Genomic DNA, 62,209 nt, shown 5'->3' with positions numbered 1-62,209 from the left:
TGTTTGCTGTATTTATATTTCTGATCTGCTAGACAAAGACACACGCTTCCAGTTCCCCAAAGAACTGCTCTGTCAAAGGATTCTTGAGAATCCCAATTTATTTGCGTGGCCACCATATGTACACAATACTTCTACCTTTTGTATGGCAGAGTCCAAGATTTCCTTTAAAAAAAAAGGAAACATATATATACATACATACACAAACATAAAATACCCAGAAAAAGATAAAACGTTTACATTTCAAGGACATAGGAAGAGAAATCCAAGTTCCCCCTAAAGGGGATTTTGTTTTATGAGTTCAGAATTCCAGAAAATGTTTTTAACAGGCCTGGATAGTTACTTTCAGAGTGAGTTTTTATTTTCTAATTCCCAATTAATTTTGTTAGTTTTGTACGTATATAAACCTGGCTGTGGAATTAGTTGGAGGCTCGCAATCTGTGATTACTTTTTCTTTTCTTTCCTTTTCTGTTTTTTTTTTTCTTTTTTTGAAAGTTCTATTCACCATTCTAAGGTCGGGTTCTCAAAATAAAATTGCTAATAAGTTTTCCTGTAGGGACAACTCTATGGCATTAAGTATTTGCCTCTACCACTCCTGCAAGTTTCTCTGTCAGCGGAGAAAGCTGTTACCAGCCAGGAGGAGGTTCCCATTTTTCGAGTTGAAAGGTTCCTCATAAGAACTTTAATTTTATCCCAAAAAATTCAATGGAGGTAATCAAATTGAGGAAAACATTAGACCAGCCTCTTACCTAAGAACTCAGTCCTGAACCCAGTGTGTTTCAACTTGGACCCACTCGGGACTTCTCCACTGGGTGAGTAATTTCCTGGTATGTTTCCACCAGTCCCACCTCAGAGGTTTCCTCAAGGTGGGTGTTTCCCGTTACCTTTCAACCAGGCCCTACCCAGCATGTCTCCACTGGGTGGGTTATTCCCTTCAGTATTTTTCAACTGGAGGGCCAGTTACCTGGATACACCACCAAATAAATCTCAGGATCATCAACCAATATGGGAGATCCTAGAACCATGAGAAACTCACCCAAATTCATCTGGACTCCTCGAGGAGGAGGACGGGCACAAAGGACCACTGCTGCTACCAAGGCTCTGGTTCCTCGGAGAGTTCAGTTGGAGAGAAGTATGCTCTGGGTCCCTTCATGGTGTCCAAAACTGTTGACTGAAATACATGGGCATCCTAAAAGTTAAGAGTTATGTTTTACTTGGCAGGAGGACTCGAGCAAGGATGACAGTCTCCCAGATCGCACTGAGGGACTGCTCTGAAGAGGTTGCGGAGGAGCTACGATATATAGGAGATTTACAACAAAGACCAGGTTGTTGGAACAACAAAAGTTTGCTTGTTATCTAAAGAAAGCCAGGTGTCTCAAGTTCAAGAATTTAGTGCTTCTCTATGTATGGGAGGAAGCAAATATTTGGACTCACTGAATTCATTCTTTAGACAAGCACCTAGCTATCTAGGGCAAGTATCCTGTCCTTTCTTATTCTGAGTCTGCTCAGAGGGTGCTGTTATGAGTGGCTGCAGAGGCTGGGCTGCAGGCCTTTCCTTTCTGGGGTGTGTTGGCAGCCACTGATGTCTTGGTTTCAGCATTCTTTGTTTACTGAAATGGTTGCAGTGTTTTCATTCACATTGTACTATTTTCTTTCACAGACTGATTATAGATAATCTGCAAACTTGGAAAGCAACCGAGATGGAATTACTGCAGGTACATTCTACTTTAATAAGCCGTGTGCAAACATAAACATGGAGGAATCATACAAAAGGATTTGTTGGTGTAGGGAAGGGTTTCTGCACATTACAGGCGAAGGCAAGGCAGAATTCCTCTCCTTTGTATGCAGGGACGTGAGTCCACCATTCTTTTCTGTAGTGGTTTCTGAGAACAATTTATGGTAATTAACCAACATTGACAAACGGTGGAACACAATGCATTTAAGAGCTGGCCAGCTGCAGATTGTTTATTGGAAGGTAGATTTCATAGGCAAGTGGTCAGGTGAATGGGAGAGAGAGAGATCCCAGGCCTGGGCCCAGATTCAGGTTTAAATCGCCATTTCCTCACCATAGAGCCTTGGACTAGAGTGTAACCTCTCTTAACCTGTTGGTGAATCTGTGAAATGGGCATGATAATATTCCTTTGTTCCTGGGATTGTTGTAAGTTGTAAAGAGTATTATAGCACACATGAAGCACTTAACACACTGGCAATTAGCAGTGTTCACTTTGTGCGGCCACCCTGCTTGGCGTGTGTCAGAGCCATAAAGGCAGCATGTGTCTGTTGAGGGCGCACTGGTAGCCCCTTGAAAAGGTTGTGAATTTGGTGATTTCCTTAATCCTTGTAACTCTGTGTGCCATGGGCAATTATTTTCATGGACAGATGAGGAATCTCAGGGTAAAGAAGACTGTGTAATTTGCCCTAACTCAGGCCATAATTTTCGGTGCAGGGGCCTCGGTTCAGCATGGGCCCCTGGGCCTTATACCGCCTTCTTTCAGCACCAGAGCCAGATGTTGGCTCGGCTGTCATCCAGCCCAGAATACCCAGCAGGCAGCAAGACACACCTGGCCCTGTGCTGCTTGAGCAAAAACTCCGGAGGGGAGGCAGTTACAAAAGGTATAATAATAAAAACAGGCGATTGAAAAATGTGATCAGCTCTGAGAAGGAAAGGAACACCTCTCGCGGTGCAGAGATGGGAGCTTTCCCGTGGGGGCTGCTCTGGGGGCGTTCATCTCAGCTAAACAAGCTCTGATGTTGCACCAAGGCAGGAAGGCAGGGCACGTGTGCTCAGGTAGACAGGGCCTCGTTGTTTATACTCATTCCCCATTTAGCGGTAGCTGTCACGAGCACTTTCGTAGTAAACAGATGTCGGCCATAATCATCCCACACTTTGCTTGGTAGTTTTTTCCCCCACTTTTGAGATGAGGTAATTGAAGCTGGGGAGTTTGCTGCATGCCCGTGATTAACTTGGAAATACCCCCACTGGTCTTTCAACTTAGACTGGTGTGGCTGTCATGTCCCAGCCCTGTGAATGGCATCGTGTAGCTTCTCCCAAGTGGCCCAAATGACTGACATTGATTTTCTTAATTCATAGGAAATGGTATGTGACAATAGGGAAAAAGGTAGTAAGAAATTGGAAAAATACAAAAAAAACCTATTCTTCCCCAGCTGGGGAAACGTGCCCTCTGTCACTCACCCCACTCACTGCCTGGCACCTCCTCCCTGCCAACTCCGTGTTCAGAAGCCACTCTGAGCCTTTGAAGAACATTTTGCCTTGTGACACTGTTGACTAAGACCTGTGACCTCTCTGCCCCTGGTTAACTCTCGCTTCAAAGCCATTTAAATTTTATTCAGGCTCCTCCTCGCAGATGTAAGAATAGCCTCTTTAAACTTCTTGATGCAGCTCCTTAATGAAGATCTTGTGAAGGAAACCTAGCCAAAACTTGGGGGGTATGCACATAGTGAGTGTAAGCTCAGCACTTTGTGAAGTTCAGAATCAGATGAGTGGGTGACTCAGGAAAGACTTTTTTAAGGTAGCAAGGGGAAAGTGAAAGGACGCGGGCTATGTGAGACAGAAACATCTCGATCCCAGCCAGCAAGGCACCAGCATTCAGGATGGTGTGTGGAGAGTGCAGAGTTCTCACAAAGAAAGAATTGGTGGGATAGGAGGGAGGACAGTTAGGTTTTTACTGGGGAAGGAAAACGTGGGCTGAACATTTCCTGGTTGAACAAGAGGAATGTGACATGATGTGCTTGTATTTTGGAGAGAAGGGTTTTGTGGGGTTAGGCCTAGGGAGAACGCTCTCTGGCTGGGGATTCAGCACAATAGAGAAACACAGAGAACTGGGTCAACCACAAGCCCCTGCTGGGGGAGGGGCTGCCCGCCAATTGGAGCCTTTGGTGCTGCTTCTGTCCCTTAGCTGGGGCCTAAGAGCTCCCTTCACAACCCTGTCCTGTTGATACAAGAAAAAACGTGGGGCATGAGAAGGGCTGTGTCCCTGCATTTGGTTGAGCCCCTGGGATGTGCCCCGCCGGATGTGGGTCCTTGGCTTCATGCAGGAAAGTATTCAAAAGCAAGCCAATTTTGAGTAAATGTAGATTTATTCAAAGATATATATTGAAAGGCAAGAGAAACACTACGATGTTTTGGGGTTGTATGCTCAGATTAAAAGTAGGTACTGGGATTTCAAAATTGTAGAATAGATAATCAAGATTATACTGTATAGCTCAGGGAAATTTACACAAAACTTTATGGTAACAGAGAAAAGAATGTGACAATGAGTGTTTATATGTGCACTTAAGACTGAAAAATTGTGCTGAACGCTGGAATTTGACACAGCATTGTAAAATGATTATAAATCAATTAAAAATCTTAAAGAAAAAGAATGTGAGGAAGTTTTCAAGGGATGTTTCCAGATATAAAACCGTTTTTGAGCATTTTTATATTTAATATGAAATGCATTTTTATTTGAAAGTTGATCATAGTTGAACTTAATTTTTTCAAATATGGCAGGATTTTTTATTTTTTTCAATTTTTTTCTCTCTCTTTTTTTTTCTAGAGTATGAAATCTGTTAGAACTAGGGTAAAGCGTAAACAAAGCCTTGCTGACTTTAAAGTGTCATCTGTTGACTGTAATTCTTACAAAACGTCTGTATTTTGAAATAAAAATCTTTAATGCTAACTGAAAAATAAAAGTAGGTACACACTCCACAGACATAGTGTGGGACTTCTCCAAAGAGGGAGAGAGAGTGGTGACCGCGAGGTGACACTGTGTTGCTTGTTTTCATGGGCTTGGCAGTTTCATATGCTAATAAGTAGAAGGACCAGCCTTAGGGCAAGGGAATGGAATTACCACGAAGTTGGCCATTTCCCACCCTTTGACCTTTTGTGGTTAGCCTTGGGACTGCCATGGTGCCTGGGGCTTGTTATTCACCATGTTACTATTACAGTGGGTGTATAATGATGCTCAAGATCTGCTAGAAATTAAATCTCTTCATCCTGAGCCTCAAGGCCTATTTGGGATTGAGTGCTTCACCATTTTGATGTTAATTGCTGTGGCCTTCCTTGAATGGCTGTGCTCTGCCCCCTTCCATCCTGTCTCACTGTGATGACACAGAGAGAGCAAAGTCCGGGCCCTGCCTGTGCTCCTGCATTTAACATGGGGAGGGGTGGTGTGGGCTGAGGATGACTCTGAGTGGTGAGAAGGATGTTTCACATTTTCCCACGTGGGACATGGGGACCTGTCAGCAGCCACCACAGATTTATCTCACGGGCATTATCGCTTGTGTCACACATCTTTTTCTATTTTTCTTTTTTTTTATGTATTTAATCGAAATTTAATATCAGATTTTTTCGTAAAGAAATTTCTCTTTTCCTTTTCTTTGGGGCTCTTTTTGAGGGGTAGGCAATTAGGTGTATTTATCTGTTAGTGGAGGCCCTGGGGCTTGACCACAGAACCCCTTGCACGCTAAGCATTCGCTCTACCACTGAGCTCTACCACCCACCCCATCATCTTTTTCTTTTTACTTTAGCTGCCAAGAAACTTACAGCTGAATATCTAGTCCATCTTTAACACTTACCCTGATTTCAAGGCATCTATTTTTATGACTTTACCTTCCCCTGGTTTTATTTAAGTATTGAATATCCATTTTCTCTTCACTCTCACTTTTGTCTTTTTGTTGTTATGGTTGTTAAGCAGTGTTTAAAAAATTGTTTAAATTCTCTTTTAGCAGGAAGCTGAAAGTAAATATATATGTAAGCAAATTTATCATACTTAAATGCTTTTTTACATTCTAAGCTGTTTAGTAGTTGCTTAAAAACCGAATGGAATATTAAATTGATAATATTTTAAAATTATTTTTTAATTTTTTATAAAGGTATAGCTGATTTACAATATGAAATAAGTTTCAGGGTGTTCAATAGATGCACAATTTTTAATATTATGCTCCTTTTATATTTTTTGTAAATTATTGGCTATATTACCTGTGTTGTAAGATACATCCCTGTAGCGTGTTTATGTTATATGTAGCAGTTTGTATAAGAAAGTTAGGTAACGCAGAATCTGGGGCGTGGCTGTGTCTGACCCAGGTTCACGGTCACCCTGCCTGTCAGGGCCCAGGCCCTCACTCCAGTCTGCAGGGCAGCGAGTCGAGGCAGCACTCATTAGCGCTGGTATCAACCTCTGAGTGGCAGTGACAGCAGTGACTGTCTGTGGATGTGCAAAGTGTTGTTCCAGGAGCTTTAAATGCATTTCTGCATTTAATAATTAAAGCCTTCCTGTGAGGAATCGTTTTATGTTTTTAATGAATAATATATTTTATTTTAATTTTGATAGAATTCAAACCTCCGGAAAATTTCTAGGAATAGTACAATAAACACTTAGATGCAGTTTACTTAAAAGGGCACTATTAGCCCTTTTGTGTCTGGCTTATTTTAGCATAAAGTTTCAAGGTTCATCCATTTTGTAACCTGAATCAGTACTTTATTCTTTTGGTTTGATAATATCCTTTTTCTTTTGGTTCATTTTGGTCTATTTAAACATATTTTAATTGAAGTCTAGTCAGTTTATAATGCTGCATCATTTTCTTGTGTGCAACACAACACTTCAGTTGTATAGGAAAATTCCTGTATTCATTTTCATATTTTTTTAAACATGTTACTATAAGATATTAAATATATTTTCCTGTGCTATACAGTATAAATTTGCTGTTTATTCTATACATAGTCCGTATCTGCAAATCTTGAACTTCCAATTTACTCCTTCCTATACCATCTCCCCTCTGGTAACCATAGTTTGGTTTCTATGTCTCTGTGTCTGTTTCTGTTCTGTAGATAAGTTTATCTTTTTGTTTCTTTGGCTTTTTTTTTTTTAGATTCCACATGTGGGCGATCTCATACGGTACTTTTCTTTCTCTTTCTGGCTTACTTCACTTAAAATGTCATTCTCCAGGTCCATTCATGTTGCTACAAATGGCATTAATTTATTATTTTTTTATGGATGAATAGTAGTCTAATGCACAAATATACTACAACCTCTTTATCCAGTTATCTGTCAGTGGACATTTAGGTTATTTTGATGTCTTGCTATTGTAAATAGTGCTGCTCTGAACATTGGGGTGTAGGTGTCTTTTTGAATTAGGGTTCCTTCTGGATATATGCCCAGGAGTGGGATTGCTGGGTCATATGGGAGGTCAGGTTTTTGTCTTTTGAGGAATCTCTATACTGTTTTCCACAATGGCTCCACCAAACTGCATTCTCACCACACTGTAGGATCGTTCCCTATTCTCCACAGCCTTTCCAGCATTTATTGTTTGTGAACTTCTGAATGATGGCTATTCTGACTGGTGAGAGTTGATATTTGATTGCAATTTTGGTTTGCATTTCTCTGATAATGATATTGAGCATTTTTTCATGTGCATATTGGCCATTTGTATGTTTTCAATGGAGAAATGTTTGTTTAGGTCTTCTGCCCATTTTTGGATTTGTTTGTTTTTCTTTCTTATCAAAAGTAAAAGCTGTTTATATATTCTGGAAATTAAGCTCTTGTCAGTTTCATTCAATGTAAATATATTCTTCCATTCCATAGGTGGTCTTTTTGTTTTGCTTACTGTTTCCTTTGCTATTCAAAAGCTTGTAAGTTTAATTAGATCCCACTTATGTAAATTTTCTTTTATTTCTATTCCTTGAGTAGAATTCTCTAGGAGAACATTGCTGAGATGTATGTCAGATGATTTGCCTATGTTTTCTTCTAAGAGTTTTATAGTGTCTTGTCTACATGTTTAAGTCTTTAAGCCATTTTGAATTTATTTTAGTGTATGCTGTGAGGGAGTAGTCTAACTTCATTGATTTACATGCTGCTGTCAAGTTTTCCCTACACCATTTGCTGAAGAGGCTATTTTTATTCTATTGTATGTTCTCACCTCCTTTGTCAAAGATTCAAAAACCAAAAGTTTGTAGGACGATTCTTGGTAATTTTGTTTATCCATTCATTGATGGATGGATATTGTTTGTAACTTTTGGCTACTCTGAAAGATACTATTATGAATATTGATGTACAAGTTTTTGTAAGAATAAGTTTTCATTCTTTTGGCTGTAGAGTTGGCCCTCCTTATGTGTAGTTTCCACTTCATGGATCCAGATGGCTGATTGTAAAGAGAATCAAACATCCTTGGGTTATGTTATCCAGGGTGGGGGGTTCCTTAAACCATCCCCCCGAGGATTCTAAGGGATGACTCAATATGTAGGAGTGGAATTGCTGAGCCAAATAACTCTAATCTTTTGAGAAAACACCAGACTTCTGCAAAGAAGCTGCACCATTGTTCCTTTCCAATGGCCGCATATAAGGTATCTCTTCCTCCTGAATGACACTTGTTATTGTCCATGTTTGATTATAACCATCCTATTGGGTGTAAAATTAGATCGCATTTTGCTATTGATTTAGCTAGTGATGCTGAGCATCTTTTCATATGCTTATTGGACATTTGTGTATCTATTTAAATCCTTGGTAAATTTAAAAATTGGGTCGATTTTCTTTGTATTGTTCAGTTGTAAGCATTTGTTATATATCCTGGATACTAGTCTCTTATTACATATATGCTTTGTAAAATGTTTTTCCTATTCTGCAGATTGTCTTTTCACTTTAGTTTTCTTAAACATTAAAACAATTTCTTTATAGGGGAGGTAATTAGATGTATTGATTTATTTTATTTTTCTTGCTAAGCACGCACTCTATCGCTTGAGATACCTTCTTCCCCTGTAATTTCACTTTTTTGATGATGTCATTTGAAAGAAAAAAGTTTTAATTTTGATGAAGTCCAGTTTATCTGCCTTTATCTTCTGTCACTTCTGCTCTTGGTATTGTATCTAGGAAACCAAAACCTATCCTAGGACCACAAAGATTTATAATGTCCCTTCTTTTAGAAAGTTTATAGGTTTAGTTTTTATATTTCTGTCTGTGATACAATTTGAATTAATTTTTATTTGTTATATACAATATGGGGGTCCAGATTCCAGATTCATTCTTTTGCCTGCAGATACCCAGCTGTCCCAGCAGCATTTGTTGAATAGACTCTTCTTTCAATGGAGTGTTGTTGGCACTCTCGTGGAAACCTTACTGTAAATGTAAGTATTTCCCCTCTGGGTTTTTATTGTGTCTCACTGATTTATTTATCCAAACTTATGCCATCACTATACTGACTTGAGTACTATAGCTTTTTAGTAAACTTTAAAATGAGTCCTCCAAATTTGTTCTACTTTTTCAAGATTGTTTTGGCTGACCCCGGTCCCTTGCACTTCCATATGAATTTTGGTATCAGTTTTTCAATTTTTGCAAAGAAGTCAGCTGGAATTTTGATAGGGATTCCACTGAATATGTAGATCACTTTGGGGAGTCTTAACATTTTTAACAATATTGTCTACCATTCCATGAACATGGGATGTCTTCCGTATATGTAAATCTTTTAAATTTTTTTGGTGATACTTCAAAATATTCAATGTACAAATCTTGTAAATTTTTGTTAAATGTATCTCTCATTTCATTTTTAATGCTGTTGTAAATGGAAAGGCTGAGCTTCTTAAGAGTGGGAGTATATATCAATTTGTTTATTTCTAGGATTCCTACACTGCAAATACCCTAGGTTTAAATTTGCTACATAAATCTATCCACATCGCTTCCCACCCCCATGTTATAAGAATCCAAGACCCAAGTTAGGCTACATGTGGAAGTGAGAAATGAGACCCTTGGGTGGGGTTTTGTGCAGATGATACTTAGAGCTTATTCAGGATGGCTTTATCTTAATTTCTTTTAAACAACCCTTTTGGTGTATTTAGTCAGATACATTAAGAACATGCCCTTTGATATGCAGAGGAGCTAAGACTATCATTTTCAAATAATTTCTAGTGAGAGTGTTGTATTGAAACCCAATTTGCATCAATCTTTGAAGATTTATGTTTCAGGAGCTTTGACTAAACAACACATGCCTTTATTCAATAACGACAACTAAATGCTCAAGCAACATGAAAGAGTTTGAGCAAACTGCCCCCGCCCAGAAGTGCTGGTTGGCTGCAGCTGTAAATGGAGTCAGCGCTTACCTCTCCCAGTACACTTGTGCTGATCTGCTCAAAGGGGTTCATCCAACAGTTTGTCTGTAGTCTATTGGACAAAGCCATAAAGCATTGATTTAAGGTTGCTGGAGTGCAATATATTCTTATTAATATTAAGTAAGCACATATTGAGTGCTTACTGTATGATGGAATTGTCCCTCAGCCTCACATGAATATTATTTCTCTTAAAACCTCACATATTTCCTTGTTATTCTCACTTTACAGATAAGGAGACTGAGAATTACGTCTTCTCTCTTTTGGGGGGAGCTCATTATCAATGACTTGAAGTTGTAAGGAAAAAGATATTGTTTCATCCTGAAAAAATATTTTTTTGAGAGTCAGCATTGAAGAGGGTGACCACTGAAGAAGGTGATCATTGTTCGAGTGAGATGAGCCCCAGGTTGTACGGAGTCAGCATCTCTGTCCTGGACACGGCCAGTGCAGAGCTTCGTAGTGGGTGAGGCGGCGCGGCCGCGCAGGGAACGCGGATGCCGTGCCGTTGGGCTGTGCTCAGGCCAGGTTTGGCTTTCCCTTAAGGACAGTGGACCATCATTGACAGATTTTAAGTAGGGGAGTGGGGTGCTCTTGTAGATCACTTTTGTATTGTAGAATGCTTGGAAACATTTAGAAGGCTCGGCAGGAGGTGATGTGATGAGTCAGAGTAGGGTGGCTGTGAGGTGTAGCAGTGTTCAATTTTTAAGTGGTTTTCAGTCCCAGGTTTGTGGCTGAGTAGCCGTGTCACTTTGGATGACACACTCAAGGAAGTGAAACAATTTAATCAATTAAAGAAGTGACGTACCAACTTCCCAGGACTGCTGTGGAGATCCAGTGATATAACGTGGCAGTGTGGTTCCCAGCAGAGTCAGTGCTGAGTGAGTGCCAGTGAGTACCTGGAAAAACAGGTGTGTGTGGTGGGGCTCGGTGACTGTGGAAATCTGGGCCCTGAAGGATGGGTCCAGTCACATCTGTGAGAGATGGGCCCGTGCTGGGAGAGGCAGGGAGACCTTGCCCCCCGACCAGGAGCCCTGGGCAGGCCTGCTATGGGAGGAGATCTGTGAAGTCAGGTCTTTGTGGAGTTGGAGGTGCCCTTGAGACATCTAAGTGCAATGTCACGAGCTCAAAGAGGAGGTCTGGGCCCGGGCTGTGCACTTTCCTATAATCTCAATCCCTGAGGACGCAGAGGTATTGATCACTGAACGTGAACTCATACTTTACAGGACAAGTGAATAGTAGTATCATCTCTGTCATCAAAGCTCAAGTCTCTTTATTCATCACTCATTTTGCTACTTGGGTAATTACAGGGCGGTTCTTCACTGCCCTCCCCTGGGCTCAGGCTCCACAGTAAAGAGCTGGTGAGCCTCCCTCTTTTCCAAAAGAAGACACATTTAGCTAGTAGCCTTCTATACCTCACCAGACGTAGAATTTTAGTTTGTTGTTTTAATTCTATTTTCTGTTGGCCATCTCCTGACAGGAGAGAAGTTTTACCTCATGGTCATGTTTCAACAAGCTGTTACAGAGAATTGCTGATCTGATCCATAGTGTATGTATTCTATTAACTTTGTAGAGTATTTCTCATTTGTCTGTCTTTGCCCTTTAATTTTGTATGCCACTTCAAGGCTCTATCCTATATGTGGCCTTATTTTTTTTAATTAAAAAAAGTCTGATAGTTAAGAAAACAAAAGCAAAGAAAAAATGCACATGATATCTAAATTTAGAAAATATCTAGTGTGTTTCCTGCCTCGGCAATGGAGGGATATAGAAACTTGTTAAAACCTTCATTACACAAGTTCCTTAAAATATTGATTAAGAAATAAAACCTTCCTTCCTCATCTTTCAAGCTGCATAGCTCATTGTCAAGAAAGTGAGGGGAAATACTCAGAATCCAAGACAAACCAGAAAGGGATTCCGGGAAGTAAGCAAGCCTTAGAAGCGCTGGGGGGGCGTTTGGCTCCTGAGCTGGGTTTCAGTTGCCCTGACAGGAGGGCATGAGGTGAGCCCCAGGCCTCTCACACTGCGAGTTGGATGACTAATCATATGTATGGCCAAGCAGATCCCGAGAAGCATGGTTTACTAAAGGGTGAACTAGGAAAAAAAATATTCCTCAAGGCAAGAAATTAAGAAAAGTCAATTTTGTTGGAAGAGGGGAAAAATAACAAATCGAAAGTAAGGATATAATTTAAAGCTGTTCTGGCATGAGAGTAACCACAAACTCCTGGCAGAAAAACACAGCTACTTCTGGAATGAGAAGATGTGTTTTGAATGGATCAGTGAACAGCCATTCCGAAAAAGGCCTCCAGAGTCTTGTGGCTCAAGATACTGGACCGCAAACACCTCCCTTCCATGGTCTCATTTAAGTAACCAGAAAGGTTTTAAAGGAAATAAGCCATAATCATAGTTCTATTTATTGACATTACTATATGCTAGGAATTCAGAGGTGACTATGAAGTTGTCTCATCTTTTATGGACCTTACTTTCTCTTTGGGGAGACAAACTGACATAGTTGGGTAGCTTGGTGGAGGGAGGTGTTAGTCTGTTGCAATTAGCTAGGAAAGGAGGTTAAGAAATCAGTGAAGAGTGGCTGAACTTTTTACTTGAGGACAGTCTTGTTCAGTTGGCTTTTAATTGCAGGCTCAATGAGCTTTCACTGGAGGGAATAGATCATATGGAGGATGCACTTAGCTCAGGCCTCTTTAGAATGGACAAGTGAACCTGGAGAAAAACAGTCAAATCTGTGCAGACATTGAAATTCACTTGAACATGCTCCATCCCTGAGCGAAAAATAGGACAAATATGTAGCATTTCTTGAGGACAGGGTAGTGGTTTTTAAGGTTCTGTAAGAATGAATCCCAGGGAACAGAGATGGCCAGTTGTCAAACTGTGAATTTGCTCTTTGGACGGTGTACCCACCAAGGGTATTGGATCTTTATAGACTTCCATTTCTCTTTAATACATGTCAGGTGATGAGGTCGTGTGCACAAGCATTTGGCACCTCGTCTAGGTGACTTTGGTTACCTGCCTAGAAGCGCAGGCACAGCTGCAGATGCGTCATATATCTTGCCACCCTTCCCGTTCCCTGGCTCCGTGATCAATGCAGAGTGGTTCCCTGTTGACCTGTCCGTCTCCTCTGTGACATCATAACCCATGAAAAGACCAGAGCGTATTAACTTGGCTTTGTTAAATTCAAAAGTACAGATCTAAAATGGAGTCAGATTTGTTCTTTCCTATTTAAGTAGTGCCATGGAGAAGGCACTTTGGGCAGCTTCTTATAGGGTCCAGGAGGCTTTCCCTCTCAGCCTCTGGGCGCCTCTATTGCAAACCCTTCATAGCTGTCTGGCTTACTGGAAAATCACTCTGACTGTTTTGCCCTGAATATGTGTTCTGTTTATAACTCATCCCTACACCTTGGAAAACAACTCAATAAAAACTCAGTGGGTTTTCCACCAACCATGGGCAGGAGTGAGGGATAGTATGTTATAATATTATTAAAAAAATAATAATAATAGAATACTTAAAACAGTGCTGGGCACATAGGAGAGAGTCAATAAATACTTCCTGGCTTAAATCAAAAGTGATGGCTCATCGATTCCATGGCTGCTGTATTTGCTGTTCTAGTTATTCCTTTGATCCATTACATTTTTTAACTGAAAAACAAATACATGCATATGGTTAAAAAAATTCAAACACAGCACTAAAATACACAAGTGAGAGAAGTTTTCCCTAATTCTCTGTTCTTTCAGCCCTCCCTGGAGATGCCACTGTTTACTATACTTTGTGTGATTTTCCAGATATGCTATGCACATTCCCCCCTATGTATGTAAATTCCCTTAAAGTTTTAGTTATATTTAACTTAAAGTGCTATAAACCCTGAAGTGGCTTCTTCCCCGGTAATAGAAAAGAACAAACCTGTCTCCATATTAGACCTGTTCCTTTGACTTTAATCCTGTTTTCTGCCTCCTAGGCTTCATCTTGCTTGTATAAAAATGTGCCTATAGCCTGAAATATACAGGAGAGCCTATTCTGAAGTCTCTGCCCTTTAAGGATATTTAACACATTTTCATTCATAAAAAGATTAAGAGGTTCAGAATAGAAAATAACGTTTGTTTTCTTGGAGGTTTACAGATTTGCCCAGCCAGGCAGGTAGCTGCAAGAACAAAGGATTCTAACAACAAATAATTCCTACACCAAGAAGTTTGCAACAACCAAGCACGTAGGAAAGGAGCATGAATTCTGACTTGGGTTGATGGTTTTCCAACATTAGTTTGCCATCTAGGTCTACAGAAACTTGCTATTCCATGCTCCAACACCTGGTCTCCCAAATTATTGGCCTGTCCTGCACTGAGGAGAATGAATTTGGACTCGGTAACACTCTTATCTACCTAGCAAGCTGGGCACTGGAACTGAGGGAAGCTCTCCCACACCCAGGGACCTACTGTGACCCCTTGATGTTTCCCCTATGGTGGGGTGTGGTTTACTAAGGAGGGATGGGGACTATGCACCAACAATCAGGCTGTCTGCTCCCTCTGGGGCTCTGATCTTGTACCACCCCGCTCCCCGCCAGCCCAACACCTGGGACAGTGGAGCTAAGGCAGAGATATTGCCTGTCTGTTTCCTAGCGTGTAAAAGGGGAAAATGTACTCTTCCCAAGGTAGATCTGAGCGACAACACCCGCGGGTGCTTGGTTCCCAGAGCAACAGGAAACCCAGTTCCGCGTGGGGGCAACGGGTGTGATCCCCATAGGGGTTCTGCAGAGGCCTCTGGTGAAGGGCTGGACCAGGGAGATAAATTTGGGCTGCGGGCCTTGAAGGGTTAGAGAAGGGTACAGAGGCAGGACTGCTGCCTGTTTCAGGGTGCGACCAGAGGTAAAGATTTATCTCTCCATCTCTGCTACTCCCCTCCCCCCCTCCAGATTACTCCCTTTTCTCTGCACCTCCTGTCCATCTGTCTACCTCCACTTTTCCCCTCCTCCTCCCATCTTCTCCCTCCCTCACTTCCCCAGCTTCTCTCACAGAACCCAGAGGATCGCTGACCCTCCTGCGCATGCGTAGTCAGTGCCAGCTGGACCGCGAATTGGAAGCCCCAACTGCGAGCCGAGGATCGGCCCCAAAGGCATCTCAGCTCTGTTGCCCGGTAGGCCTTTAGCTCCTGCCATGGGCCGGGGCCTCCGGCTGTAGAAGTACAAGGTGGGGGGCTCACCGGAAAGGTTCAGGCGGCTGCGGGAGGGCAGTCGGCATGTCACAGCCCGTGAGGGCGCGAGTCAGCGTGTGTTCAGCTAAATTGCTCGGGCCAGGCCCCTTTGCCCCTCTGCCCCGGCCACAGCTACCCAGGGACAGGTGTGCACATGCCGCCTCTCGCCCCAGCCGGGCTCCCCTCAGTCCGCGACTGGCGTCCCCTTCCCCTCTCCCGCCCGCCAGTCCTCTCCTCCCGGGCTTCCTCTCCTCGGCCGCCGGCCCGTCCCCACCCATGGGCGGGCTGCGTCCCGGACGGGCGGGGTCTGCGGACCCGGACGGGGGCGGGCGGCAGGGGCTGGCCTCCGAGCGGGGCTGCAGCCCGCGTCCCCAACCCCCCTCTTTCCCTGCCCCGCAAACCGGGGCTGCCCTCGTCTCCCTTTCCTGCTCCCTGAGGACCAGCTCAGTGGTGTGGGCACTGCTTCTCAGGCTGAGAGCCTCAGGCTGTAACGCCCAGCTTCTCTTGGTGAAGTTGGCAAAAGGGAGCTTCAGTGCTGAGTGAGCTTCCGTCTCCTCCCTTAGTGTTTCTGCCCCAGGTAATTTTCTTGAACACTTTCAGGTGTTATGATGGCTGTGCTTGTTAATGTCACGTGTTTTTATAGTGAGAGAGAGAGTTCTGTGTTGAAAGCAGGGTTTGGTTCAGTTAAAAATAAGCTGAATGCATGAGTCTGTGACATCCTCCAGGCTTCCCTCTCCCAGGGTGAAACGTGTGACCGTGGATTTTAGAAAGATAGTTACAGTCCCAAGTAAGTCCAGCACAGCTAGTGTGTGTTAACAGAAACAGCACCACCAGAAGCTTTGGACACCTAGGGACATTGCAATCCTAAAGAGCTCCTGGCACTGTTTGGTTTGTTTTGGTTTTTTGTTTTTCTTAAATTGTGTGGCAGACTAGTTGTATAGAGGGGAAAATAATTGTCAAGAAATTTTTTTTTCATATAACAGCTTTTTTGTGATATTGTTCACACACCATGAAGTCCATCCATTTAAATGGTACAATTCAGCAGCTTTTAGCATATTCACAGTGGTGCAACCATTATTATTCCAGAACGTTTTCATCACCTAAGAAATAACAGTGGAAATCAATGACCTATCCACTCCTCCCCAGTGGTGGTTCTAAAGAAGTTTCTTGGCTGTTCCTGACCATAAATTATCTTGTTACATTCCATGAAAAATCTGGTAGGTATTCTAATCAGAATTACATTGAATCTATCAAAACAGGAAGAATTAATGTCTTTATGGCTTAAAATTCTTCTAAGCATGAATAAATCTGGGACCCTATATTTTCATCTGTCCAGAGCCTGGCCCTTGGGAAGTCCTCACTACTTGTTGGGCTTGTGAATGATGAGATTCTATACAACGTTAGTTGCAACTGTTGCCTTTCACAGGAGAGAAAAGTAACCTCAGTGAAGCAAGTGACTCTCTGTTGGTCAGAAAGAGTGACAGCCAGTGCTGGAGTGATCCAGTTGACTTGGTGCTTGCAACCAGAATTCTCCACCACCTACAGCTAAGGGGATTAGAGTTTTCTTTTATTTTTTCTTAATGGCGTTGCTTTTATTTTTACTTATTTTTTAAAATTATTTTTTATTGAAGTGTAGTCAATTTACAATGTTAGTTTCAGGTGTACAACAGAGATTCAGTTATAAACATATTCATATGTATATACATATGTTTTAGATTATTTTTAGTACAACTCATTACAAGAAATTGAATATAGTTCCCTGTGCTATATAGTAGGTCCTTCTCATTTATTTTATATTTATTAATTTGTATCTGTTAATCACCCCTTTCCTGCCTGCTAAACACAGTTTGCTTTCTATGTCCATGAGTGCATTTCTAGCAGCACCGTTTTTCCTAGTAATATATGCTAGTTGGCTATTTTCAGTTTCAGTAATTCCATCTTATCTGTGGGCGCTTTTCTTCTGGTGGGCCTTTATGTGGTTTGCATATGTGGTAATAGAGATCTGTATTTGGGAGAACTCCAGGCCTAGTGTCGTCCCTGGTATGGAGCACCCACTGAGCTGATGCTTGAACTGTGAAAAAAGCATAGTAAATGTTGGAATTTCCACTATGTTTGAGACTTCCAGGTTTCTATAATCTGTTTAGCCCACCTTAATATTGGCTGCACCCATACTGGGTAATTTGGTGGAACTTCATGGTATGGTGGTGTAGAGACAGGGAGTTGTATGCTTCTTCTCTTTCCTTTTTCTAACACTCATTCTCCTTGGCCCCCCGGATCCTCACCCAGAATTGCCCAGGGATGGTTTGGTGCTGCGCTGAGGCAATATCTGTTAATAAGGCACTTTCCTCATATCTTCTGAGCCTCTATTTGCTTCTCTGCACAAAGAGGGCTTAGACTAGATAAGTACTTTTCAGTTTCTTTTTAAGCCATGTTTCCTTTGAGAAACAGAAAATGCAAATCTCTCCTCCCATTGTAACCCTTTAGATTTTGATAAGTCCTCCAAGAGTGACATAGCTGTTTGTGTAAAATGGATGTGATTGTGATTCCAGGTGGCACAGAAAAGACTCTTCAGTGATTTATTGCAAGGAGAGGGCAGGAAAGGGTCAGTATGTCACACTTTCTAGTGTGAGAACTGGAGCAGGGTCTTGGGTTTAAATACGGTGTCTGACGTGGCCTCTCTCTAAACTTGTACAATGTGATAAACCTCTCTCCCTCAGTTTCTTGATGTGTCAAGTTGGGGTGATAATATTTTAATGCTTTTGTGAAACATTATACACATAAGCCATTTGTGTCTTGGTAGAAACAAGACCTGCTAGGGAGTCAAGGATTTCTTTAAAAAAAAAAAAAACTTGTCCATAGCACTCTGTGTGTATTTTGAAGTTTCTGGACAGTGAGAGTTGAGTTTAAAGTCCATTGTGGGACAGGTTGCCCATGGTTCTCTGTGCCTCAGATTGCCCCCTCCTCCCCAGTCCTCTTCCTCTCAGACCAGGATGAATTTCCCTAGTAGATTTACACAGAGGTTTTGTGGAAATGGCTCTTCATTTTATTGTTTCACCAAGGAGGGCTGCCATCATGATCTCTGCGATCAGGTTTTGGTGACCTGAAGGCTATGCAATTGGGGATTTCTATTTAATGAAAAGAAAAAAATTATGAATACAAATTTAGACCTAGGGTAGTTACAGAGTCACTTGGAAGTGGGGACCATTAGCTTTGTTTGCTTCAGGTGCAGTGGCCTCTGGCCACGAGGACCCATCCTCGTGCTCTGAAGTTGGAGGGACTAGTGGGTTCAGTGGGAAATTTAACTGAGTGTATCTCGTATGCTGGGCATTGTCCTATTTTTGCTGTGTGTTCCGTATTTTAGACAGTGAGCTCATTAACCCCAAAAGCATCTTTAAGAAACTAGAGTTTTATTTTAAGATGTAATGTAGATTCCCATGTAGTCATAAGAGATAATATGGAGAGGGCCTATGGACTCTTTGCCCAATTTTCCTAAATGGTTCCGTTCTTGCAAAGTTGGGGTACAATTCATTACTGACTCACTAACACTTTGAGGTTTGTATTATTGCCCTCATTTCTATTCATTATTTTACTGGGGCTTAGAGAAGCACACAGGTCTGCCCTGGTCACCCACATGGTAAATGTAGAGTCAAGTGGAATGTGGGCTTGGGATTTCCAGGAAGTACCATTATGATGGTCTGTGGCAGGGAGCAGCATTCACTTTGCTTGTTTATTCATTCATTCAACAAACACTAATTAAGTAACCTCAGTGGGTCAGATGCTTTCATAGCGTTATCTAATCTTTCAGCAGTACTGATGATCAGGTAATATTTTCTTTTTTAATCTGAGAAAATTAGCTCTTAGTATTTATAGCCCCCCAAAGGATATATAGCTCATAAAGGAGGGATAGTAAATCTGTACAGTCCCCCCTTTTTATGCAGGTGGTACCCTAGGCATTTTACATTTGCAAACTTCCATAATCCAGATATATTCTTGTACGTCAAGAATTTTTTTTTTAATTGAAGTATAGTCAAGTTTACAATGTTTTGTCAATTACAAGGTGTTTTTCAACTTTGAATTAAAAAATGTTTTCTGATTAGGATAATTAGGTTTATTTATTTGTTTCATTTTTTAAAATGAGGTTCTGGGGATTGAACCCAGGACCTCGTACATGCTAAGCACGTGCTCTACCACTGAACTGTACCCTCCTCCCCAGGGCAAGTTTTCTTATCCATTATTCTACAGCTTAGGATTTCAAATAAATTGGAGGTGAAATCCAGATGTTTTGATCCCACTGTGGTTCTTTTGTTTATATTCTGCTGAAGCGGGTTTGGGAAAGCAGTTCCTTTGTTCATTTGTTTATTCAGCAGTTTTGAGCACTGATTTTGCATCAGGGTCTGGCTAGGTGCTTGGAAACAGAAAACAAGGAATGACCCTTCTCTGCAGGGTCAGGAAGCCTAGACCAAAAGCTAGGTAATGTGATCCGAGCTACGTTAGCCATGTGCAGACTCTGAGGACAAACTGTACCCCTGGCTTTGCTTGGACTTCCCTTGCCTTCTGGCTGGTACACACCAGGTTACCGCAACCCAGAGGTGCCTGCATCCCACAGCAAAGTATGAACCTCGATCTCCTCTCCCCTCTCGGCAGGGCCTGCAACATGAGCATCCCTGACTATGTGCAGTGTGCTGAGGACTTCAAGACCCTCCCCGTGGTGGTCCAAGCCGTTGGGATCATCTCAGAGGAGAATTTCTTTTGCATCTATAAGTGAATCCCCTTGGTGAGCCAGATCAGCCTGTTCGGCTCCCAGTTGGCACTCTTTATCCACTACAGGCACCATTATGCGCCCGAGAATGGGTGGAGCGAATTCCAGACCAACCTCAAGCTCGTGGGCCTTGTCACCATTAGCGACTGCCTCTTGGCTAAGGCCTTCGATAAGCTCCACGTGCAGAGGAGCTGTATGGCACCTCGCTTAATCACTCTCAGCTCTTTGTCTTTGTGCTGCATGGGGAGGTAGCCGAGCAGACAAGCACCGACGTGTCTTTCAATCTACGAGGGCTGCAGGGTGGTGAAGAGGATCAAGGATTTCCCTGAGTCACTCTTCATCTTGCTAAAGTCTAAGTGGCTGGATAGGGCCCTCAACAATTCTGGGGACAAGATCCCCCTCCTCTGCATCCTGTTTGAGAAGGAGGACTTCATGGGACTGGACACAGACTGAAAGTAAGTTTACCTGTCAGCCCATCCACCCTGGCTCTTTGCCGTTTTGCTTCCCTACATCCAGAAAGGGATCAGGAAGGAAGAGGGCTGTCTTGTAGCGAAGGGTGGAGGGAGGTGCAGCCCTCCGGTTTACAGACATTTAAAAGTGAATCCACTTTTGTTTCAGAGAGATCCTTTTAAGGTTAGTGTGGACACATCCTCCTGCTTTTCAGCCAGGAACCCTGGTGGGACCCTTGGAGTTGCTGTCCAATAGGTTAGACACAGCCACTGATGCTAGGAGCGCTGGAGAGTAGGCTGGTCTGTGCTGAGATGTGCTGTAGGTCAAATGCACATCAGATGCTGAGACTTGTCAAGGAAAAAGAATGTAAACTATCTTGTTACTTTCTATATTGATTACATGTCAAAATCATAGTATTTTACATACAGTAGAACAGTAATATCTGTTCTTAAAATCAGTTTCTAGTATTTGTTTTTTGTTTGTTTGTTTACAGTTTTAAATATGGCAACTGGGAAACTTTCTTTAAATGGCTCTCATTTCTTTTCTGTTGTGCATCCTGTCCTGGGACAGTCTCATACCTTTGCTTATAGATGAGACGCTGAATCCCGAGACGCAGAACGAGGAGCTGGTTGAGCTGGGGGTGGAGCCGGTGTCTCCTGCCTCCCAGGTCCAGCACCTGCACGGCTCAGGCCCTCTCTTCCTGCCCGACAGCCACCATGCCAAGTTAGGACATCAGAAACACCGCCAGGGACTTCTGAATGAACTCCTTTCGCAGGGAAAGTTTTGTCATGGAGTATGGGACAGAGCAGGGAAAGGTTCCTCCTCACTTTGTCCCTGTGATTAAGTCAACGGCCCCGCTTTGCCACGGAAGTGCAGACGAGCCTTCTGGGCTGCCTACCCCCCCCGTTCTGCTCTGTTTCCCCGTGTGTCCATCGTGCTGTCCCTCGGGCAGAAGAGTGTGAGATGCCTTTGCCGAGAAGTGGTCCCCCTTTGCTGGGGAGAGTGAGGGAAGTTCTGTCCCCCCGGCCTACGGCCTCGGGCCTTGAGTCCGAAGAGCGCTGATGGCGGTCCCACAGGTGACAGTCGTAGGACCTGGCACGTGCTGCCGGGTCGGCTGTGAAGGCGGTGCTCTGTGTTTCTTGAACTTACTTAAGATCAGATCCTACTTTCTGGTTGTTGGTAAGTTGGAGGAGAAGATGCCAGAGAATTGATAAAATGAATGTAGAGACCAGCCCTGTGAGTGATAGGAACAGGGGACCTGAGTCCCACCTGTGTGAGGTGCCTACCGGGATCTGGACGAATTTTCTGTTCCTCCCAGACATACCTCTATGGCTTACGGAAGGGGCAAGTCATGTCGTGGCCATGATCTGTACTTGTCCTAACAGGGCCCTGTGATCTACATGTCCGCAGTCCCCTTCTGCTCCTTGGAGATGTGGTGTCAGGTTTAGGAGCCTGGGCACTTCTGAGGGCATAGCTGCCAGCACCGTGCTAAACCAAGGCTGGCTCGGTTCACCTCACATGTCACCACGTGCTGAGCCCCCAGGCATAAGTCAAGGTAGGTACATCGGTGCAATATAAGCAGGGACCACCTTTTCCCCCTGGACAGACTGGTGGGTGAGCAGTGGAAGCCCGGAGCCTTGCCCCAGGCCCCTGGCCAGTGCCTGTTCTTTTGTCATAGGAGGCACTGTTGACATTTTTGTTCAGTAACTGCTTGGCTCTGAGTCTACAGACCCACCAGAGAATGCCAGCTTTTTTTTGCCTTTTGAAGTCTACCCTTGGGATTTGGTGGAGTAGCTGGATGTGTGCTTAGCCCATAGTGGTTGAAACTGTCCGCATTGTTTACCCAGAACCTCGTGTACCAGGCATGGCTCCCGGCATCAAAATACAGCAGCGCATTAAACCTTCCTCCTAGTGGGTTTTTTCTGTTCTGGTACCATAAGGGCTTAGCCAGCATCTTAACGTCAGTGAGTTAACGCGGCCAGTGAGCTCGAGTCAAGCACGTTCTCTTCCAGTCACTTTTACTCCATTGTTGCTTTTGCTATTCCACAGTCATTAATTTTTTAAACAATGCTTTCGTTTAGGACCAGAGCCTAATTCTCTCCTTCTGCACTTGGTGGAAGTGAGCCTGAAATGCGACCACAATTTGTAGCTCAAAAGCTGCCTAGACGCATGTAGGTGGAGTTTTGTTTTGGGGCGCTGAACACGTTGGGGTCCCCCAGCAGCGCCGCTCCCCACAGGCCCCTGCCTTCCCTGGAGCAGGAAGTGAGGGTGGGTCTCACCGTCCCCGCGTCCCTGGCCTCACACACTCACGTAAATTCTTGTACATGCTGTCAAACACATTTTTGTTCTTGTGTTTTTCTAATTTTCTCTTGTTCCTCTTTTCATTTTTCTTCATTCCTCTTTTCTCTTGTACTGCCCAGTGAGCATTTTGTTGCTTCTGAAAATGTGGGCTGTGCACACCCTGCATTGGGAATAGCCAGATTGCACTCCGTAATGTCACCATCGCTTTAAAAAGCAAAAACTTAACAGCTGCCTTTATCCATGTGTTATCCTAGTAGTCTTTTTATTTTCTAAATTTGTGGAATATTTGCTTTGTTAGCACATCACCCACTGGTGTTTGATAGCTGTTAAAATCCCTGCTTTGAGGGACATGTTTCGTCCTTCTTATATTTGGTGACAAATGCGCCCTTATTAAATTTGTTTGATTGTTTTGAAGAAGTGAGACGCGAATTGATTTAGGCGGCTGCTGAGGGATACTTTTCATGTATTTAAGTATTTATTTCATTTATTTCAAGTATTTAAACTTGGAAAGTCAAAGACTGCAGCATCTTGCTCGATTCCTGCTTTTGCACAAACGTGCTCGGCACGCGGTTCCTGGCTGTCGCTGTGTGACGTGCGTGATGGCGCTTCCTGGCCAGCGGTCACTGGTGAGAAAGTGGCTGGCTCGGGGGTGAGCAGCTGCAGGGGAAGCTGTTGGAGGAAGCAGTTAGTATTTTTTTTTTTTTTGCATTCAACTTACCCGTGCCATTTACTTTACTTTGCCTCCATAAAGGGGCAGAAGTGGGTCTAAAATCCATGCCACTATTTTGTTCCCTTTACGAGGGTGGTTTTTCTGAGTATGAGGACAACATGGCCTTCTCCTAAGTATCTGGCTCACCTGGATCTGTTGGGCACAGGGACTGCTAAAAGGACCGTAGCTTCCTCTATTCTCCAGCCAGTGGGCTTTCAGAGCCGGGTTTGTGGTTTGCCTCAGCAGCCGTACAGACCTCCCTGTCCCGGCCTTTACTTTTAACCCATTATGGCATTAAATAGCTGAATCCGTTTTTGTTGCAGCTGACGCCCTCCACTGACGGCCGTGTCGTTAGTTTGTGGTAGTCAGTCTCCAACACCCCAGTCAACCGTGAAGGAAGATGATTTGGCCGACCTAGGACCTTGGATTCTCACCCTAACCATGGTTCATCTCATCCGGTGGAAGGGTTTGGCCACCACCACCATGCTGACTATGAGGCCTTGTTTCTCCTTTCATGCTCTGGTCCAAATGTGGACACTTCATTTTTCACTGAATTTGTCTCGCTTGAGGCAGGCCAGAATATCTGAATGAGTCCATCACATTCTGGGTGGGGAACAGAACAGAAGTAAGTGTCGCAAGTAGATGGAGTCTAGGCTGTCCGGGTTGGCAAAAGCAGGCTGGGATCTGTGATGGCTGGGCTGTGCCCTGGACACAGGCTTTTCCTGTGGCTCCCGAGAGCCCAGGAGTTGGAGTGAGAACAGCCTTCCCTGGGTTCCCACATCCTCATCTGCTCACTGGCAAGTGTTTCTGCTAATTAGGAGCTCCCTCAGACCTCGGGCCCTTTAAAGCTAAGACCACGGGAGAAACTTGAGTCCCTTCTCCTGGTCCTGCTTTGTGAGAATCCATTGCCTTCTGAGGTGACCCATGGCAGTAGATGCCTCCCCTTCCAGGGAGCACCCTACGGAGCACTGTTAGTCACTGCACCATGCTGTGAGCTTGTGGGGTTACGGCCATGGTCCCTGCAGAACCACACTTGAGATGGGCTTAGTGACGGAAATAACAGGACTGATTCCAGGGCAGAGCCGGGGGGAGGGAACATTGGAAATTGAATGTGACGTTAGACACATAGGTGGGTGCTGGGGCTGTTACTAAAATGGGGAGTCTGGGAGGTACCTGCCAGGAATCGAATTCCAGAGTAAATGGTGGACATGAGGCATTTTTAAGATGCCATTTGTCATCCAAGTTAGGACTTCAATGAGGCACTCGTGTCTATGAGACGGGCTCAGGTGAAGGAGCCGGACTAGAGATACACGTTGGGAGTCGTCATTCTTAGCTAGTGTTCACAGCCTTGCATGTGAATTAGATCATCTCGAGGGCTGCAGACTGAGGCTGAGGGGGGTCAGGGCTTTGCCTGGGTTGGAGGAAAGCCCAGACCATGCAGCTTTGGTGTGTCTGTCAGCAGCGTTTGGGATTTTCACTCTAATGCCGTTTATCTTTAAGGGGCCAAGGGGTGGGCATGGCCAGCCTGGAAGAAATCTGAAGGGAGGGTCTTGGCCACATGTGTGTCTTGGGAAGTTGCAGAGGCTGCAGGATCCGGAAGAGGAGACTCCTCAGAAGCTGGAGTTGGAGTGGGGAGAAGGTAATCACACTCACCTGTGAGGGAGGGAGGCCTAGGGAGACCACACCCTACCGGACTCGCTTTCCCATGAACAGAAGTCAATCATTCAGAGTATCTGAGGTGAGAAGGGATGGGCAGCTGGAGGGGAGGCAACCTGGATAATGCTTGGTGCTTGGAAAGTTTTGGAATACTCTCCCTGAAAAATAGAGTTAAAAATACCCAGACTCTTAAGAACATTGTTAGTGACTTGGGAGGAGGCAGTTGTTTTTCTGGCCTCCTAAGGGTAAGGCATGTATCCAGGGATAAACGGAAGATACAGGCAGTCTGCTCCGGGGGCTTGATCCTTACCGGGGGAACAGTGCAAGGTTAAAGAGGGAGAAGGGCAGCGGAGGGAAACTAGCCAGGCCCCGTGTCAGGTACCAGTCGGCCTCCCTACTTGCGTTTTGCATTCACATCCATGCCTCCCATGTGGGCGGTGGCAGCCCCCTTTTGCAGATTGGGAAGCCTTCTCAGAGGGGTTAAGGAATTGATCCATTTAGCGGCCAGTAAATGCTGTAGCAGGATTCAAGCAGGGCCGTGTCAGAATTCAAGAGCATGTTCTCTCTACTATTTCCAGTACTTCCCTGTTATACCTGGAATGGTGAATTGGGTCAGTTTTGGAGCCTTTCAGAAAAAGTATGATTTATGTGCCTCAGGATTGTTTCACAAAGCTCAGTGTTCTTTGATGGTTCTGAAGCACACAGTGCTTTTCGCCCCACAGAGGTAAGGTCTAACTCCTTTGTCGGTGACGTGGTTGCAAATGATGTACAGGTGCAAAACCACACTTCGCAGCTTCTGAAGGGAAACTCTCCAATTCTCCCTTGGTCGGCTTTCTTCCACGGATGTAACTGTGCTGCAGCATAGGCGTGAGCTTTCTGTATGGAGTGAGGGTTTAATATCCAAAGTTAGCATAAAATGGTCAGATGAAGAAAATCGATGTTGACAATTTATTTTTGGGTTTCATTAGTCAAGATATACTATCAGTTAATGGCCCATATAGCAAATGAAATTGAGTACAGGACATTGCATTTCTTACTTTCTATTTAGAGTTCTCTTACAGAATAATGTTGCCTGCTTTGGAACATCAGCTCCATAACTCACAGCACCTATCAGTGTGTTGGTGTGATTGCATTTACAGAGTGAATGTAATCTGGGCTTCCTCAGCCCCAAACACTCCAGTGCAGAATCACAGGCTGTAGCCATCTCTTAGTCACGCAAATACTTCTCAAATTATATGATGCCAGAAAAGAAAGAAGAGAGAGAGATTGCCTTTATCAAATTTCCTTTCAATTCTAACTGCAAACAGTTGTTGAGCAGCTCTGGTTTCCTTTGGATATGAATATATACATTTCTTTGCATGTAACCTGGGTTTTGGACTAGAACACCATGTTCTTGCTGTCCGCAAGCCACAAAAATAGTAGCCAAATTGCACACGTGTGAAATAGTTTATACTTTTTTCTGAGAAAGTATCCTTGAATTTGGGACTTGGGCTGTTATTTTTGCTTTTTGCTTCCCCCACCCCTCTTGTAATCTCTCTCTCCTTCCCACGTGGCCCCCAAGAGTGTGTGGTCTCAAAGGAGCGGGCACCCAGTTGGTCACCATGTACTGCTGCTATAGGTAGAGCCCAGACAAGACCTAAAGGACATTATCAGAGAGGACTTCCTAGAAGAAATGGGCTGTACATTCAGTTGTGAGGACAGAGTAAGAGTCAGCCAGGAGAAGGAGTCAAGAATGTGGCTCAGGTCGCAGGTGCAGCCCGGGCAGAGGCCTGGAGGCTTTTGGCGTGGGGACCCGGGGAGAGTGCCCTGTGTGGTCCAGGGTGGAGGGAGCCCCTGCTGGGGAGGACACTGGAGAGAGTCCGGGGTGTAGGGCTTTGGAAGAATTTGAGTTTTCCTAGAACTGACACAGTAGGCAGTGAAGGGTGTCAACAGAAAGTGATCCTCAGGAAAGGTACTTCTGGTTTTGTTTCTGATATTCTACAGAGAGAAGGGTCGGAACGGGCGAGAGCAGGTATGTCTGTCACTTTGAGAACCACCCCGTCATTCATTTATTCATAACACGCGCGCTTCTGTGTGTCGTGGGGAGAGAGGGTGTAGCCACATTAGTAAGCAAAATGTATTTGCTTCTTGAGAGCTTAGCATTGTCAGAAGTTGACTTAGCCTAGAATGTTCTAGGAACAGAGGAACAAATTGTGGAGGTTGGAGGGAGGGAAGGCTTCCTTGGGAAAGAGTCAAAATGAGCCTGGAGGCAAGTGGGAAGTAAGAGCAGGTCAGGGGGCCCCTGAGGTCACTGGGGACCTGTGTACTGAGGTGAGGGAGGGCGAGCAGGGTCAGTGGTGGGGTAGAACTCTACCAGGGAGCCTCTGGAGGGTTTGAAGTGGGGTTGACGTAATCAAATTTGTGATTTGGGAAGGCTGCCATGGCTCTGTGTCTGTGTGTAGTGGGGAAGAGAGGGAGGGTGCCACCAACTGGGGGATCATTAGAAGACCATTCACAGGCTGGGATATGGGCATCGGGGCTGCTTGGGGACGGCAGGGGCAGTGTGCTTGCCGGCTTTCCTTATGGGGTGCTTGTTAGCGGGGCCGCCCTAGAGGCACCATGTGGCTGGAAAAAAAGTGATGGAGGCCACCACGTGGACTTTCCTCTTCTCTCCTTCCCTGCCTAGTGTGATGATCTTAGCTCAGCCAACATTTGGACCTGAAGAGCTAATTTCCAGGGTTTCCCAGGACTTTGTTGAGCTCGTTCGAGTGAGATCTGATAGGATTTAGGTTTGTGTTCAGATCTGGATGTTCACTTAGCTAGAAACGTCCTGTCGTTTCGATTTCCATAGGGGTTTTTATTCTTGATATAGATTGCTTTCTTGGTGAGAGGAAATTTAATACAGCTGTTGTCTTTTCCAAAAATAATCATATCTTTTAAGAACTTTAATATTCAAAAGAATAGGAATATATAAAATATTTAAGGAAGTCTTTGGTGTAGTTTCTTTGCTTTCTGAGCTAATGTGGAGTTAGAGCCTTTGCATTAACTAATAGCACATCCTTGTCAGTATTTAAAGAGCTGTTAGTGAGCGCCCCAGGCCCCACCTCTCAAAGAATCGTTAAAGTTTGCTCTGAAATAGTGAGGTCATAAAGGTCTTCTTTGCAGAAATCGAACGGTTTATAATACGCAGCATTGCTCCATTTATAAAATAATAATAAGTTCAAAATTAAGAAAGTGGAGGATAATTGATTTTTTTTAAAGCCGAAACAAAAACTTTCTTGTGCTAATGTTCCAACTGGAATGTTGAAAAGAAAACTCCTACTGCAATATCATCTACGTGGTATACATATATGATTTTCACGTCTGAAAAGTAACTGCGCAGTGGTTTTCGAAGTCAGGAGCATTCCAGCTCGGTTATTGGCAGTGATGATTTTCAATGGAACAGCCTAAATTTGCCTTCTTAGCTTTTTTTTTTTTTTTTTGTAGTGAGAGGGTTGAGTAGTGCTTTTCCAGCATGATTTTAGGGCAATTTGAGGGCAGATGTCGTGTACCAGCAGTGAGATATTTCCATGCATTTTATTTTCTGGACATCACCAGGGCACATGTGGGGTTTGTGCCTGCAGGCTGGAATGCTGCAGGATTCCCTGATCCATCACCGTTATGTCTTGGAGCTGCTCCGGTCAGTGAATGATTTTCTGTGGCTTGGAGATAATGTGGTCTGATGGAGATGTGCAGTTAAAATGCTATTACTTGAAATAAGAGTAACCTAGAACATTGCTCTAACAATAAAGGATGAGGGAGGAGAATTGGCTGAGCTGTTTGCAGTGGGGGGTCTTCTAAGGTGACTCCCTCACCGTGACTCCTGCCAATATCCGCCCCAGCCCTGCACGGTAGTCCTGCCGAAGCAAGCAAGCACTTTGCTCAAAAACGCACTGAATTTCCTTGTGCTTCTCTTTGTTGGCTTTTTTCTGAAAGCACATTTTACCCTTTGCTTAAATGCCATCCATGCTAGTCACCTCTTACACTCATTCTTCTGGACCTCGTCCATACATAGCTGCTGAATGAATGAACAGAATGTAGTATCTCCATGTAGTGGAACATTATTCACACGTAAGAGTGAATAAAAAAGAAAAAAAAAGAGGAAAATGAAAAATGCCACCTGTTTTGGGAAGTCCACCCTGACTGTTCAACCCATCCTTTTCCCTTTGAAACCACATCACTTATGCTCCTCTCTACTGTTTTTGATAGTACTTACCACCTTCTAATAATCTTTAACATTTTCAAAAAAAAAAGAAAGAGATGCTGATACTACTTCAAAATGGACAAGTCTTGATAACAGCATGTTAAGTGAAAGGAAGCAGACACAAACGGCCACATATTGTTGATTTCAGTGATCTGAAATGCCCAGAAAAGGCACATGCAGAGGCAGAGAGCAGGTGATGGCTGGAAGGGGCTGGTTGGAGGGGGATTAGGGAGTGACTGCTAGTGATAGGGGGATTCTTTTGGGGTGATGAAGTGTTCTGGAAATAGATGGTGGTGAGGGCTGCACAACCGTGAGTGCGCAGAAGACTGCTGAGCGCTGTCTCTGGGACTGCCTGTTGTAGGGCGGCTTTATTTTGTTCTCACCCTGCAATGTGAAGAGTCATCTTCTGCTGAGGCCGTTCTACTCCTGTGAGTGGTGAGGCTCAGAGACTTTGTAGAGTCATGTTTCTTTTTTCCCCCTGGCTGAGTGTAGGCAAAAAAATTTAAGCCTCAGAAAGTGCTCCATCTGCAGAAATGTCTTTTAGTTTTGCATGGTGTAAAAACCTTGAGAGCTTTTAATCGTTGAGGCCAGTCTGTGGGGGTAAATAGCCCATGAAGCCTGGGTGAGCCCGGGAATAGCCGCGCTTCCCTCCCAGACACGGGTGGGGATTTCACCCCCGTTCAGGCAGTGAAGGACCCAGACCCGTGAGCGGAGTTGACAGTCGTGAATATTTACCTGTATCTGCTGCTTCATCTTGGATATTAATTTCAAGCTGAGTCAGTTTGCGGCAGCAGCCTCATCCTACATCAGGAATTTATAGTATCTGCTCTTTGGGGTGAAGACCTGACAGACTGCCTTGAATTAATATCTCAGATTCCTTTGTCAAAAGCAGAACAGCAGAAATACAGACGTCCTTTAATGCCAGTGTGACCTGGAACGGGTTTAGTCTCTGTGCCTCAGTGGCCTTATCTGTGGGTGGTGAAGATGAAAACAGTGCGCCCCTCAGAGGGGCTGGTGAGGGGAGAGTGAGAAGCACAAATGGAGGACTTAACACGATGCTCATGAATGACCGAATTTAGTGCTCTCAGCCTGGTGAGGCCTCAGTTGCAGAGATGTCAGAACAGAGCATTCCTAGCCGGAGCTTGATCCGTGATGGCAGCTGTTATGATCAGTATCACCACTGTGCATTATCAGGTAATTTTAAGACTTGGTTATATGAATTCATGAATAATGTTAAAAGACTAGACATCTCAGATCCAGTTTACATAGTCCTCAAGATTTCTTCTGAGAAATGGGTGGTTTCTTCCCCATCTTAAATCTTAGATGAGTCTCTAAAAAATTCTGTATTCCTCCATCTTTTTGCTTTAATTCTCCATTTCTTAAAAAACAAAGTTTTTAAATGGAGTTAATGGGGACTGAACTGAGTGCCTCCTGCATGCTAAGCACATACTCTCCCAAATGAGGTATAATCTCCTCCATGACTTTTTTTCAAATTTACCTTCTTAGTTTACAGAGGTCTGAGGCCTCTAATTCTTTTTTTGGAGACTTGTCCATGAACCTGTAAATCTATAATTAATGGACAAAATTTGGTTTATTTAAAAAATCAATAGAATATTCTGCAATCCATCCAAAAAGAAATGCTCATTGACTTAAAATGTTTCTCCTTTAAGGTGATTTCTCCTGTTTGGTCGAGATTAATTTATCAACAGCCATCCTCATCATCATAATGACCAAACTCGCTGTGAGTGGACACCTACCTAAGGCTAAAATGCTTTCCTCATGTTTTACTTCATAGCAGGTGTTTGAGGGTAGGTATCAGTGTCTCCATTTTTGCAGCTGAGCGATTGAGACTTGGGCAGCTTGTCCCAAATTACACGCAGCTGGCGGTGGCTAGCTTGGTGCTGGAACCCAGGCTGTACAGGATGCATTCTTAATTACTCCTCTAATCAGCCTCCCGTTAAGTGGTTACCCGAACTCCTGTGATTCCATAAATGGCCGATTTTAGTGATCTCAGCCTGATGAGGCCTTCAAAGGAGAGACACCATTGAGAAGGTGAGACAGAGGGCAGAAATTAAAATTGTTCATTTTCACAAATTTTTAATTCTCAGGTAATTACTTAAAAAGTTAATTTTTTTTATTTTAGTGCTCTGTAAGCACTAAAAACAAAACATTAAAAATAATTATAGTGCAAAAGAGAAGTGGGCTCTGAAAGTCCAACCACTGCTAATGATGTTACTTGTTTTTCTCTAGTGGCCCTTATTGACAGAAATACTTACAGAAAGACTGAATTGGTTTTATGTAGTCTTAATATGGAATAAAAGATTGTCAGTGAATATTGAAAGTAAAGTCTTTACTCTTTTCTTTCCTGTTGATGAATATGTAAGTTGTTTTCATGGCTTAACTACATTTCCTCATTTGTGAAATTTGAGTAAAATCGTTTAAATTGTCTGACTGTGAGAGTTAGACGCCTTGTATACAAAGAACCCAAGAGGTGCTTAATAAAAGTGTGCTGTCATAATGACAGATATTTTAGAAGGATCAACTCTGAATACTAAAGAGTGTTGCTTCTTTCTGATGCATATTCAATATGTATATATATGATATATTTGAATATGGTTTAAAGTAACAAGGATTCATTTTTTTTTTGGTGTAGTATGAAGTTTTAATGAAATCTGTATCATTCTAGTGAGACAGGGACTAGTTAAATTGCCTTCATCAGATGACCTTGAAGATTATTTACACAGAATATGTATTGTTACAAATCAGAATTTATGTTGCCGTGTAACCATCCACTCAGACATTTAAATTCGTGGGATTCTGACCAGATCCATTAAGTTTAGTAAAATCCAAATTGATCATTTTCAGGGAATAAGCTCCTCTCTTTTGTGATTAAAGAAAATTTTGATTTTTTTTCCTGCATTCTTAACAGGTTTAAAATATCAAAACTTTGATTTGACATGTCATTTTTTTAATAGAGAGAATAAATCTCATGCTGTTTTATTATGTAAATAAATGTTTTTGTATGGCAACAACCTTGTATGATATCCTGGCTCTTTGAGAAGTATTTTGCAAGATACTTAGATAACCTAGTGTTGGAAACATACAAACGTGAATTTTATGAATATAGGCCTAGTACAGATCTGTTGGTTTTTGTTACAGTGCAAGACATGAGGCATAGGAGAGCTTTGCTGCTGATTGCCAGGACAGATCCCATGTCTCAGTTTCCCCTCCTGTAAAATGAAGTGGCTGAACTGGATTCTTTCCTCTTCTAAGATGAGTTTCCATGAGCCTATGTCTTATGTTTATATTCAGGAGTATTAGCAATATCAGATTAAATACTGAATATCCCTCCCTTCCCCCGAATCAAAGTGCAGCATGTGCTACATAAGCGTTTATTTATCTGATTCTCGTTACTGATCCTACAGGCAATTTTTGTGTTGCATCTTTCCCGGTAACCTGGAAGGTCATTTTAGCCATAGGTGGCACTGTTGCACCTTCTTACAGTCTTAACTTTCCTGTTTGTAAAAGAAGGCTTAAACAACGTTATTTTATTTTGGTTTATTTGCTTAATGCTTCAGAATAGCCCAATGTCCATTATGTCTGTCTAACTGGAAAAGTTATTCTGCTTATATCTTAGATTTATTCTTTTATCTCGCTGTGAACATTTCAGACTTGCTGTGCAAACAATGGCAAAATCGAGCTTTTCTTCTAGTGTTAGAAACCAGTGAGCCGGGATTTTATGAAAGAGCTAGAATCGGCATCTGGAGGACCTTAAAAGTGAAAAGTGTATTGAGTTCCCTGAGTTTTGACCCCGCCGCTGTGTGTTAATTGGTGGTTGGAGATTTGGTACATATACGAAGGGGTGTAATTTTTTTACTTTGGTTTGCCTGCACGCGCTGCCACTGAGCCACTTGAGCCTGAGTCAGTTCGTTTTGAGTTTTTCCCTCGTCTGTGAGATGGGGACATTCGTATATGATTTGTAGAATTGTGAGAATTAGAAATTATGTGCAGTGTTTACCACAGTGGGTATGTCAAGAGTGCTCATAATCTTTAGCTGGTGTTTTGTGTGAAGCCATCATTTGAGAGTCTTTGGCAATTACTAAGAAACAGGAAAATAAGAAGAGATGGTTTTATGATGAAAGATATTTGAGGAGGTTCCATAGTTCCTATACCCATAATTTAGCATCAGCAGAGTCAGAACTGTTACACAGTCGCCCTGAACCAACGTTAAGCCACAGAATTATTTGTTACTTCATATATTTTGGGGCTTAAGGAGATCCAATACTTATACACATGTTGTCTCCAGCAGCCAACTGAGAGATGACACAAAAGAGTAGACAGGCGATAAATGTCTTCTTTGTTACTGATGAAGCCAAGTTCTCCATGAACTTCAAGGCTGTGGGAAAATGCGTGTCATGATACTGTGTACCAGAAGTAGAGACTCACCCTGTCCCATGTAGCTCTGGGCCACAGCGAGCCTTCCCTTGAGAGGACCTGCCCCTTCATGCACAGGGTTTTCCTGCCATGGAGCTGAGCATCCCGCGTGCTTCCCAAAGGTGACCAACACTGGAGTGAAAGGAAGGGTTTCACATGCCCTGCTTGTCTCCCCAGACTCACACCTCACTCTGTTAGTGTAATGAGTGCTAGCTGTGGGCCAGTGGTGTGAAGGAAGAAGCACTCTCCATGGCCCAGAGGAGTGGTTAGGAGGCATCCCCTCCCTCAGTTTAAACAGGTGGTTGGATGGAAAATAAGGGTGCTCCCCAAGAGTTTATAAAAGGAGAAATAAGGATTTTATTTGGGACTTAGTTTAGCCAGGAAACACATTAGATGATTAGAGGGGAGACTTGTATATCACTTTGATATTAAGTTGACATTTGTTGAACACCCAAAATATGCTACATTCTTTTCTGAGAGTTTTACAGAAATGAATCCTTCAATCTTCTCAACAAGCGAGTAAGGAAGGTTTGATTGTTATCCCAGTTTTACAGTGTGGAAATTGAGGCACACAGAGGGTAATTAAGTTGGCAAAATCACAGAAATAGTAAGTTGCAGAGCTGGTATTTAAACCCTGGCTGCCTGGTTTTGAGGCTCCCAGAGATGGGCTTTTGGTGTTTAACATTATCAGCATCCCTGAATCTTTGTACATCTGTGCATCTGTTAGCCTAGAAAGGACAGGGAAAGGAGAGTTACACAGGTGCTCATAGTCATGTCTTGGCCACTGTCCACGGAGAGTGCACCGTGATTGGCGTTAATTGTCTTCTGGGCAGTAGATCTGTTTGTATAATAGATATTTAGTCCATTGAGTTAATCTAGAAACCCTTTCTGCTCCGTTTCTGTCCATGCTTGCCATGTGACTGCCTGCCCGTGATTGGGCCATGGAGGAGAAAATGTACTCATGGTTGAACTCTGATATTTCAGTCTGGTTCATAGATCCACGTCTTCTGTTACATTAATAAGTTAAGTTTCTGGTTTTCTTACATCAGTGTCTCATGAGTTTGGTTAATGTGAAACCAGTCCATGGAAGCCCAGGGGTGATGACGGTATAATTTCTGAGCACGTTGTGGCACTTCTACCCGTGCAGACGTGGCTGTAGTTTGTCCAGCTTCCTCACTGATTTTCCCCAACAGCAGGGTCCTCTCCCACCCCTGGATGTGAGGTTGGGAGCTCTCTGACTAGGCCAGTCAGAGGCCGAGTCCGCCAATCAGAAAATGATGAAGTACCTGAAAGTGGGTTTAATAGAAGACAAGGGCTTCCAGGTAGTCAGATGGGCTGTTCGAGTCCATTTGTTGAAAAGCTGTCCGCTGTCTGTGGTTGAGCTGCTTCTTTGCTGTTGAAAATTCTGGAGTAGATGAAGGGATTTTAAAAAGCAGAAAGGAGTGATTTCAGGTGGTACGTCCACACCGGTGAGACGTGATGGCATAGACAGAGTCTACAAACTTCATAAAACAGCTTTAAAAGCTCTGCCATCTGAGTACACTTCATATGGGGTCCAGATCATCACTGGTCATGCTGTGAGGACAAGTAACTGATGATGGCAGAAAGGACACGGAGGCATCAAAAAGGTCTCAGTCACTTTCCCTGTTTAAATGATGCGGCACAGTGTAATATATTTGAGGTGGTTTTTCACTAAAAAAATTATAGTGTTTTCTGGGTCTCCCCAGTGCCCCAAGGTTCCATGCAGCTGGGTGTCCCCTCAGCGCAGCTCTGTCAGCGCTTGTCCTGGGCTGACGCGGTGTCACGGGGAGCAGGAGGGTCATCGTCCCCGGCTCCTCCGAGCTCCATCTCCTCATCCGCAGAGCCGGGTTTCTCATCCGTGTCTACTTAGTAGGGTTGCTGAGAATCACACTTGATGCTTCAGGTGTGACTTGTGGTTGTCTCTGTGATTGACATATAGTTAATATTTGATAGAAACACTTGTTTTTTTAGTATAATTGTAGCACCTAGATTGTAGTGGTTTTTAGTCTGCATTTTTTATAACTTTATTCTTATTTTTAAATATGCATTTATTTTTATTTATTTTTTTTGGAGGTACTGGGGACTGAAGCCAGGACATTGTGCATGCTAAGCAGGTGCTCTACAACTGAGTAATACACACCCTTCTTTTCTGCGCTTGAAAATATATATTGCTATACACAAAATAGCTCTTAAGCACCATCATGGGACCTAGTCACTGTATAGACAATTGAAGACGTATGCTATTTCAATAGGAATAAATGTTGTTGAGACATACATTTCTGAATCTGTTAATGTGCTTAAAAACGATCATAGGTAGTGATAAACACGAATCTTTGATCCAGTACTTCTTAGGGTCTGTTTTGCCATCAAGGGTAATTACATTCTACAGAGAAGGCTAATTGGGTCTCTTTGATATTTGGATGGTCTAGCAGATGATGAAGGCTTTCAAAAGCTGACAGTTTTGTATTTTAAATTAACTACAAAGTTATCTTCTACAAGTTGTAGATACTAAGCTTGGGAAGTGCCCAGTAATCCAGGGGGTATGTTTCTGTGTCTGTGTCTGTGTGAACGTTTGTGTGTGTGATTTCAGGAAGGTAGAAAGAAATTCCATATAGACTTCTGATAACTTTCTCCTCCATTTCAAGGTGTTGGCATGTATTTACACTAATAAATTGATATTCTGTTGTCATTTGGCATATTGGGAATAAGACTTTCTCATACTTGTTTCAGAAGGGTTAGGGAGCATGAGCTTAGGAAATGGGAGGAGATAGAGGCAGGGAGGTTCTTTAAACTTTGTGCAGAATGAGAAACAGTAACTTTTCTCTTTTCTTCTAAAGCAAACTGGCACTGAATTTTAACATACTATTACTCAGAATTGCTTTTCTGATCAGATACAAGTACCTCAGATTTTTTAAGGCAACATGAATGATGAAATGTGTTTTAGCAGTTATCTTTAAAAGTAGTTTTATTTTTCAAGTAAAAGGCTATAGCCTGTTCTTTCTTCCAGCAGTACAAGAAATTCTCATTGTTCTGTCTACATGATCTATGTGCTTAGTTTTTTTTTTTTTTTTCCTTTAAGTGCTTGTTTCATTGTGGTTTGAATGAATGTTTAAAATTTCTGGATTTTGATCTTTAGAACATGCTGCTTTATCAGAACTGTTAAAAACCTGATTGTTCACTGCTTCTTGTTTGGTGGGGCACCCTATTGATATCTGTTGTCTGTTAAAGAGGGAAATTCTTCCTCTAGTCTGCAGATCATTAAGTGAATGGTTTACAGCATGCCTTTAAAATTATTTGAATGCATTGAACATGTTTGTCCAGTGAATTTTAAATTGACTCATTGTAATGACTTTGCTTTGATTCTGTGGCTTTTGCTCCTCTCCACAAGAATTTGAATTCTCTGTTGCATTTTGTATACATGTTCTTAACAGGGGAAGAAATATTGCATTTTTTACAGAGGTGGGTTTTCCTATCCCCTCTGAATGCCTTCTAAAATTGATACAATAAAAATCAGTTATTGCAGTGCATAATTATTTCATAAATTATTTTTTGGCATAATCAGAAACAATGACCAAGAATGATAATAGAAAATACGAAAACCTTCCTTCCTTTGAAGAATAGAAATCAGGTGGTCAGGCTCCTGCATGCTTTGTGCCTGACACACTTACTCTCATGTCATTGTGTATCATGATTCGGAGATGGAGTGGCTTCAGGTTTATAGATTTTTGTTTTAACATTTGTGTTGAATACTTTCTCCAGGCTGATGTTTCATGTTGGGTTTGTGGAAAGAGTAGAAGGGAAAAAAATGCTTTGTTTTGTTTTCAGGAGGCCTGAGTTGATGAGAAAAGTGTTGAGGGTGGGCTGAGGAAAAGAGTGACACTCCCTCTCCTCCTGGCTGAAATTGATAAACAAAGAATTCAATTAAGTGTACCGGTATTTGACCAATAGAAGTTAGAGAGCCCAAACTGGCTAGAAATATACAATGGAAATTACTGAATTCAGCTGCAGAATGAGGTGCTTTACCAAGTAGAAGCAGCTTAGAGCAATCAGAAAAATCAGTAATATGATGAGATATAAAAGGAATATTATATCTTTTATTTCTGAAACTTTTCTATGTTAAGTTGTGTAGAGCTAAAATTAAGTTTCAAGCACCAGGAGTTAAGAGTGTGGGTGGTTCTGTAGGATCTTTATTCTCGGATGTGCCTAGACCCTGCTAGAGTGGCTGAAGATGGCAGGAAAAGACCCACATCCAGTATTTGTCATCCTAGGGTGTCCTCCATAATGGTTCCATGTGGGAGCCCATGATTGGGTTAACAAATTGTAACACACCCCAGTCGCCTCTGAATTTTAAGAAGAAAAAATATGCTTTGATACTGCTTTGCAAGCAAGTGCCTGTGCATCCCCACTCCAGTCTCCTTGCCTTAAAAAGCAGAGACAATGCTTTGCTTGTGTAGTTGAGGTTTTAGATAGCACTCTGCTGGTTGCAAAGCAAGGACCGAGACCCTCAGCTATAAACGCTGGGCTTGTGTGTTGTTAGATAGTGTATTATCCCCAAAACAAGGACCTGGCTGGTCTGGTGGTCTGCTTTGTAATGAACATATCTAAAAATGTATCTTGTTCCCCTCACCCCATGACTTCCCTAAAGATACACTAATCCTTTTTACTCATTGTGTATTCTATAATCTCTGCCTCATCCTGTCTTTCCCGAATTTCCTCCTTATTATCTCACAACTGTAAACGAATTTTTCCTTTGATTATACACAATAAATATGGGAGCATTTGAGAGGCTCATGGAGATGGCTCCCTACTCCCTCTTGGTTTCTTGACTTTTTCCACAGAGTCTTTAATAATCATTCCGTGTCGGTAAGACTTCTGCCAGCCAGAACCCACATTTCCAGGTGAGAAGGATGCAGGCTTTATCTCTCCTACCAGAGGAAGAGACAGAAGAGAATTGAGATATGCTCCCTCGTGATCCCTTCCTGCCCCAGGTCTACTGCGGTTCACCTGCAGCCTTCTGGCCTCTGCTCAGAGGGCCTCTGTCCCAGGACTGACCTCAGCCTTTTCTTCCCTTGTCAACATTTTCTGTGCCCTTCAGAACTTGGTCTCTTCTCTGCAATTCAACCCTGGCAGATGTGATGGTGGTCAGCGTGCTGGTGGGCAGTCCTTTGGGGACACCCAGGAGCCATGCTGATTCTCCTGAGTCTCTCAATCGGGGTTACAGGACAGTCAAGCACCGAAGGAAGCCCATTCACGTGATGTCAACAGAGCATTTCATCACTTTCATTTTATTTTTAAATTTTCGGTGGAGAAATTATTTGTAGCAAATTGTTCCAGATATTCGCCGCCTGCTTTCCTCATCACCATTCCTTGTTGTCTCTGGTGCTAGTTTAATAAACCAGGTTTCTTCTCTGGTCATTTCTGGCAGCTGGGCTTGCCGAATCCTTGATCTGCATTTGAAACAGAATCCTTCTTCGTGATGTCAATGTGATTTTCCTATTTCTGAATATTTCGTGTACACTCAGCAACTGTTTCAAGTGAAATGCTCTTGTCCAATTTCGGTTAACTCACATTTGCTGATCTCCTGCTTTCATGCTGAGGGCAGTTTCTTTTTCCTCTAATAAAAGTTAGCAATTTGCATTTACTATGGAAGATACTGGCCCAAGGTCCTTTTGTTCTTAAGAGTTTTAATACAATTCACCCATTAAAATATACAGCGGTTTTTACTCTATGCCCAGAATTGTGCATCCCATTCAATCTTAGAATATTTTCATCCCCCCAACAGGAAGCCCCGTACGCATAAGCAGACATTCCCATCTTCCCCATCCTCCCCCAGCCCCAAGGAGCCACTTTTCTCTCTCTGGATTTGCCTGTGCTGGACATTTCATGTTAATCGAGTCACTTCATGTAAGTGGAACGGTCTATTGTGACTGACTACTTTCACACTGAGTAATGTTTTCAATGTTTGCTCATGTTGTGGCCTTAGTCACTATTCTATGCTTTGCTATTGCTGAATAACTTTCCACTCTATGGCTGGGCCCCACTGTTTACCCATTCATCAGGTGATAGGCATTTGGGTTGTTTCTGCTTTTTGGCTGTGATGAGTAATGTCGCCGTGAACACTCATGTGGGATTTTTTATGTGGATATTTGTTTTCATTTCTCTTACGTGTGTGCCCAGAGAGCAGAATTGCTGGGTCAGTCAGAAACCAAATGTTCAACTCTCTGAGGCCCTGCCAGGCTGTTTTCCAAAGTGACCACGCTGTGTTACGTCCCCACCAGCAAGGGCTGTGTGCTCCGCTTCCTCTGTGTCCTCTTTAGTGCTTGTTACCCTTTTTTTTTTATTGTAACCTATTGTAGTGAGTGTGAAGCGGTTTCTCCTAGTGGTTTTGACTTGATTTCCCTTACAGCTAATGCTATTGAACATTCTTTCATTGTGCTTATTGGACATTTGTATATTTTCCTTGAAAAATACCTTTTCAGATCCTTTATTTACCTTTTAATTGAGTTGCCTTTTTATTGTTGAGTTGTAGGGTTTTTTTTTCTTCATTTGGAGATACAAATTCCTTATCAGAAAAATGACTTGAAAAAATTTTCTCCTGTGTGTTGTTTTTTCACTTTCTGGATGGTGCCCTTTGAAGCAAAGTTTTAAATTTTGATGAACTCCAATTTATCTCTGTTTTCTTTGTTCCTTGGGCTTTTGGGGTATTATGTAAATTCTGAAGTATTTTATTTAAGCTTTTATATATAAAATAACTTAATTTGTAGGAACGTTCTAGGAGATGGGTGCAGTTCTTGTCCCCAGTCTATGGATAGTAGACTGAGATGCAGAAAATTTCACTGAAATATCAGTGTCACAGCTACCCAGTGCTGTGGGATTTCAGACCCTCATGTTTGTCCCCAGCATTTGTGATCTTCACCACCATGCTCCACTACTGCCTGGAATCGTTAATGAAAACGCCTTTCATTTTCTGATTTCTTGTTAGTTTGTTTTCTCATTGGGGACCTCATCTCCTCATTTTCCTTTCGGAGATCAATATAGATTTATTTTAGGTCTCATGTAGGCAGAAGCATTGCTATCAGTTTACTTCTTTATTACTCACTCTCCAGTGATGATTGTTGCTAGTTGACCTAATCAAGTCATGCTTAAGTCTTTCCTGCTAATGACACTAAAAACAGTCATGACTTATAGAATGCTCAAAGAAAGTACTTGATTGATTTTATTTTGCTACCCAATCAAACCAATCAAATAAAAACCCCAGTGTTGACACAGACTATAAGCCCTCCAGAATAGGGTCACTGTCTTCTTTGTGTTTCATTTATTTGGTCAGAGTGTCTGGATTGTTCCTTGCTGTCCAGCAGTTTTGTGAGGATATGGTGCTCGTGAATCATTGTAAGGACAGAATTTTGACAACAGACTGTGTTGTTCATTTCACAAGGGAAAAGGTAATATAGAAATACTGCTCAGATCTATTTTAAAATTAAGCTTGGAATTTTGAAAAGAATTCAAGAAACCGTACAAAGCTCTTTTTCAGTAATTTTAGATCTATCTTAGACACATTATGGTTACATAGCAGAGTAACTTACCAAGTAGATTTGACAAGAGGAGTGTAATATTGATTATTTGCTTTAGTTGAAATATTCTACCTGGGATAAAGTAATCAGTGCCCATAAATGAACATATATGTTTGTATTTCTATGCAACATGGGAGCAGACTTCATATGTTTCTATATAATATATATGACTGTGTGTTTTAATCTGTCTGTCAGTGTTTTTATAGTTTTTCAGCAACATTGTTACTTCAGGATTCTTCTAAGATATTCACTCCCGATACTACTGTAGTTTGTACTGTGTATTGTATCTTATGCATGGGATTCCACTGTCCCCTCAGTGAGGAATTTTCTCTCCTATTGAGTTAGTAGCAGAGTTAAAGAAACAGTGATTTCTAGGCCTTTGCTCTCCACGTGTTTGCTGTTGGCTGTCAATCACGACTTTCCCTTTCTTGAGTTTTCATTGTTCAATTAGAATTTTTGAAAATAATTATTAATATGTTTCACCAGTCTCCCTAGAAACTTGATGTGTTTGTGCTTTTCAGTTTTCAATTTATGAAAATTGTAAATGCACACTTGTTTTTAAATAGTCCTTTTTCACTAGATATTTGTTTACCTCTTTATTGATAAAATAATTTTTTCCCAATGAATGAATCGGTGTGCATGTTTTAAAAGATACCTTACTTTTTATTTTTCTTATTGTAACAGGTATATTCGTTGTACAGAATTTAGAAAATAAGGATAAACACAATAATAACTTAAAAATGGCCTCTAATCTCACTTGGAGATACAGTTGTATGGTTTGAAATTCAGAATTACAAGTCCTCTCACTTTGTTCTTCTCTTTCAAGTACGTTTTGGTTACTGAGACCCTCGAATTCCCATATGAATTGTAGCAGCAGCTAGACAGTTACTACAGAGGAGCCCGCTGGGATTGTGATCGAGACCACGTTGCATGTATGCATCTCTCTGGGAAGCGCTGCCCTCCCAAGAATGCTGTCATCTGATCCAGGAATTTGCATGGTGTGCCTTTCCAGGTATTTAGGTCTTCTTTAATTTTTTTTCAGCAATGTGTAGAATTTACATAGTATTATTTTACTTTATTTTTTGCCTTTATACTGAGGACAAGTGTGCAAGGTACCGGGATTAGAATTGTATTATAGCCCCGCAACTTGCTGCCACCATGGACGCTGTGGTCTCTCTTTGCCCTTTGTAAAATCTCACACAAAATAGGACCTAAGTAACTCTGTCTTGAAAGAATGATTATATGATTGCTGGATGATGCTTGAGAGTCCTTGTTATGATGTCTTTTTCCCAGACATTCCCCTCTTCTTAACTATGCCCTTTCTCTTCCTTTCCTCCAGCCTGGGTTTCAGCCTGCCTGTGGCATTGATTTTCCTTTTCTGTGGACTCTTCCTTTCACTAGTTCATGATAATGTTACATGTGGGCTGTGGAAACTTGCTAGATATCAAGAAAGAGCAAATCCATTGCATGCTAGTATTTTTAGAGTGTGTTATTGAATTATCAATTGAAATTAAATCAGGCTGACCCATTGAGCCATCCCCTGAGCTCTTTTCGCCTTCTTACATGTGATACTGCTCTTGTTGCTGCATGTGCCCTTCCCCCAGACTTGGTTTTGGAGTTGAGTAAGTCACCATCACTGGTGCACTCTCTTTAAAAGTTGAAGAGAACATTTGCTCCTTCTCCCTGCTTGGGGACTTAAATGAGATGAGGTAACAGATAAAGAATGGAGCCCCACGTCATTCTGACCACCGCTCTTTCCGTTCATTTCTCCAGGGGAAGAGTACATTTCAAAAATATAAAGATTGTGAGCTAATGAGATAGACAAGACAACCGATCATTTATTAAATACACTTTCATGCCAGAAACAAATGTATTATACACACAAAAAGCACATAAAGTACGGTAGTACTGTGGTTACAAACGTGGGTCCAAGTTCGAGTCCTGCTGTGGAGTGACAAGTCCTGTGAGATAGAGAACTGGTAGGTCGGCTTAGCCTCACCCAGACTTGTTTTCTGTCCTGCAGAGACAGGGCTCGCAAGTCATCCCTCCCCCGTAGGGGTGCTGTGGGCTGTAAATGACGCTCGTGGGCAGCCCGAGCACAGCTGCTCGTTTTTCGTAAGTGCAGGATAGCACAGCTTTTGCGGTGATGGCTATATGACCGCCCCGTGTAGACTCTCAGTGCTCCAAAGGGATGCTTTGTGGATTGGAGATGGGATTCTCACTTCTGTAAATACCCAAGGATTGTGTTATTGAGCCTTGCTGATTTGAATCTATTCTTTAGAAAGTACATAATGTAGATATATTTTTCAAACATGCATGCTTTTTTCTTTTATTATTTATAGTTCTACCCTCTCATCTCTTGGTGTGACATTTCATGGAATCCAGGAAACAGTCCTAGGCCACCTGCCTCTTCACACTTTTTCGTGGTGGTTTTCTTCCCTGACTAGAAGAGGGTTTTGCATAGGAAATTTTGTTTTCTCCCCTTCTCTTGGAGTCTCTGTTTGTCTGCCCGTCTCTCACCTGTCCATCTGTCCGTTTCTTTACCCACTCATTCTTCTGACTTGTTCCAGGAAGCATTTCAGGCAGCTTACAGAAGAACAGATACCAAATAAACACGTGAGAAAATGGGGCCAAGTTCATACAGTGAGGCTAGGAGTTGAGCCTGTGTGAGATTTGCAGGCGTGAGACACACGCCTCTGCCTTGTGACTTATAAGATTGACAGCATCATTGTGCCTGAGGCTCCCAGCAGACACAGGGAAGCAGGGTTTGTGGGAGATGCTCACTGGCTGTGAAATAAATAACTGGCTTAGGAGAAGCCCAGCCTTTCCAACTACCAAGGCTTAGGAGAATATTTTGAGTGTCTTCCAAAATCAGAGTATTGCATCTTTTCTTTTTCAGAGTTTTATGTATAGTTGGTTTAAATTCTATACCTGGAAATTTCTCCAAAACTGCTGCCCACGTGAGTTCCATGACTCGGGAATGGGGTGTTTCTGCTCATTGACGGTTGTTGGCCAGAAACGGAAATGACAGCCTCAAAGGAGCCTGGGTTTTATCAGTTATGTTTTGTCAGTGCTGTAGATTTCAGAAAATGCTTTTAACGTTTCTCTCCATCTGAGGCAGCAGCGTGCTCTCTTACCAGCATCAGGAGCTCAGGGCCACGTGATGGTGGGGGCTGACTGCACTGCCGTCAAGACAGCTGAGGTAGTCACTGCAGGCTTGTTGCTTTCACGTAGTGCATTTCATGTTCTTTAATAGGTTTCAACAGGTAGTTAATTAACTGAGTTAATTAGCATGTAATAAATATGATGCTTTGTTGAAAAGACAGTTATAGGCAGAATATAAGTTGTGAACACTTTAAAAACGGTTTCATTACTGAAATTTCAGTAGGGAAGATTCAGTTTACCTTATCTAATCCTCTCTTTAAAAGTAACAAAGAAATAAGACAGAAAAAGCAGAGGATGATTTCTGTTCTTCCTCTCGGCTTGCAGGTGCCCTCACCTCCAGTGGCATCCATCCAGACACCAGCACTGACCCTGGCCGTGCTCAGAACTGCCTCAGCCCTGAAGACACAACTGACAAATAGAAAGGGGCCGCGCCCTGTTACAGCGGGTGCTCTCACTTTGTGGGTCCTTATGTAACTGCGCGGTGTTATTCAGGATCGCCCTTTCTACACTGTGTGACGGTGCTGCGGTGTCTCCTAGTTATTTGTTTCTGTAAGTACTCGTGTATTTTTTCCAATGTGCAGTACTAGACATCTAAAAATGCTTTTTTCAGATGAAAAATAATGTGTATTTAATATAAAATTCTGAAAAAAGGGTCAAAAGCGTCTATCCTTGTCCCAGTACTCAGAGATAATAATTAACACTTTAACATCTATTTTCTGTTCTTTTCATCAGTGTGTATCACCTCTGTCATAAAAACCAGCGAGCAATGTGTGCCTGTATACTGTGTGGAGACCTCCATTTTCCATTTGGCTTATTACACATTTTTCTACAATATTCTATCTCCCCTGGCATGATTTTTAATGACCAGTATAGCATTCTCTTTTGTGGAGGCATCGTCCATTTTACTTTGTACTTAAGTAAACTTTTAAATTCCAAGTAAACTTAATTGAAATTCTGAAAAGAGAACTGTGGTGGTACCGAAAGTCCCCTACTTCCCTTCCCCTTTTTTCCTGAGAATAAAAGCTGCTGACAATGTGGAGTATATATTTCATAACCTTTATGCCTTTGTCATATATATATACACACATACATACACGTATATGAGAAATCTATGTATATGTGTGTGTATATATGCTTTATGGAAAAATAAGGCCATACTGTATGTTTTCTGCAGCTCGGTTTATTCACTCAGGTATATATCATAGACGTCCTCCCCCTCCAGACTCACCCGGTCCTTTCAGATTGAGTAGAGAGGTCTCCTGATGTGCAGGTTTGGTCTCTTGTGTAAGGACACCTTTAGTGGGAGAGTACTGGTGACAAGGCCTTGGACCACGCCGAAACACCGGAACTTTAGTGCCCACAGCTCGCCGTGATTTAACACATCATTGTCTTGATGGTGAACACTTAAATTTTCTCCATTTTCCACTGTCAGAAAGAGTGTTTGACTGGCATCCTTCTTGTACAAACATTCCTGTGATCTTGTGTGAGTATTCCTTTTGTTAAGGTTTCTGGAAATTAAGCCCTTGGATGTGACAACTACATAAATCACAGGCTCCTTTCAAGTGAATCTAGAAATTCCTCCTCCTGTGGGGAATGAAAAGATGTAGAATAACTTATGTAACCAATTCTCTATCGCTGGATATGATTTCACTTCAGCTTTTCTTCCCACCATTGTAAACAGTGCTGTGTAAATGCTCTGATGAGTACATCTTTTTGAACTGATTTTTTTTCTAAACAAAACGATTCCTTAAAGTGGAGTTCAGTCAGTGTGTACACACGTTTTTCAGAGTTTAGATATCCATTGACATGTCATCCTCCTAAAGATCGATCACAGTTTGTTCTCTCAAAGATGGACACTAGCTAGAATATCTTTTAAAAATATTTGCCAATATGATGAGCAAAAGTGCTTTTTCATTATTCTAGTTTGCACTTGATGACCAGTGAGGTATTGAGCATTTTTCACTCATTAGCCATCTAACTGTTAAAAAGTGAATGATCCCTTTGGTTCTTTGCACACATTTAAGTGAGGGAGCTTCTTGTTGCTTTGTGACTGCTCTTTGTATGTTATGAACATTAACCCCTTGTCTTCATCAACATGTATCAGAGAGCTTTTCCTTGTCATTTCTTGCCTTTCATTTTGTTCAGTAGGTTCATTTTTGTTGTGGCCCAAAATAATCTTAAGAGAGTAAATGTCTTCTTTTTGGGTTTTATCCTTGATATTATACTTAGAAATACTTTCTTATAATGGTATAAATTTCTTCTGTAGGTTTTTTTAATCTCTAAGATGGAGATGATAATGATACTTGTTACAGTGAGGAGAAGCTGAATTGATATGAGCAAAGAGTTGTATTTGCTCTTATTAGTACTTTCTAATATTTATATCATTTTCTGTAATTTTTCTTGCGGTCATTATGACCGGAATAGAATTTGGTTTTTCAAGGGGATTCTGTGATTGTCCCAAGACAATTATTGAATTCCTACTTTGCTCTTTAATTTGAAATCCCACCTGTAAAAAATACTTATGTACACTAGAGTCTCTTTTTGAGCTCATGATTTATTTCTGTCAATCTTACTTTCCAACACTAGCACTATATCTTACATATTGTAAAAATTTATTTAATATCTGACAGTGCAAATTTTTTGATTTGCTTTTCGATCCCTATTTTTCTTTGCTAGTATTATGACTTCATTTTTCCTGAAGAATTCTAATATAATTTTTTCAAGTTAAAAAAAAGGATAAGTGTTGTCATGGGATTTTTTAGTAATTTTGAATTATCTTTAGGAGAACGTACATCTTTACAAAACTGCTTTCCTCCATACAAAATGTTGATGTCTCTACTTTCACACTTCTTACTTTACCCCACAGTACAGTCCTGTAATTTCTCCATGTACAACATGGGCATTGTTTTTGAGTTTATTCCAGATTATTGTTGATGGTTTTGTTAATTTTTTAAGTGAGAATTTTTTGCTATTATATTTTTTAACTGTTAAAACTGACACCTAGGAAGGCAGATTCGGTTTGTAAATACTCATTTTGTAATTTCTCATTTAAAATTGTAAGTATTAAGTACTTGTTACAGAATCCTTTCTTTTCTGTTTTTAAAAATTTGTTTCCAAGATTCTCAAAATGGTCATAGCAAAGTATTATACGTGGGGAGACAGATGGAGAGAGGTAGTGTGGCTCATGTACAAACTGTGAGCACTTTCATGGCTGCCTTTACGCTGGAAAAGCCGCTGAAGAGTCCAGGATAAACCAGGGGTGGCTTTGTATGCAGTTGAAAGCCAGCTTTCCTGCCTGGTGAAGCCTGGTGGGCGTGGCAGGTAGATGATCAAGGTCGAATGGAGGTTATTGGCTGCACAGAGCGCTGTGTCTGAGAACTGGAGAATATCGCCATGGGAAATGCTTGGTGCCAGGAATAATACAGAGGAGCTGGGGACCCTGTGTGTTAAGGATTTTCCAGCCCTCGGAGTGGGAAGATCAGACTCTGCATTCAGATCTGAGTTTGAATTCATCCTCTTTAGTTTACTTGTCCTCTGACTTTGGTCAAGCTATATACCCTCTTTCACTTCCTGTTTTCTTGTCTCTCAAAATAGGAGAAATACAGCCTGCTGCTAGATTGTTTGATCAGGTTAAATAATTTGTGTCTATAAGATGCCACGTACAGTCACAAGCTCAGTGAGAAATGGGCTGTCGGCTGTTCTTCTGCAACTCAGTGCTTGACAAGACATGGGGGAAAGCCAGTCCCTAATTTGTGTGTGATGAAAGTAGGAACAAAATTAATGTCTTGCCTTTCCCTAGCAGTATCCTTACAGCTTTGCTTCATTTATTTCTTTTCTCCATTCCTTTCCCCTTTCCCATCCTCCACCAAAAGAACCTGAGACTCTCTCAGAATACTAGATTCAAATTACTTAAAAGGTTGGCTCATCCTCATGAAATGATAGTAACATAAAAAAATCTGTGCACATCCCAGAATACATTGTATTTGATTTACACACACACGCGTGCACACAGACACACACACACAATCAGGCTACCTCCCACTTGCAGAGGGAGAAGGACCACTTTTTCTGAGTTTTCACTCACTGAGCGTGAGAACAGTGTCTCTTACACAGACATTCACCAGGCTTCGTGCATGGTGTTTTTAATTGAATTTCTGCTTTGTAGACATAGATATAGTCTCCTAATAGAAGAGAGAAAGTGGAGACATAGACATTCTGCTGAGATATTGGTGTCATCATATTTGAGTTGGAAAGGACTTAAGACAGCATAGAGTCGTAACATTTTATGGGTGAGAATCCATGATGTTGTAACTTGGACAAGAACCTGGATCTTCTGCCATCTTGTCCACAAGGGTGAAGAGGCAAATGGGCAGGGGATGGTAGGGATCCTTCTTCTTGAATTCCATGTTCTTGCTAGTTTTCATTGCTCAGCTGCCTTTAGTTTTTGTCCATGAGGCCTCTCATGAGAAGGTCACTCTGTCCTGATAGATTGAATTTCTTATCAGCAAAAAGCTCTGGACCCACTCATATTTCCCAGAGTTTTCTGCTGACCTGCTGACACTTTATATAAATCAGATCTAAGAAACTACTGAATATAAAATCCTTATTGTTATCGTTTGCCCTCGAGTTCCATAGGAATGGGGTGCTGTCTCAGGCTGTCTAAAGCCAGATCCAAAGATAGGGTGATAGGGTGTGCTGCTGTTCCTCCACAGTCAAAGGGAATTTCCACCATAGCTATATAATCAGGCAGATGAGTTCAAATCTTGCCTTTACCAGTTATTATTTTTGTGAATTTGGGGAGAAACTGTATTTTTTGTGTCCAAATTTGTTTATTTGTAAATAAGTTCAGTATTTACTTTAAGGTTTCTGTTTTAGAATTGAATGAGCTAATTCCCTCATTTATACCTAAAATAGTGATCGCATGGTTCTATGCTGGTGCCTTGGTAGTTGATTACTAAGGGCCTCGGTAGTGAGAATGGGGGTGGGGGGGCCCTGGATAATAGAGCTTTTATTCCAGGATATGCTTGTAAAAGACTGGATGTGCAGTGGATTTTTAGTAAATATCTACTCCTTTCCTAATCTGCATTGATTGTGTATATATCTTTATATTAATATATGAACAATTTTTATTGCAATTTAAATATCTTTGTAGTATTTACAATATCTATCTATAAAAATACGTGAAATAAAATTATTTGACTTTTATTTCCTTTTCAATATGCAAAACAAAATAAAATAGAAAAGAAAAAAGTTTTGAAGGAGTAGAAATAATTTTATTTCTGTGGAATCAATTCCTTATAATAGGTTTTTTGTTCGTGTTGTTAAAAAGCATATAAAATTGATAGGTTGTGACATACTGGAAATGAGGTAACAGTGGAGACATACTACCCCTAAGGCAGTCATTTTGTTACCAAGTCCAAACTCGTTCTGCTTGCTGCATGACAGGCCAATAAATCGGGAGATGAGATGTTGGAGTAAGGAAAAGAGACTTTATTTGAAAAGCTGGCAGACCCAGAAAATGGCATATTGATATCCAGTAGATCTTTCTTCCCCAGGGCAGAATTCAGTCTCCTTTTATACCAAAAAGGGGCGGGGATGTGGCTGGTTGTTACAAACTTCTTGCTGTATGAATTGTCTGTCCTTGAAATCCTTTGTTCCTGCAGCTGTCCATGTGGGTCAAATTATGGTGCCCCCGTAAAACCTCCAAAAAAAAAGAATGGTTATTCCCTATTTTACAACTTTCCATCTATACATAAGTGTAGAAGAGCTAATATCCTTAAAGATCAGAGCCCGGAGAATAGGCCCTCCTGGATATTTCAGGCTAAAGGCAACTTTCTTTTACAAAAGGTGCAGAGATAGCAAGTCTGAGCCTAGAAAACAAGGTACAGGATTAAAGCCAAACGAACACATCTAACATGGAGTGAAATTTGTTCTTTCTATTACAATTTTTTTCTCCCTCATAAATAATTTTACTAAGAAACATGAGCAATTTTTTTATTTTTGCTTCATAATAAAGGACTACAACTACAATTTTGTGAGCAGGGATGCTGTGCGTGCCTTGGGGTCACAGCAAACTCTTGTTGGGGGTGGTCGACCCTGCAACATGCCTGATGCCCCGTGAGTGTTGGTGAGGGTCCCCCTAACCAGGGGCTCTCTTCAGGAACCACCATATGGGCGTTGACCTCTGGCACCTCTTTTTCAGCTGCAGGAAATTTTTTCAGATTCTATGATAGAAAAATCACTCCACAGGGAAATATACACAAAATGTTATGATAAATCTCAGAGAAAAAAATGTGACAATGAGTGTGTATATGTCCATGAATGACTGAAAAATTGTGCTGAACACTGGAATTTGACACAACACTGTAAAATGATTATGAATCAATAAAAAATGTTAAAAAAAAAGAAATATCACTCCAGCTGGGGATAATCAGGGAATAAAGGAAGAGGAAAAGGGCTTGAAGTAGAGTAGAAGAGAAGGACAGAAGCTCAGGGAGCCTGGGGGCTTGGCAGCGGGGCCTCGGGAGAGAGAGGAGCAGAGGTGTGGATGGGACCGGCTACGGAACCAGCTCCTGCAGCTTTCCCTGCACCCAAGCCACACAGCTTTTAATAGGGCCCAGGACTCTCTCCTGGCTGGATGTCACCCTGGGCAGAACCTTGAGAATCGAAGGTAAGGTGTGGGCAGCACTCACCTAGGTGGTCACTGAGGACTTTGGTCAAGTCCACATTGACTTTTCCAGTCATGTGCCTTCACCTGTTCTTTATCTCAGGATCTGAGAAGCAGGAGCAAGGAACTCAGGGATAGATCCAGGAGGATATCTGACTGTGTTAAGAGACGACAGTCACAGTGACACTGGGAGCGAAGACACTTGCAGCAAAGTAAAATAAATTCACAACAATTGCAGCAGAGCTGCAGGTGTAAGAGAGCCTAAGCCCGTCTCAGAGTGCAGGGGACAAGCGGAATGGAATGGTAAAATTAACACTGACAATTGAAATTTTTTCAAATAGCCTGCTACTTTGAATTTTATCACTTGAATGTATGCAGGTGTATTTCTATGAGCATTTATAGGTTCACACAACCCCACCAGCCCCTCTTGCCCCCATCGGGGATGGGATTTCTCAAGCACAGTGCCCCTCCTGCTTGCGTGGGCCACGCTGCGGGTCCTCGCCTGGGGCCGGACTGCTACAGGACACTGAGTCCCCGAGGCACGGCCTGGGATACATGACAGGAACATCTGTGCTCTTGGCTGAGGGCCTCCATTTCCCCCTGCAGTGTAAGAATGCCGGTGACTCAGTTAGAAGCATGCATCCAAGCCGTCCTTCCTTGTCATCACCATCTAGAAGCGGTGCCTGAATCTTCTGAATTTCTGCAGAATGTGGTTTACAATCACCTTCAACAAGTGAGTGTGTGTCCTCTTTCAAGTGGAGGAATTACTGCCGTTTTCCTGGAACTTACTCACCACTAGTCCATCTGATTTTTCTGTGCTAGGATTCAGTATGGCCTGCTAATAACTCTGCAGTCAGATCTAGAAACCCTGATGAAGAGGATTATTTATTTTCTTTCTTTATATGATAGTATTTTACTTTCAAAATTCTGAGTTTTCAGTTCTTGGAGGAATTTTTTCGGGGGTTGGAAAAACAACTTTGCTCTTACCATCTTTGTGACCTGTTGCTATATGCGTCTCACCTGCCTTCTGTCACTTGTGAGGCGGTTCTATTTTTGACCCTGTCCGGGTTGTTCATATTATAAAACATAAAATCTGTAAAAGTACAGTCCCTTTTACTCCGAAGACATTCCACAAATACTCCTTTAATCTGGGTGTGGTTTTAAGAAGACACAATCATTAGAATATATACTTGCAGGTTGCCAGTGCAAAATCCCCAAATTAATAGTCGAGATCAACATATAAAATCTTTCTAATCTACCATGGATTTGTATGGATAAGTGAAGTAGTTTGCTAAGAACTCAATCCTCCCAAGCTGATGCTCTGACAGAGGGCAGGGCCCAGGGACGAGGGCGTGTCCTGCCCTTCCTGAGCTGACAGTTTCATGGCAAAGACCTTCACCAGGTGAAGAAATTGAAGTTTATTCTAAGAAGAGTGGGTATGAAAAGAGTCCAAAAAGCGTGGGAGTGACACAATCCCATTTGTCTCAAGTAGGGGAGAGTGGCTGTGGGGCCACTTGGGAGACTCATGAGTCCGGGCGGGCAGTGTTGTTGGCTTCAACATGAGAGGTGGGATGGTCAGTGGGAAAAAGCGAACAGATTGAAGGCATGTTTAGATGGTAAAGAGGAAAGGATCAATGATTTCTGTGAAGGTAGGATGGAGTAAGGCCCAGGTTTCTGGGCGGATTAATGAGTTAAATAATGGTCCTGCTGTGTTCTGAGGAGGGAAAGCTGCAGAGGGAGTTCTGGGGGAAATCTGATGATTTCAGCTGTGGGTAAAGTGAAAGGCTGTTAGATGTGTGGTCTGGGATCTCTGGTGGGAGCCAGTAGTGAGTAGGGGGAGGGGAGAGAGACTTTCAAATCATTTTGTCTTGTGAACATACATATAAGAATGAGTAATGACACAACCCCTCTATATTCTGGATTTAAAACCCAGTAAAATTTTGCTATATTGACTGCAGGGGCTCTTAATTTTTTTAATAGAAATAAAATAAATAGAAACAAAATAGTGGAGTTAATGAATATCTTAGAGTTGATGTGTGTCCTTGTATGTATTTTCATAACTCATCTGTTTATAAACATAATCTACAAAAAGTTAACTTGCTTAGCATAAGAGTTAAACAGAGGGACATGACACACTCTGTTGGTGGTTCAAGGTGATTTCTTGGGCAAATTATGTAGCCTCTCTGTGCCTTAGTTGCATCTTCTGTGACTGCCCCCGGGACCCTCGTCACAGCTGATTTCCTAGAATAGATGTTGGGAGGGAGGCTGCTGAAGGGAGTAAGAGGTGGCAACTGCTAGGGACACTGAAGAGAGAGACAAAAACAGATTAAAGCCAAGAAACTGAGTGCTAATACACTCAAAGGAGAAAGAACCCCACAGTTTTTTGAGCCACTTAGCGTAAGGGAAAGAAAATCATGTGGATCCAAAACTCTTGAACATATGAGTATTGTGGGTGGGAGGGTGTCATCAGAAAAGGGTTGAGAAAAGGCCTTTTGGTTTCCCTTAAATTTCCAGTAAGGATGAGGTGCAGAAGAAAAACCACCCGCTTCACTCTAGAAGGTGCTGTTTTGTGCGAAACTGACCAAAGGTTGGAAACCAGTCATCAGTGGTGCTGGCAAAAGAAGAGACTTCTGGATTGGGTGGGGCACTTGCTGTGACTTCCAGGTGACCTGCTGGCTGGGGACTGTGAGGCGGGCAGTAGGTTTGCAGTGTGACCTGGGCATAATCCCTGGCTCTGAGGCTGCTGATCTGACTAGCAGAGCTGGGCAGACACCGTCCTAATGGGGCTGCTCGGGATGAGGTCTGGGACACCTGCCGTGCTGAGGGAGAGAGGAGAGCTCCCCTGAGGGGGTGTCCCTGTGAAGATTAGAAACGTCCTCCTGCAGTGGAGGAAGAGCCTCTGAGCAGCGGGCTGGATGCACAGGCAAGGCCAGCCTGAGCACGGAGATTTCAGGAAGCCGGAATTCATACAGGCCCGAACGGCCTTATTCCTGAGAAACTGGAGGGAAAATATGCTGCAAATGCAGGCTAAGTTCAGACACTCTGGTGTGTCATGAGTGATAGGAAAAGACTGTTCAGGCAGGCACGAGAGAACCCTGTGAGTGTCCCAGTTGGGCGTCACACAGGAGGAAGGAGCAGAGTTATATACTTTGCCACTTATTAGCTGTGTGACTTTGAGCAATATCACCCCACCTCTCTATATATATATCTTCATCTGTAAAGTGACAGAGTGACAAGCTCGTGTCATCAGAAGGCTTAGTTTAGCTCTGATCCTCTTTGTCCAGTCCTGTCAGTGCTGCCCTGCAAGGTTCTGCAACGGCTGCTCTTACCCTGAGAAGGGCATAGAGGGACATTGTAATTCCCGAGGGCAGGAAGGGGTTGCTTTAAAAGCAGACATGTAGCCTCCTGCAGCTGCAGACCTGCAGGCAGTTTGGTTGATGGTTGTGGAGAGGACTTTGGAGGCCTTAGCATCGTCTTAAGGCTTCTTTTCCCTTGGGGACCGGGTTTGCCTTTGCAGATTAATGTTGAAGATTTGGGCTTCTGGCAAAGCTGTTTTCAGAGATGGTTATATACGTAACATGTCATATAAAATAAAATGCTTTTATTTAATATGTGGGACTTTGCAGCTGTAGGGAACAGCTCTGTTGGCCTGGTCTCCACGGAGGACACTAGGGCTCAGCAGAGCGTGCGGGAGGGCAGGCGGCCTGCAGTGCTGCTGCGGGGGGTTCTCCCCAGCATGGTGCTCTTCTGAGTTCACTCTTTTATGAGTTTGGTTGCCAGAGGAGCAGACAGCAAAGTAATGAGTTCTGGTGGGATTGTATAATGACAGGAAGAAAGAGGGAGCCGTAGTTCTTCGGGACTACTACTCGCTTTTGGTTCCTGATCCAGTGTGTTCCATTACAGAATTGATGAGTTGTGTCTATTCTGGGACTTGATTGAAATAAACGTGCAGCCTAAAGTTAAGTGTTATGTTTTATTTGTCGGGAGGGCTAGACCCAGGATGACTGCCTCTCAGATCACTCTGAGGGACTTCTACGAAGAGTAGGGGAGAAGCTAGGATTATATAGGAGCTTTACAACAAAGACCAGGTAGTTGGAACAATAAAAGATTGCTTGTTATCTAAAGAAAGCCAGGTATCTCAAGTTCAAGAATTTAGTGCTTTTCAATATATGGGAGGACGCAAACATTTGGGCTCACTGAATATATTCTTTAGACAAGCACCTAGTTATCTAGGGCCAGTAATCTGTCCTTTCTTATTCTGAGTCTGCTCAGAGGGCACCGTTGTGAGTGGCCGCAGGCCTGTCTTCACTGGGGGGGTGGCGGCAGCCGCTGATGACTTGGTTTCAGCATTCTTTGTTTAGTGACATGGTTGCAGTAATTTCATTCACATTGTAGTATTTTTGTTCACAGAAAATTATGATATTACCCTGATTATGGATAATCTGGAACCTTGGAAAGGAACCGAGATGGAATTACTGCAGGTAACTTCTACTTTAATAAGCAGTGTGCAAACATGAACACGGAGGAAGCATACAAAAGGATTCGGTGGTGAATGGGAAGGGTTTCTGCACGTTACAGGAGAAGGCAAGGCAGAATTCCTCTTCTTTGTGGGAAGGGACGTGAGTCCAACTTTCCTTTCTGAAGTGTTTTCTAAGAACTGTTTATGGTAATTAAGGAACATAGACAAACGGTGGCACACATTACATTTAAGAGCTGGCCGGCTTCAAACTTGGGTATTGGACAGGTGGATTTCATAGGCAAGTGGTCAGGTGGATGGGACAGAGATGGAGCCCAGGCCTGGGGCCATATTCACGTTGAAATCGCCATTACCTCACCATAGCGCCTTGGACTAGAATGTAACCACTCTTAACCTGTTGGTGAATCTGTGAAATGTGCATGATAATATTCGATTCTTCCTGGGACTGTTGTTAAGTTCTAAAGAGTATTATAGCACACATGAAGCACTTAACACACTGGCACTTAGCAGTGTACACTTTGTGCGGCCACCACGCTTCGCGTGTGTCAGAGCCGTAAAGGCATTATTTGTCTATTGAGGATGCACTGGTAGCCCTTTGGTTAGGTTGTGAATTCGGTGATTTCCTTAAATATTTGTAACTCTGTGTGCCATGGGCTGTTATTTTCATGGACAGATGAGGAATCTCAGGGTAAAAAAGACTATGTAATTTGCCCAAAATCAGACCATAATTTTGGGTGCAGGGGCCTCGGTTCAGCATGGGCCCCTGGGACTTGTGCCTTCTCCGTTCAGCACCAGAGCCAGATGTGGGCTCGGCTGTTTCCCTGCCCAAAATATCCGGCAGGCCGCAAGACACAACTGGCCCCGTGCTGCTTGAGCAAAATCTCCGGAGGAGAGGCAGTTACAAAAGGGATAAACATAAAAACAGACGACAGCAAACTGTGATCAGCTCTGAGAAGGAAAGGAACACATCTCGCTGTGCCGAGCTGGGAGATTTCCCGTCGGGCTGCTCTGGGGGCGTTCATCTCAGCTAAACAAGCTCTGCTGCTGCACCAATGCAGGAAGGCAAGGCGCGTGTGGCCAGGTAGACTGGGCCTCGTTGGTCGTACTCATTCCCCATTAAGCGACAGCTGTCACGGGCACTTAACTAATAAACAGATGTTGGCCATAATCATCACGCACTTTGCTTGGTAGTTTTATTGGCGCCAACTTTGAGAGGAGGTCATTGAAGCTGGGAGTTTGCTGCATGCCCGTGATTACCATGGAAATATTCCCACTGGTCTTTCAACCTAGACTGGTGTGGCTGTCATGTCCCAGCCCTGTGAATGGCATCGTGTAGCTTCTCCCAATTGGCCCAAATGACTGACATCGATATTCTTAATTCGTAGGAAATTGTATGTGACAATAACAGAAAAAGGTAGTAAGAAATTGGAAAAGTAGAATATATCCAATTCTTTCCCAGCTGGGGGAGAGTACCCTGTGTCACTCACCCCACTCACTGCCTGTCACCTCCTCCCTGAGGACTCCATGTTCAGAAGCCACTCTGAGCCTTTGAAGAACATTTTGCCTCATGACACTTTTGACTAAGACCTGCGACCTCTCTGTCCCTGGTTAACTCTCTCTTCAAAGCCATTTAAATTTCTTGCAGGCTCCTCCACTCAGATGTAAAAATAGCCTCTTTAAACTTCTTGATGCAGCTCCTAAATGAAGATCTTGCGAAGGAAACCTAGCCAAAACCTTGGAGGTATTCACATAGTGACTGTAACCTCAGCATTTTGTGACGTTCAGAATCAGAGGGGTGGGAGACTCAGGAAGGCCTTTTTAAGTTAGAAAGGGGAAAGAGAAAGGACTCAGGCTGTTTGAGACTGAAACATCTCGGTCCCAGCCAGCAAGGCACCAGGGTTCAAGATAGTGTGCGGGGAGTGCTGAGTTCTCACTAAGAAAGAATTGGTGGGATGGGAGGGAGGACTTTTAGGTACTTAACTGGGGAAGGACAAAGTGGGCTGAACATTTTATGGTTGAACAAGAGGATTGTGACATGATGTGCTTGTATTGTGGAGAGAAGGGTTTTGTGGAGCCAGGCCTAAGGAGAACGCTCTTTGGCTGGGGAGTCAGCAGAACAAAAAAACACAGAGAACCGGGCAGACCCCAGGGCCCCTGATGGGGGAGAGGCTGCCCGCTAATTGGAGCCCTGGGGGCTGCTTCTGTTCCTTAGCTGGGGCCTCAGAGCTCCCTTCACAACCCAGTCCTGTTGATACAAGAGAAAATATGAGGGGCATGAGAAGGGCTGTGACCCAGGCTTTGGTTGAGCCCCTGGGATGTGCCCCACCAGATTTTGTTCCTTGGCTTCCTGCAGTAAAGAATTCAAGAGCTAGTCAGTGTTGAGTAAAGGTAGATTTATTCAGAGAGATACATTGATAGGCAAGAGAAATGTCACGAGGTGTGGGGGTTTGATGCTCAGATTAAAAGTAGGTACACACTCCACCGACAGAGTGTGGGCCTTCTCCGAAGAGGGAGAGAGAGTGGTCACCGCGAGGTGGCACTGTGTTGCTTGTTTCTTGGGCTTGGTGGTTTCATATGCTAATAAGTAGAAGGACCAGCCTTAGGGCAAGGGGCTGGGATTCCCAGGGAGATGGCCATTTCCCACATTTTGACATTTTGTGGCTAGCTTTGGGACTGCCATGTTGCCTGGGGCAGTGTTATTCACCATGTTACTATTACAATGGGTGTATAATGAAGCTCAAGATCTGCTAGAAGTTAAATCTCTTCATCCTGAGCCTCAAGGCCTATTGGGGTTTGAATCCTTCACCATTTTGATGTTAATTGCTGTGGCCTTCCTTGAATGGCTGTGCTCTGCCACCTTCCATCCTGTCTCACTCTGATGACACAGAGACAGCAAAGGCCGGGCCCTCTATGTGCTCCTGCATTTAACAGCGGGAGGTGTGGTGTGGGCTGAGGATGAGTGGTGAGAAGGATGTTTCAGAATTTCCCACGTGAGACATGGGGACCTGCCAGCAGCCACCGCAGATTTATCTCATGGGCATTATCGCTTGCGTTGTTACGGAAACAACAGGCCAGCCAAGAAACAAGCACCACTCAGAGGGTTGGAGCACTGAGATCTATTACGCCGGCGGGCTCAGAGGGGCTTCTGTTCCGAAGCTCTGAGCACCTCCAAGACTTGCACATGAGGTTTTATGTGGTTAATTACAAGTATGGAGGTATTAGCCAATAACTCAAACAACAAAAGCAAGGAATCAGTACACTGAAGCTTATCAATTTGGAACAGATCACATTACTGACAATTGTTGACCTTGGATTTACGAGTTAGCTTGTTAGCCCCGTAAACTGACACTGAACTTCAGATTTACGAGTTAGCCCAGCAAAACTTAGATCAGTAAACCGACACTTAACACACTTAGATTTGTGACTTAGATTGTTAGCCCAGCTGGGCTTTTCATTCACAGTGTCACTCATCTTTTCTATTTTTCTTTTTTTGTAAGTATTTAATTCAAATTTAAAATCAGGTGTTTTTTGGAAAGAAATTTCTCTTTTTCTTTTCTTTGGGGCTCTTTTGGGGGGTAGGTAATTAGGTGTATTTATCTGTTAGTGGAGGCCCTGGGGCTTGAACCCAGAACCCCGTGCACGTTAAGCACACGCTCTACCACCTGCCCCATCATCTTTTTCTTTTTGCTTTAGCTGCCAAGAATCTTACAGCTGAATTTCTAGTCGGCCTTTAACACTTGCCCTGATTTCATGGAATCCATTTTTATGACTTTATCTTCCCCTGGTTTCATTTAAGTATTGAATCTCCATTTTCCCTTCACTCTCAGTTTTGCCTTTTTGTTGTTATGGTTGTTAAGCTGTGTTTTAAAAATTGTTCAATTTCTCTTTTAGCAGGAGGCTGAAAGTAAATAAATATGTAAACAAACAGCACACTTAAATTCTTTTATACATTCTAAGCTGTTTAGTAGTTACTTAAAAACCGATTTCAATATTAAAGTGATAACATTTTTAAATTATTTTTTAATTTTTCATAAAGACATAGCTGATTTAAAATATAATATATGTTTCAGGTGTACAATAGATGCCCCATTTATAGTTGCTGTAAAACATTGTGTGTATTCCCGGTGTTGTAAGATACATCCCTCTAGCGTATTTACATTACATGCTGCAGTTTGTATAAGAAAGTTGGGTAACGCAGAATCTGGAACGTGGCTGTGTATGACTCAGGTTCACGCTCACCCTGCCTGTCAGAGCTCAGGCCCTCACTACTGTCTGCAGGGGAGCGAGTGGAGGCAGCTCTCATCAGCGCTGGCACCAAACTCCGAGTGGCAGTGACAGCAGTGACTGTGTGTGGACGTGAAAATTGTTGTTCCAAGTGCTTTACATACATTTCTGCATATAATAATTAAAGCCCTCCTGTGACGAAGCGTTTTATGTTTTTAATGAATAATACATTTTATTTTGATATTGATAGACTTCAAATCTCCGGAAAATTTACAGGAGTAGTACAATAAACTCTTAGATACATTTCACCTTAAAGGGGACTATTTGCCCTTTTGTGACGGGCTGATTTTAGCATAAAGTTTCAAGGTTCATCCATGTTGTAGCCTGCATCAGTACTTTATTCTTTTTGTTTGATAATATCCTTTTCCTTTTTTTTCGTTTTTGGTCTATTTAAAAATATTTTCATTGAAATCTAGCCAGTTTATAATGTTGTGTCAATTTCTTGTGTACATCACATCACTTCAGTTAAATAGGAACATACCTGTATTCATTTTCATATTCTTTTTAAACATAAGTTAGTATAAGATATTAAGTATATTCTCCTGTTCTATACAGTATAAACTTGCTGTTTATTCTTTACATACTCAGTATCTGCAAATCTTTAACTCCCAATTTATTCCTTCCACACCCTCTCCCCTCTGGTAACCATAGTTTGGTTTCTATGTCTCTGTGTCTGTTTCTGTTCTGTAGATTAGTTTATCTTTTTGTTTCTTTGTTTTTTGTTTTTGTTTTTGTTTTTGTTTTTTTAGATTCCACATGTAAGCGATCTCATATGGTATTTTTCTTTCTCTTTGTGGCTTATTTCACTTAGAATGACATTCTCCAGGTCCATTCATGTTGCTGCAAATGGCATTAATTTATTATTATTTTATGGCTGAATAGTAGTCTATTGGACAAATATACTACAACCTCTTTATCCAGTCGTCAGTCAGTGGACATTTAGGTTGTTTCCATGTCTTGCTATTGTAAACAGTGCTGCTGTGAACATTGGGGTGAAAGTGTCTTTTTGAATTACGGTTCCTTATGGATATATGTCCAGGAGTGGGATTGCTGGGTCATATGGGAGGTCAAGGTTGTCTATTGAGAAACCTCTATACATTTTTCCACAATGGCTCCACCAAACTGCATTCCCACCACAGTGTAGGAGGGTTCCCAATTCTCCGCAGCCTCTCCAGAATTTACTGTCTGTGAACTTCTGAATCATGGCTATTCTGACAGGTGAGAGGTGATACTTGATTGCAGTTTTGATTTGCATTTCTCTGATAATGATATTGAGCATTTTTTCATGTGCCTATTGGCCATTTGCATGTCTTCATTGGAGAAATGTTTCTTTAGGTATTCTGCCCATTTTTGGATTGAATTGTTTGTTTTTCTTTTTTATCAAGTGTAAATGCTGTTTACATATTCTGGGAATTAATCCCTTGTCACTGTCATTTATTGCAACTATTTTCTCCCATTCCATAGGTTGTCTTTTTGTTTTACTTTTTGTTTCCTTTTCTGTGCAAAAGCTTGTAAGTTTAATTAGAACCCACTTGTATATTTTTGCTTGTATTTTTATTGCTTGAGTAGACTGCTCTAGGAAAACATTGTTGAATTATATGTCAGATGTTTGGCCTATGTCTTCTTCTAAGAGGTTTATAGTGTCTTGTCTACATGTTTAATTCTTTAAGCCATTTTGAATTCATTTTTTTGTATATTGTGAGGGAGTAGTCTAACTTCATTGATTTATATGCAGCTGTGCAGTTTTCCCTGCACCATTTGCTGAAGAGGCTGTCTTTACTCCATTGTATGTTCTCACCTCCTATGTCAAAGATGAAATTACCAAAAGTTTGTGGGACTATTCTTGATAATTTTGTTTATCCATTCATTGATGGATGGATATTGTTAGTAACTCTTGGTTACTCTAAATGATATTGCTATGAATATTGATGTGCAAGTTTTTGTGAGAATACATTTCCATTCTGTTGGCTGTACAGTTGGCCCACCATATCTGTAGTTTCCACTTCATGGATCCAGATGGCTGATTGTAAAGAGACTCGAACATCCTTGGATTATGGTATCCAGGGTGGGGTGTTCCTGAAACCAACCCCCCGAGGACACTGAAGGATGACTCTACATGTAGGAGTAGACTTGCTCAGCCACATAACTCTAACCTTTTGAGGAAACATCGGGCTCTTCCAAAGAAGCTGCACCATTGCCCCTTTCCAACGGCT

At 42.5% G+C, this 62,209-nt stretch overlaps 1 protein-coding gene and 1 long non-coding RNA gene across 2 annotated transcripts in view; both read left to right on the top strand.

Annotated features, from left to right (window-relative positions):
* Positions 1-1,672: 1,672 nt before the first annotated feature.
* Positions 1,673-20,155, top strand: LOC140694008 (uncharacterized). Its single transcript, XR_012069733.1, has 3 exons — positions 1,673-1,712; positions 9,028-9,115; positions 19,925-20,155. It is a non-coding gene; the product is annotated as an uncharacterized lncRNA (long non-coding RNA).
* Positions 20,156-51,501: 31,346 nt separating this feature from the next.
* LOC140693994 (trafficking protein particle complex subunit 9-like) overlaps positions 51,502-62,209 on the top strand; it is a 17,933-nt gene continuing 7,225 nt past the window's right edge. Inside the window, exons 1-2 of the mRNA XM_072957501.1 lie at positions 51,502-51,538; positions 51,842-51,968. Of these exons, the coding sequence (XP_072813602.1) occupies positions 51,531-51,538; positions 51,842-51,968 (135 nt within the window). The 5' untranslated portion in view covers positions 51,502-51,530. The remainder of the gene's footprint in view (positions 51,539-51,841; positions 51,969-62,209) is intronic.

Source organism: Vicugna pacos, unplaced genomic scaffold, assembly GCF_048564905.1.
Source record: "Vicugna pacos unplaced genomic scaffold, VicPac4 scaffold_20, whole genome shotgun sequence".
Taxonomy (NCBI): Eukaryota; Metazoa; Chordata; class Mammalia; order Artiodactyla; family Camelidae; genus Vicugna; species Vicugna pacos.
Note: the sequence above shows the minus strand (reverse complement) of the source record. Positions and strands in the feature narration are given on the sequence as shown.